The sequence below is a fragment of the Acanthopagrus latus genome, chromosome 4 (assembly GCF_904848185.1).
Source record: "Acanthopagrus latus isolate v.2019 chromosome 4, fAcaLat1.1, whole genome shotgun sequence".
In the NCBI taxonomy this organism is placed as follows: Eukaryota; Metazoa; Chordata; class Actinopteri; order Spariformes; family Sparidae; genus Acanthopagrus; species Acanthopagrus latus.
The window spans coordinates 8,480,947-8,553,035 of record NC_051042.1 but is presented as its reverse complement, the minus strand read 5'-3'; the positions used below and the strand labels follow the sequence as shown (position 1 = coordinate 8,553,035).

Here is a 72,089-nt window from a genome sequence, read left to right as displayed (position 1 = left end):
TCCTCCCCATCACCTTCATAGCAGTCTGTACCAGGTGCTGTAATTTAGATTTAGACTGTGTGCAGAGATTGCTGAACCACACCGTCATCCCATACCTGATGACACTCTCCATCACTGCATGATAAAATAAAAACATGATGTTCTGGCTGACACCAAATACCCTCAGTCTGCGTAAAAAATACAGCCTTTGCTGTAAATGGAACATACATAGTCTATATGATCACTCCAGCTGAAGAGGTTATCTATGTGGATACCCAGATACCTATAAGATGAGACCTGTTTGATCTCCTCCCTGTGTATGGACAGTGGAATATGATCCCCCACCAACTGAGGGTCAAACACCATCTCCTCAGTTTTTTTAATGTTAATGATGAGGTAGTTCTCGTCACACCACTGAACAAATGTATTTACCTCCGTGAAGCACAATGACGGGCCTGAGTTATCATGCATTTTATTTTGTCATAGGGAGCCACATCAGCTATAAAGCTTTCAGTGCCTCGGACAGTGTCGCTTTTATTTCTCAACAAATAAACAAACACAGCACTGGAATAATCATCTGTAAAGGATAGTGCATAGCTATGTCAGCTATGAGACATTGGATCTATGGGACCAGCTAAATCTGTGTGCACCATGTCAAGAAGAGCCTCTGTTCTGAGTTTGAACAAACTTCCCTTGAGAGCAGACTTCATAACATGGGATAGGTTTTTTACCCTCTTCCTTAATGTCCAACATTTCTTAGTTTCATTATATCAGCATAATTTCAGTGTCCTAGGACTTCATGCCAACTCTGCACATCAAGGCTTTTCTTACAGTGATTATCACAGTCATTTTCTGATGTGTGCAGATAGTAAAGTTTGTTATGTACATGTATGGGGAATATGGTACCGTCTTTATACCGAGCTGCCTGCACACTCTGGCCATATGAGGCTGGGCACTGGCCTGCATCAGGAGGAAGAACATCCCCACACAGACCAATGGATCTTTATGGTCTGAGTTGTCATATTAAAAAGGGGTGTTGACTGATTCACGACCTCAACTCATGCAATGAGTAACAGGCAAGAAAACAGTCTAGCAATACAGCTTCATTTGCACGGCAGAAATACATGAAGTCATTCAAAACACAAATTCATGCATTAATCCACTGAAATGGCTTCATGGCACTACATACATCGTACCACAGGGTTTCCCAAACATATACTTTACCTTGGTGATCCCCGCCCACCCATATATTAACAAGTATGTTTGGCGACCCATTTAGAATTTTTTTTATCTTTACCACTGTCTGATCTGCCCTTGCTCTTCCATCTAATGTCAATCAAGGAAAACAGCAAAACCAACTGTGCAATGTGTAGACACATGACAAAAAGTTTAACTGTAAAACTATGCAGTTTAAGGGTTATGTGTTCTGTTTAAATGTGGGTATCTCTTGAATACATACATTTTTAATTGGAAAATGTAAACTACTTTACAAATATGTATTTCTTATTATTTATTTATGTTGACATAGTTTTTGAATATGTTCTTCTTTTCAATAAATACTCTTGTGAACCTTTCTTTTTGACTAGTCAAATTAAAAGTGAAGGCGGCAGGTTACAGCCTTGTACACATGTATGGAGCTACCTGGAGCATGGAAATTATTATTAATCATTATTACTTAAATCCTTCTGACTAATATTGAGATAAAGTCATTTTCTTGCAAAACTCATTAAGCAATTTGACATGCACTAGAAAAAGTGAAATTATCTTAACCTCTTAGATGAGATTTGTCTTTAAATTAGAGGGATTAGATTTAGAAGAGAGGTAAGATTTAAAGACATTAAGGTTAATTAAATGACTCACCATCAGTTTGTCACAGATCAAACTTTCTCCTCAGCTAATATGTGCTATGTGCCATGAAGTGAAACCACAAGGCCTCATGGAGAAAATAGCAGTTTCCCGTTAAAATAATGTGGAATCTCTCAAGGAGATGAATCACTAGCCTTCTGACATATACACAGGAATTTTGTTGTTGAGGATTTGTGTGTGTTTGTAGAATCACATTGTTTTACAATGTCTCCCAAAGGAGCTTTAGTGGAGGGGACAGGACAGCAGTAACTAATGTTGTTGTCCAAACTGTATTCACCTTTTAGAATTATTGGTTATTTTTTACTTTAATATATTTACAGAATTGATTTCTCCAGAGAACAACGATGAAAAAAATAGAATAAAATGCATGCACATTATACTGGATTGAGCAGTGACCTTCTTGCTATTTTGAGCTAGAGTCTCTTTGTTAAGTGGTGGGAGGAATGAAGACCTTCCTTTTTAGGCAGGCTTTTAGCTGAATTCTGTTTATTCATTGGTTATTATTCTGCTTAAACCTGGTTTTATTCTATTTATCTATTCGCTCACCACTCATCTATTTATTCTAATTATTCTGTTTTATCTTGTTTTACTTTATTCACGATTTACTTATTTATATTATTGATTTTGTAGCAGTTTCAGACTTTTAACCTCCTTTAGTATTTTATCAATCTTAGTTTTAGTGTTTTATTATTTCATCTTATTTTACTGCTTCTAGTGTCTCCTCAGTGAAATACATCAATGATTGCATTTCCTGAGTTCCACAATACCTGTTGTTAGTGCCCTGTTTTTTTTTTTATTACCATTTTGTGTGTGTGTGTGTGTGTGTGTGTGTGTGTGTGTGTGTGTGTGTGTGTGTGTGTGTGTGTGTGTGTGTGTGTGGGGGGGGGGGTGTTGCTGTTTTAATTCTGTAAAGCACTTTGTGCTACATTACAATGTATGAAAAGTGCTCTATAAATAAAGTGTGATTGATTGATTGCTGATTGATAACTTGGAAATTGAAGCCACCCAATGATTTCAAGCTGAGATAAGCATATAATAACACAATATTGTGAAGCGGGGGTTATAATTATCAGACTATATACTGTATAGTCACATACTGTATGACTATCACATAGTTTGGATGTCTTTATATCATGATATGACATATGTGTTGTCTTTTCCTGCATTACAGTAAAGTGATGCTATTTTTAATGTTATATCTGTTCTAGTACATGGGTCTCAAACTCGCGGTAAGACATTTTGTGGTCCCCACCTTGATATGAAAGTTTAATGTTAGTGCGGCTCACAAGTTTTATGTGAATGGCACTTTGCCACATTGTGTGTGGAAGGTCCCTTTGTTGCGTGAGCTGGAGCTGAACGATCCTACCAATCACAGTGGGGGATATGGCTCCAGGGGGCGGGCCATTGGCCGGGACCCATGTAATATCGGATAGCCGTAATAGAATTACTTATTCTTATTGAGTTTGAAATTAGCATGTCTGACTTAGAGCTGGACAAAGTTGATGTTATTGGCATTGGATTCAGCATATTTTGTTCTTCCATCTGTTGAAATGGGCTAATTTGTTTGAAAGTTGACAGTGATATGATGGCCACTATCCATGTGGATGATTTGTTATCATGACAAATCTAACAACCAAACACCAAAGTTCCGTTGACAATGTCACCAAGGGGAGTGAACCTCCGACGGGGCCACTCAGCCGGCTCCCGCCCGCTGTCCCATGTTGGGGCCGATGGTCGATGCTGGGCTGGAACCTCATCAGGGGTCTACCCACCTCGATGATATAGTCAAAGGAACATCGGTGTTAGCAGCACCTGCTGCATCCGTGGAGTTATTACAGAAAATAATAGCCAGTAAATAACGCCTCCATGTCTGCGTTATCAAATGTAAACACTATAATGACTGCAAGTAACAATGAATAAAACTAAAATAAGCACAGATAACTAATTTAGCCACAAGCAGCAATCTGCGGGTTCTAACCTCTTTCGCCCAAAACCAGCTACCCTGACCCTCATCCCCCACAGCTGATGACATCGGCCACTGTGTTCCTCAAAGATCTGTGCAACACATACCCATGATAAGGCCCAGATTTCTCCAATCTGGGTTTTCAGCTACACATTGCAAATTGGCAAAAAATATAGTCAGGCGGACTTTGATGGTCCAAGAGGCTTTTTTGTAGAGCACATTGAGCTGGACTTGTGGGTCAAATTTCAAGCCAATCAGACTTATGGTGTGAGGGACGTGGCCTTCCCAAAAATGCATTTTCAAGCCTTAATTACAGCGCCACCATCTGGCTGACTGGGCTCATATTTTAATAAAAGTTGAAGCACATCATTTCCAATCATTGGGCCAAGTTTCAAGTTTCTGGCCCATTCCAGCTCACAGGAATTTGAGCTCAAGCGGCAGACAACAAATAAAAAGAAACTGGCACAATTTTAGATTTCAGATAAATATAGCCACAAGCGGCAATCTGCGGGTTCTAACCTCTTTCGCCCCAGACTGGCCACCCTGACCCTCATCCTCCACAGTTGATGACATCGACCGCCGTGTTCCTCAACGATCTGTGCAACACATACCCATCATAAGCCCCAGATTTCCAAATTGGGTTTTCAGCTGCCTGCTAATTGCATTTGTGTTATACTTTCACACAGAGACTTTATTTGAACATTAAAATATAAATTCAAATGTTACCTATTGATGTGTATTTCAAAGTTTCAATAGGTATTATAATGTTTAAGTAATTACAGTTCCATGATCATGATAATTTTGGTGGAAATGTGGAGATAATAATGGATGTGGATCTCTCTCATGAAATGTGGTCAAATAAGCAGAGAGACAGAATTTGCACAGTAAGACTCTGAGTGCAGATATGTTCTTCCTGTCTGCCATGGCTTGTAATACAAATTCTTTTTAGAGAGAACAAATGTAGCTGTCTGGGTTATTACTACACATAACCACTGCAAAGAGAAACAGGTCAGCGGCTTCAGGAAGTGAAATGCCAAATATTCAAGAAAGAGTTGATTCTGAGAGCAAGCTGTATGTGTCCCTCCCTGCTATCAGCAGTAATGATGATCCCCTTGCCTGGTGGAAGGCACATAGACAAGAAATGCCAATGCTTTCGAAGGTTGCCAGAAAATTCCTCTGTATCCCTGCCACAAATGTACCTTCAGAAAGTGTTCAGCTGTGAGCACATGAACATGCTGACGTTCCTACACTTTAACCTTTAAGCTTTCCCCCTTATTTTGTTTTTTGATCCAAAAGAAAATACACACAGCTCGCTTCTATTGTAATTTGTATTTAATTTCAGACACATGGTCTTTATTTATTTTCTCAGTATTATTCATGTTTTCTACTCAGGTTCAAAATAAATGTTTTGTGTGATTTTTACAGAAAGATAGAGGTTCTGTAGCCCTTCACATCTGTTTCCTCTAAGAGAAATATGTAGCATTTTTGGTTTCATTGTTTACAGAGCAGTGATGATTTTTGTCTAATTGCCATTTTTCATGTACTTTTTGGTTACTTGACTTTGTGGCTATATATTTTGTCATGTTGGCATCAAAATATAGCAATACAGAAAACTTTAAGACCTTCAAGGAGTGTTCATGTGATATTACATAAGAACAGAGCTGTGAAATCAATCAACGCATAATAACCGTGATTATTGTAATATTGTGATAAATTCTCTGACAATCATACTAAAGAAAACTATAATTGTGACATCCCTAACTGTGATTATGTAGAACCATAGCTTTCGCTGTCTCGTGCGTGTGTATGTGTGTGTGTGGTGGTGGTGGGGGGAACGTGTGTTCACGTTTCTTTATGTACAGGAAGGAAGAGGCAGTAGGCAGTCTAACAGACTTGGTATCAAATTTCACTTCAAGGCAGTCAGGCTGATGTATCTAACCCAGCCTACAAAGAAATACACCACTGTTGTTTCAGGAAATCCAAGACACTGCCAGTTACTGCAGGGGAATCATCTTCTGATTAACTGTAAGTTCGTTAACTGGGTTGTTCACTGGAAACAGACAATCAGAGATCTTGAATTAATTGTCCTTGGTCATGCCTGGGTTAAACAGACCATTCCAGGTAAACTACTCATTAGAGGCCTGTCCAGAGCAGGAAGACACTTTTTCATTACTATCAGTAGTTATGAGCACTGGCCAGATTTAATATAATTACTGATCCTTTAGTCAGGCCACATGGTGTGAGTAGAACACAGAATCATAATGACAGCTGATAAACTAGCAAGTATGAAACCACTCAACATTTCGGGCCCGAACAGGTCACAGACTTGTGAGGTCCCTATTGTAATTGAAAGAGAAAGAATTATTCTTCTCATTTTAACTGCTGTTTTGGAAGCCGGATCATACCCCAAAACTCACCAAATCTGGAATATACATCACATCTGGCAAAAAATTTGATAATTTAATGTCATTGGGCTTAGGCATGACCTGCAGGCTCTGTAGCGCCCCCTATTGTTCTTGCCTGCCTTGTGCATGCACATAGATGAACAAAATTCGTTACGCAGATTTATCATGAGCAGACGCACAAACAGTCTGTGGGACCGATACCGTCACTCCAACAGGAAGTCAGCCATTTTGATTTGTGGTGGCTTTTTTCCCAAATTCATGCCTACTTTGAAAACTATCTTATCCTAGAGCTTAAACACCACAGTCTTCACACTCTCTCAGTATCATCTTCATGCCTTGAAGATGAAAAGTAATGTAAATCTTGCGGCTATGTCATACCTGGTGGGCGTGATGGCGGGAACCACTTTTTTTCCTTCGCTGTGAAGCATCAACTCTTTGTAGCTTCAACATACAATTTCCCATCTACACCAAAATGCACATACTTGTAGACAGTGTCGCCCCGATAAGTCTCAACATCAATACTGAGTCGGCCATTTTGATTGTGGCCGCCATTTTGAAATATTTCCAATCCTCGCACTGTAATGACATCCTCCAACAGATTTAACACAACAGACTTCACAGTCAGTCAGTATCATCCGCAGACCTTGATGAAAACCTGTTAAAAGCTTTTGCCTACGTCATACCTGCTGGCCATGGTGGTGTGCGGTCAATTTAAATCCTGCTATAAAGCATCAAGTCCTTGTAACTTCAACATACAATTCCCCTTCTACACCAAATCTCTCAGGAATGTAGAGGGAGTCGCCCTGAATATATCTGTGCATCAAAACTGTGTCATCATCATAGCGTCACCCACTGGACACTGGAAGTCAGACAAAAAACATCATAATGTAATGCCCCGCCTCCCACTTGCAGATAGAGGAACGAAATTAAGTGTGCATATTTGTCATGAGCAGACGCACAAAAACCCCTCTTGGGCCCATACCATCAGTCCAACAGGAAGTCATCCACTTGATGTGAAATGCCATATTATGCCTCCTTTGGAAACTATCTTGTCTTAGAGATTCAACACCACAGTCTTCACATTAACTCAGTATCATCTTCATGCCTTGAAGATCAAAAGTTATGGAAATATTTTCGCTAGGTCAGACCTGGTGGCCGTGATGGTGGAAACCATTTTTTTCCTTCGCCGTGAGGCATCAAGGCTTTATAAGTTCAACATACAATTTCCCATCTTCACCAAATTATTCAGGAATGTAGAGGGAGTCACCCTGAATATATCTGTGCATCAAAACTGTGTCATATCCATAGCGCCACTCATTGGACACAGGAAGTCAGACAAACATCATCTGATTGACATGACGTTTACTGCTTGTTTTCTTCCCATCGTGACATGCAAGTAACAGGTGAGTGTGGCGCCGCAGCCCGACGTGCACAGACGGTGAGGGCCCGTTAATCGCTGCTTGCAGCTTTAATTTTACTATTAAGTTTCTCTGTTGTTAATTTGGACAGTTAAACTGGAAAACTGCCAATGTAAGAGAATGGAACCCTCTAAACACCACTGATATATTGTCAATGCTGTCTACAGTGTAACAAACTGATACTAGATTTCCCACAATACCATTAATTGAATAGCAAATATCACATAACAGCATGTTGGATGTTGATGCTTGTTTGTTAGTTTGCTTTAAATACATAAACACCAAAAAAACATGTTAGTCATCAGCCAAAATAAAAAAAACAAATTAGAAGCTTTGCATCAATATGTAGGCAGATCTTAATAGAATAGGATAGGGGTTCCTGTTTTAGTGTCAGGGGAACAATAATGCTGGTTGCCTGTTGTTAATAAGTGTCTAAATGAGACTACAGAGGTTGTCAGGGACATTAAGCATCATCACAGTGAACACAGAGACTCATCTACTCACAATTCCATCTATACAGGCCCACTTTATGTACAAATGGTCCAAACGCTAACTTTACAACTTGTCATTGATCAGTTTATACAAAACCTGTATAATAATTGTGTAGTAAGATGCTTAGTGGTTTGTGTAACCTTTCAATCAGAATTTCAGCCCCATCACAGAGACTGTACTCATAAAGGTGATAAATGACATCACAGACTCAGAGTACTTGAATAGTCACATCAAATAAGTTAAAATTCTCAATTGTAAGGTGCATCACGATGCAGACGTGGTAGGTTCTGCATCTATGCAGAGACAGAGCAGTCTTAAGAGTCTGCAGCTTATGCTGAGTATTTTTTTAAATGGACGTCTCAGGGCACATGTCGGATTTTATTAACTTGCTGGGAAGCACGAACTGGAAGAGACCCATGCTGAGCATGCCTCACAGCAATTACTAATTACATTAGCTATTTTCACAAGCTAACGTCTGCAGCTTCAAATAATACAGTAGGTTGGAGGCACTGTCAACTTTTCCATCCAAATCTGAGAGAGATGTGTGTGCTAGAGTCAATAAATGCCTTATCTTAAAGCTGCTGTGTAAACACAATATTATTGTACAATATATGTACTATATACTACAACAAAGTTAGCACTTTGTCAACTTTACCTAATTCACAATTATACTGCCAGGGCCCTGACAAAAACAACAGCAACCAAATGTTTTCAAAATTCTCTTACAAATCAAATCACTCCATGGCTCTGGGCTGAAACACATCACTGACATGCTCTTGCTGCATGAACCATCCAAAACCCTTAGGACATCTGGGACCAGTCTACTGGTTGTCCCAAAAGGTAAAATAAAACATGTTATCATGCAACCTGTGCCTTTAATAATCTCTCTGTTTACATTAAACCAGCCACACTTTTGTAGTACCTATAAAAAGCATTCACCCCATTAATTGTTTTCCTGTTTTATTGCTTTTAGAAATCATGGTCAATATACAAAATCATACAAAATAAAAGAAATATAAAAAAAAATACTCTTTAATGTCAAAGTGAAAACACATTCCTACAAAGTGATGTTAATTAGTACAAAATATATAATGTAAAATAAGTGCATAAGTATACAATCAGTATTGAGTAGATGCACCTTTGGCCACAATCATAGCACTGAGTCTATGTAGATAGCTCTCAATCAGGCTTGCACATTGCAGTTTTACTCAACTTCTCAGCTATGTCAAGTTGCACGGTGATCAGACATGAACAGCCCTTTTCAAGGGTCTCTTGCAGACTGAATCAGGTTCCCTATATTTTGCTGAATTCATTATTATTCTGAATTCAAGTCAAAACGTTCCATCTTGGTCTCATTAGTCCAAAGAGCCAGTTGACCTTGGAGTCTCCCACATGCCTTTGGGTAAACTCTAGTGGAGATTTAATGAGCTTTCTCTTTGCCATTCTCCCATAAAGCTTTGACTGGTGAAGAACCTAGGCAACAGTTGTTGTATGCTGAACTCTGGGAGATGTTCAGTGACTTGGAGCTGTTTTTGTATCCATCCCCTGACTTAAACTTTTCAATAACCTTTTCAGAGAGTTATCTGGAGTGATCGTTTGTCTTCATGCTGTAATTGGAGCCATCAATTCCAATGAATGACGTGTCTTTATGCTACCATCACTTGAGACACATTCACTACACTCAGGTGATCTCCATTTCACTAATTGTGAGACTACTAGCACCAATTGGCTGGACCTCTGTTGAATTAGAAATGATTTTATAAGAGGTGAATACTTGTGCAATTACTGATTTTACATTATATATTTTTAACTGCTTGACATTATAAGTGATCTGACGTTATTTTGTCATTGCCAGTCTTTCCTGACATCTGACATGGAATATAAATAAGATGTTTATGTAATAATTATCTGTTTAACTAAACCAAAAATACAAATGACTATATAAACATCTTTTTTCCTTGTTACCTTTAAGGGAATTCTTTTTGTATGGCCTGTTTTCATTAACACTGTGAAAATCTAAATCTAAGGGTGAGTTCTGTCTTGGTGTCAGACCATTTAATCACCACCCACGTGTCAGGATTTTTTTTAGGGATTCAAATAGGTTGAGTTTTCTCTTCTGAATCATTAAAGCCCCCCTCCAGTTTCCTCCAATCTATCGGTCAACATTCTTTATCAAACAGAGAATGGTTTAATAGTCATACATAATTATTACCATCGCAACCAGCAGTGCTAAAAGCTACCAAGATAGCTAAGGCTAAAAGGATGTCCATGTTCACGTTTAAAGAGAAGCGGATTACGCCTCATGTAACTCGAATTTACTGACATCATCCCCCGGGTCGATCGCACCGGAGCCCTTGCTGGATCAGCACAACGGTTAGATATGGATATTTTCAAAATAATAACTGGTGAGCCTGTTGAAAGATGGAAAAATGTTCCTTACCACATGCTGCCATGCAAGTAATCCATCTAATCATCTTTTGAGATTTCGCTCTTCTGATGAGCCTCCTGAATTTGCACCCAAAATGCTTTCAAAACTTTCATTTATAATTTCCAATGCAGCCTCCACAATTCTCGACCAGGAAAAGGCAGAAAAAAGGTGTGGAAAACACAAGAAAAACAAAAAACGACCCCAAATCACAGAGATGCTGATTTGCATGGGACTAATATTATCACATGACCTGTGTTTGGCGAAATGTGGTAGGTAATTTGAAATTTTTACTTAACAAATTACGGACATGGCAGATTCGCACGGGATTAAGATCACAGACGACCTCTGCAGTTATTACAAATTACTGGAGGTCCCCAAGTTACACGTGTCCTGTGCAAATAGGGCTGTGTCAATAGGAAAAAGTTGCATTCCATCAATACACAAATTGTCTTTGACAAGTTACAATATACTGGACATTGTTGCATAATGGCCCAGATCAAAACATGATTCCCAAATTTTATTTAAGTTTTTCATCGCAATCTTCTAATTTGTCATTTTTGTCCAAAGCATTTTGTTTTGGGGCAGGGTGCACTTAATTCTCCTCATAAATACATTTGTTTATCCAATATCTTTTCATAGGCTTTGTCATGGGCTTGTAGGCAACTTCCTTATTTTCACTTCATGCATTGCCCAGCCTAAATTAATTTTCAATGGGCTGCCCTGTCACTCAACAACCAATCATCGTTGTCACTGCTTCTAAGTGCGTCCTTATAAAATTACTTCATCCATAGCAACAGAGCATTACTTCTAGTTTAGGAGTTCAATGTCTTCATAACTAAAAGTAGGACTCAGCAGCTTTGTGAATTACTTTTAAGAAACGACTCCTACCTAAAAACTTTTAGTCCGATTTAGGAGTACTCCTAATATTAAGATAAAAGTGTTTGTAAATACGGGCCCAGATCTATTGTTCATCTAAGTAACCACCACAGAGTCTGGTTGTCATTTTGGTGAGTCCAGTTTCCAGAACCTAACAAATCCTACATCAGTACAGCTTTGACCGACAGACACGCCATGACGCGTTAAAGGGATATTCCGATGTAAGTTTAATCCATGTTCTAACACACCTTGACACCGAGTACTACCCCCCCCCCCCCCAAGAGATAAAGTTTACGGACCGCTAGCTTACGTAGTTTTAGCATCCTCAGAAACATCCGCACAACAACAATACACTGCAATAAATGGGTCCAAGTATAAATTGCCAGCAAAAAGCCACAAATAATGCTCAGAGCAGCACCAAACTTACAAACACATTACAAACAGTGTCGTAGCACAGTCGATGACCAAGTGCAGTAGAGTTCCTCAACTCAGGGAAAATCATTAATGCGGGACTCTACTGCACTCGGTAATTGAGTCACAGGGCTTCCCCACAACGAGCCTACAGCTGGAGAGGTGAATTTTGTTTATCTTTTCTGACAAAGCTGGCAAGGATATCAAATGTGTGATGCCTTGACATATGTGCTGGGACCCTATTTGTAATGTTGCTTAAGTTTGGTGCTGTTCTGAGCATTATTTGTGGCTTTTTGGTGGCGATTTATACTTGGACCCATTTACAGCAGTGTATTGTTGTTGTGCAGTCATTTCTGAACTAAAACTAGGTAAGCTAGTGGCCCGCAAACTTCATCTCTCGAGGGGGGGTTGTACTCGGTGTCATGGTGTGTTAGACCATGGATTAAACTTACACCGGAATATCCCTTTAACGCAACATCCTCTTAAAGCTATTATTTTTTTTAATGCCTGATTAATGCTTGTTATTTTGAAAAAAAAAAAAGAAACACGCATTGTATGATTTACTGTAGTCTTGATCCAGAGGAAGGCAGAAGAAGAAGAAAGGGAATCAGAAGAGGAAGAAGCAGGGTTGGTGCCAGTTTGGGGAAAACACGGTGGGAAAAGCAAGGAAATGGAGAAAGGACTTGTGAATGGCAAATTCACTGCCACATGGTTCGGTCGATAGAACAAAAGTTATCTGCATGAACTGTCGATATGAAATGAGCTGCCATCAAAGTGCGTTGAGTCTCAAATATCATGAACTGCCTTCCAGGGGAACTACTGTTGGTAAGATACATGACCTGTACTCTGACGAGAAAGCTAAAGTGGAGGAGGCGCTGGGACAAGCTAACACGGTTGCACTCACCGGAGATTACAGGACATCTCTTGGTAATCACAATTACCTCGGGGTCACTGCGCATTATTTTGACCCATATTGGAAACTTAACTTGCATGCTTTGACTGTCATGAAAACAGAGGACAGGCATTACGCTGACACATGCGCCAAGCACTTTATGCAAGTAGCCGAAAAGTGGGACATTGAGAGTAAAGTCAGCACACTGACCACTGACAGTGCCCGAAACATGATTGCAGCAGCCAGGAAACTCCTGTTCGAGTGGATCCCTTGCATCGCACATCAGCCTCGATCGATCAATGACAGTTTCTCTGCAGAACAGCCCATTTGACAGTGCACTGGCAAAATGTCGAAAAGTTGTGGGTCATTTCAAGCATAGCCCAGGGGTGTGGGTTCGAAATTTTCCTCTGTCTAAGGGTATGGACAAGTTCACAGCTAAACTAGCAAAGAAGTGGAAATGTTCCTACTGTGTAGTTCAACAATTTAGACCTCTAAATTACCAATTTGTCCTGGAGGACACAGGTTTGGATTTAAGGACTGTGCATGTATGCAACCTTAAACATTTCTTCCCCAGTGCAGAGGACTTGGAGTACATGGAAAGAAAGAAAATATTAGACCTGCTACAGGAAAGCTCAGAAGAAGAAGATTTCTTAGGGTTTTAGATTTGTAGTGTGTTAAAGCATTACCAATCACTGAGCTATCATTATGCACAGTCTTGTCAAGGGGGGGAGAGTGTGGCAGGAAGTGCATCATTACATTTCCTCCTCAGAGGTAAGGGGAGGGGTTAGAGAAAAATTAAGAACACCTGGGAGCTGGGGGAAGGGAAATGCCAGTCAGATCAAGACAGCATGGAGGAGATCAGGAGGAAGCGAGGCGGAATAGGAGAGACCACACAGAGTCTGTGAAGGAGTGCACAAGCTGAGTAGGACCAAGGCAACCCCGGAGTGTGTGCAAGGGCAGGTGGATGTCTTGTGGCGCGGCACTTGGAAGCAATAACTGGTCTGGGTTGGAAACAAATGCAGATAAGTGGTCTCTCATTTGATACTGCTACTGCGGGGTTCTGATTTTGTTCTTTATACAGATACTTTCAGATGTACATATTTGTTTCTTTTCATATCTTAAGAAAAGAACGACGACAGGTAGAATTTTTCATCTGCATCTGTTTTCAGCCCCTACGCTACAGTACATGTGTGCAATAGTCACATCACAGAGCCTGCGATGTAGGACGCAAATTAACTCGTCTAAGTTCAAAGGAACCTGACACACTCTGCATGTGCAGAGTCTGCATGTGCAGAGTCTGCATGTGCAGAGTCTGCATGTGCAGAGTCTGCATGTGCAGAGTGCATGTGCAGTCTGCATGTGCAGAGTGCTGAAGCAGACCGAAGACTTGGTGCCAAATAGAACAGCAATGTCAGTTATCTGGAATTATTTTGGCTACAAGAAGGATGGTATTGACCAAACACGTGCTCCGAGCCACAACGAGAGGTAACCTGCCATACTTAAAACTGCATCCGACCCAATTTCCGACAGTAGCACAAATTACATTCCGCACCTGAGCCGACCCAGTATAAACTGATATCGACCGACACCCGAAGGAAAATTAGATGGATGCAAGTTTTAAAAATGAAAGTAAGCCAGTGTGGGGAATGGGAGTTCTGAATGAGCTCATTTGAAATATAAATGCTTATCATTTTGAAATGCAGGTATATTTTTGTAGATGTGAAGCTAATAATGATTCTTTTTTTTTTTTTTTGTTCCCCCGACCCGATCCGCACCCGTGTCGGACACAGTACATTATTTTTCACCCGTTTCAACCAAATTGTGTGGGTCACCCGCAGGTAAACAAACCTGTGCAGGATTCTGCCACACAGCTCAGTATGATGAATGCAAAACCAGATCTGACTGTCATCCAAAACAAAAAACAGATTTCAGTCATTGAATAACCTGTTTATCACTCATTGTTAGTTACTAGCTAGAATGTTTCTCTAGCTATCCATTATAATCCATTTTAAGATTGAATCCCTTCACAGTAACGGTATATATCATGGTATATATTTAAGTGTAAAAATTATAACGCAAGTGTTTCTGAATGGGTTTCGAAGTCCCTTAGCAAAGCTAAGTTGATTTTAAAAACAACAAAACAACAACAAAAGCAAATATATAATGTCATTTTTAGAGTATTTATTGTGCAGAAGAAGATGAGTAAGAACAGAAGTAAGGATAGTGCCTCAGAGGTACAAATTTTTTCAATAATACAAAAATAAAGTGGATATTGTAAACAGCTCAAGTAAGAGAGGTTTTCTATAATGCAAATGGAAAAAAACGGTGAAAATGTTCTGTAATCCAAAATAGTGCAAAAGTTACCAAACATTAACTTTTCCACATATTAAAGAACACAAAAATAAAAAAATATATATTCTAAATAACACTACTTCAAGTACTCAAAACAGGCTTTTGTTCTGATGTGCAAAAGTGTCACTGAACATTGATTTCTCAAGTTGCAGCTGCAGATATTTTTAAAGAGAAACACTTACAGCAAACTTAGCATATTTTCTGTAAAAAAACAAACCAAAAGCAGCATATTTCAAATTACAATCAAGTTGCAAACACTGAACTTTGTTTGCCAACAATAAGGGTTTTTTCTGTAATCCAAAACCTCTAAAGTTACCAAACAAATCTTCCACATCTTAAAGAACACAAAAATAAAATTCTAAATAACACAAATTCAAGTACACAGAACAGGCTTTTGTTCTGGAGTGCAATATACTGAACAATATATTTTTTAAGAGAGTACCACTTACAGTGCATTTAGCATCTTTTCAGTAAACTAAAAGGCAGCATATTTCAAATCAAACTCAAATGCTGCAAACACAAACACTGGACTTTAGTCTTCTTATAGGTTGTTAGCCAGGAACACAAGCTTGTCCCCAGTCTCTGGCGTTAATGCAGACCTATGGCATGTGACAATGTTGCCACCAGTGATAAATGCCCTCTCTGATGGGGCACTGGTGGCAGGAATGCAAAGATATTTCTTTGAAAGATTTGCCAACCTTGGAAAATTTGTCTGGTGCAGCCTCCACCACTCTAATGGGTTAGCTTCTCCATCAAACTCCACTGACTGCAGGTAGCTTTTTATCTCAACTTCAATGGCATCTCTGTCAGAGAGAGCAGGCTGAGTGGATGCTTTTTTGAAAAAACTGCCCAGACTTCGTTTCACCTTCTTAGCCTCTCTCTCCACAGCTCCACCAGCACGGTATTGTTCAGCAGATGAAGTACAGGTTTGTGGTATGACATGCTGACGTACTCCTCCCCAGACAGTGCATCAATGAACTCCATTAGAGGGCTGAGGGTCTTGTTCACAGATTCCCAAACATCAATGTCCTGCCAAACAGGTACCAGATGTCTAGTCGTTTTATCTGCTTTCAGAACCTGTGATATGGCCTTCTCCTGTTCAAGAACCCGCTCTATCATCTGTTGTCATGATCCCCACCTTGTTGGTGTTTCAGTGATGAGCCTGTGGGGAGGCAGGTGTAGGTCAGCCTGGGCAGCGGCCAATTCTCTCTATCTTTTCCATGTGTATGAAAAAGCACTCACGATCCTTTTACACACGCCACAACTGCTCGCTCCACGTGAGGATCTTTCACACCTCTCTCTGTTAACAAAGATAAAAGTTATTACTTTAGTTTAATCCACAGAGCATCAGACATCTCTTCCAACAAAACATAAAATTACTATACAGTTACATGATAACAGATTAAATAAATGAATCAGAATAATTTTACACCGTGGAGATGTGAAACTTAAAATGATCTTTATCAGTGTCCATATTATCAGGGTATATGTACCGGTACTTCAGTTTCTTTAAATATCACTAAAAGCAGGTACAAATAATTGTCCTGTAATTAAGTAATGTGAATCACCCTAAGAGGCTGATAAATACGCACACACACACAGGTTTCAGAAATGCAAATTATAGTGTATAATGTTACACTTTTAACCTACCAGTGGCGAGAAGGAGCCTGTGCCCAAAGCACTGCAGTCTTCTCCAGTCATTCAGCGTCACTGCCTTCACCACATTTGTGCCGTTGTCGGTGGTAATACACACTTGGGATTCTTCCCTGAGGCCCCATGACTCCAGCGCATCCTTTAATCCTTCTGCTATTGCCTCATCCGTATGGTCATCAGGGAAATACGAAGTCTGCAATCACCTGCTGGCCAATTTCCACTCATCAGTAATGTAATGAATCGTGAGGCTGGCATAAGGCTCCATAGTGCGACTCGACTACAAGTCCGTAGCAGTCACGTAGTATTGCACAAGTGTGTTGTGAGGGCTCTTGTTATGTCGTTCCATCGTTTGCTCTTTCTGTCATACTGAATACTCTTGGAAAAAGCTTCTGCAATGGAGGGCTGCTGTTGGGTAGCAGGCGAAACGTTTTTGTCTCCGCCTGTGTTGGCAGGTGTTTGAGCCGAGCGCAGCCTCTGGCTCTCCGCATACTCGAGCACATGCTTTGACTTCAGATGGGAAAACAAACTGCTCGTGTTTCTTTTGTTGGCGGTCACAGTTACTCCACACATCTTGCAAATAACTTTTTTCTGCTCCACATCCGACTTTTTTAAGCCAAACTATGTCAAAATCACTGATGTGGCACCGTTTTTTTTTCACCAGCTCCTCCTTCTCCACTGTCTCTGTGCTTGCAGTCATTTTCACTCTGAGGCAGGTGCATTCCATTCACATCCAATCTTACAATTACGTTTCGCTGCACTTAACTGTATCCTCGTCTTCACTAACTGAACCATCTTGAGGTTGGTCAGTGCCTTCATTGCAGCTGTATCCTCCAGAGCTGAGTTAACTTAAGATTGACTACATAATCACTGTTTTGTGCCTTTGAGGAGTGCCATCACACAAATATTTTTGCCAATAATACCACTTTTAACATTTACATAACGCGTCTTTGTTTCCAAAGACACGTTATGTAAATGTTAAAGGTGGTTCACAGTTACTCATAGCCGACCACCATGGTGTATTTTGGTGGCAGGAGGCTGCAGGTAATTATGAATGGAACTGATTGACTTTGGTGAAAAGAGTAACTTGAGATTGAATTGAAGAGTAGTGGATGCAATATAGGGTATGCAACTTTGTTTAAAAATCACTCTACCTGCTTTTATATTATTATGTGCTGCCAAAGATGGGTTCCAGGGGCTCCCCAGCAGGAATAATGAACATTTACAAAAGTTCCGTTCCATAAGTAACACAACGACAGAATGTATGGACCTTTTGGTAATCATGAGGTTTAGTCACTCTGTGTAATATGCAATAAACGCAATAATCTTATCAGCTGAGGGACCTCCAGACATAATTTATTGAATGAGGGTCCATAGTTTAATTTGTGTCATTTTAGGGGTTTTTGACATGAAAGGGTTTGACAACCATTGGTGCTACACTTCGATTGTTTGCTTCCTCAAATAGACAGTGTTTCAGTATAGACCGTTACTGTGATACAGCCATTCTATATGAACTGCAGGCTCACGAAATAAATTGTTTCGGCGAGATGATAGCTCGGTAAACATATTAGAATATTGATTATGCTTTATATATGAAGATTATCATCAGTATTTTCACTCTACTAATAGGCATACCTAACAATATCATACTAATTGTGAAACCCATTGATAACTTATCGTTACTTGCTACATATCAGTGACATACATGTCCAGCTGTCCACTGGACTGTAGTGTTTCACAAACGCCCTTAAATTGAGTCAGATAACCAATTTCAGAACACCTACATTCGAGGATTTGTTGATTTTTCAACCGAGTTTGGTGTGGCGTTGTCCCCGAAAAAAACGAACTTATCTGGATGAAAAAGTAAAGCACAGTGTTTCACAACAGTGTGAAAATGCGCCACAACACAGCACGGGTACATGTCAGAACTTAATGTAGGTCACTGAGCGTGTTTTTCAGTCACCTGAAGTCTGACTCCGTCCACAGCTAGCTGCGAACACTGTCCACATCCAAACAAGTGTTACTGAACAAGCGATAACAGGCGCCTCCATACCTGACTGGCTTTGTGGAACTGTTTCTTCAGCCCAGCCACAGACATCTTCGACCGACGGGTAACGCTTCACCTCCGTTCTAAAGTATCTGTAGACACTGGATAAAGCTAGTATTACATAAATCTACGTTAAAGAAGATGACAGGAGAATCCACAGCAACGCAACCATCAGTCAGCACCGTTCAAGACTGCATAAGACCTGAGCATAGTCAAGTTCAGGCAGCGCAACACTACGTAACCGGAAAGCTTATATTTTCGTCACAATAAAAGCATAATTTCAACACAGCAACTGACCCGTTTTATTTCTTCGTTTCTGTTACTTTTCATGTAAAACGAACATAGTGAGTGAGGTAGAAAATATTATTACTAATACAACTGTTAGTATGGCAAAAACAAACAAACAAAAAACATTTTAAATAATAGTCCTGAGTGACAATGTGATGGGTCTCTCTACACTTTATTAAGGGAAGACAGAATTTGTATTCTTAAAAGGTCCCATATTTTACTGTCAGAGGTCCAACAACACTGTATTTGAAAAGTATTGCTTCAAACCCATCCATGGTCCTGAATTTCAGGAATTTAAAGTTGCTCTACTGAGGCTGTTTCTGTGCCTGCACCTTTAAATGCTAATGAGCTCTGTCTGTCAAAGTCTGACTTGCCTGCAATAGGCCCCTTGCTGGGGGAGGATGCTGCTTACCCTAGCAGTAGCATACGCTAATGTTTATGGTGGATGTCAGGCTATGGTTCTCAGAGATGCTGTCGTTCAACCATACCAGTTTGACCCAGAATTGGACCCAGAAGGAGAGGCTCCTGAAGAAATTCAGACTCTGCGGCTGCAGCAGGATGTTTCAGAATGGTTAGTGTGTCTGAATATGTTACTTGGTTTGTTAGTATGTGTTACATTTACTACCATGTACCTAGTGACTAGTGGCTAGCATAGCCGGCATGTTGTAGTTAAAAATGAAATGCAACTACTGTCTCTTCTGTTGTTCTGTAGCTGGGACAGAATATAGGCATTAGCTCTGAGCGACGACATTGCAAAACACTGCTAGCTTACCGCTGGACACACCAAACTTCACCTCGGGGATGGGAGCCCCCCTCTCGGATATCTCCTATCACTGCGCAGAGGAAGCCGACCTATGAACATCTCTCTTTTCATAAGGTAATGAAAGGAGCTGAATCTGAACAGCCTGTAGGAGCGCCGTTTTACCAGTGGGTGGGCTGCAGAGACGATGCAGGACTCGTGTAGAGACCAGAGAAAACATGTTTTTCATAATATGGGACCTTTAAAATAAAGTGTAGTTTCCACATTATCAAACATTTTAGAGCTATTTTCAAAAGTGAACAAAAATAAACCTCAAATGTCTCATAGTAATAGGACGTCTAAATGCCACTAGGCTAGCTAATTTGCTAATTCATGCTACTATTCAAGGCCTGCATGTAGCTACAACCGAGGACACTGAGGTCATGCATTTTTTTCTGGGTCTTTATTTAACTCATTAAATTGCCAATTGCTAAAACTACCTAGTTGTATGACATGTTTTGAATGAAGGTTATCATCATCTTTGAAGCAGAAAATTAGCTTTTTTTAATGAACAATCAGTCTTACCTGCTACAGTCATGCTGTCTCTAAGCACCTACTCCAAAAGTGGCCCATGCCAGGATTTTCAGAAGGTTAATGGAATTCAGGGCAATATATGTGATTTTCTACTTCCTTTTGCACCTTCATGCATCAGAATATCTGCAGTCAGGAAATGAGACACAGCTAGAGAGTTGTGTCAGTGATTGTTACCAAAATGTTGCAGTGACCTCATTATAACAAGAAAAGGTCAGAGCAGACTCCATCTGCTGAGGAAGCTCAGGCACTCCTGACTTCTTTCTTTGACTCTGTGGCGGCATCAGCCATTTTCTGTGGAGTTGTCAGTAGCAGCAGCAGCATCTCGGCAGCAGGAGACTTGATAAACTTATGAAGAAGGACAGCTCTTGATGGACAAGCTGTCATTGAGACTGGTGCAGGAGTCCCCCACACGTCACTTTCACAGCACTGGGCAGCTCCTTCAGCAACAGACTGATGCATCCCAAGTGTGTGAAGGAGAGGTATCGAAGGTCCTTCCTTCCTGCTGCTGTCAGACTGTATAACCAGCACTGCTCCCGAAAGACCTCACTCTGCACTGTGCAATACAAAGCTAATTTCTGGTTTGGTCTGATCATTTTTTTCCCCCCATTTTTTATTTGTATTTTTCAATAAAAAATTAACTGCCACACTGTTTAGAATGACATGTTAATTTTGTACAATATCATGTTTATCTGTATACACAAGTTTTGTTAAGCATTATTATTGTTTTTTATATATATAAAATTTTGTCCTTTGGCTGCTGTGGCAAACACCTTTCCCTGTTTGTGGAACAATAAAAGAACACTGATTCTTATTCTGACTGAACATGAAGTAACTGCTTTACAAATGAATATGTTTAAATCAAACTATCCAAGGCTTTGAATGATTAGCTTAACTGTGTTCACAATTCTATTTCAAGGCCTGTATACAATTGATGTAGGCTAGTTATTTCACTGTAGAATGCAGACTCATTTCAGCTTTACTTGACTATAGTCTAACAACGGTGTGGTTTTATTTTGAAAGTACAAACCGGACATGACATTTACGTGCTATTGCCTAATTAAATGAGACAGCTGCTTGTGCGGAGGAAATCGCTGCGCAGAGAATTGATGACTTCAGAGGCATAACTGCAGCTTGTCTCCATCTGGATTAGAAGATTTCGAGAGTATTACAGTTTTTCTTAGTCGCTTTGGTACATGTCTCAGATCAGAATTGAAATTTGCAAAACCACTTGTTCAATCTTCACATCATTGTGTCACTTGTGCACGTCAAAAAAGCAGTTTCTCATTTATTTAAACAAGTTGCAAATGCTTTGGTACATCCATGCAAGATTATGTACAATTCTCTGCTGTTTCCTACCTTGTCAATTGCTTATGTCATGTTGATCAAAATGTATTATAATGGGTCTCTATTGAATAGTCTCATCCCCCACAACATTTAGGCATTAGTTCATCGAATAAGTCTTTACATGACTATAGACAAAATGGTTGAACAAGTTGTCATAATATGTCAAGCATATTTCTATACATTTCCATTAGACTTTTTTCCTAAATCCATCCTGAACTGGTGAATCTTGACTTTCTTTCAGAAAGGGAAATGTGTTAAGCATTAGGTCAACCAATGATCAACCATGTTTCTGAAATAGCTCAAAGCCGCGTCTCATGAAGGATCAACTGGAAAGTATATATATATATATATATATAGCTGGAGCACAACACAATGTTGCAAAGTCTGACAATGGAAGGAGAAGGAATTTGACGGCGTCAACGGCAACAGAGAAGAGGAAGAGGAAGAAGAGTGAGGATGTGTGGCGGAGGAGGTGGGAGGCAAAGCAGAGGAAATGGCAGAAGAGACCGAGGACATATGCGCATTCCTAATGAGATAAGAGCCACACATGTAGACCACGTTCTCAATTATGGGCTGACAATGGCCAATCAAAGGGTGAAGCCAAATGTTGAGAGAACAACTGTGTCCTCAATCATTCGGACTTTTTGTCGACAGAAGAGAGATGTAATTTAACAATAGGCACTGTACTGTAATACTGTATAGTTTCTGTAATGCTTCATACAATATTAGAGTATTCCACTTGCATTTTACAATATATAGTAAGTATGCTTCATACAGTGACATTTTATCCTACTCAATTTTGTGTTTTGCATTACTATGTTTTTTCCACATAGGACTACAAGACAACTTCACAGTGGTGGCAGAGGTAGTGATGTTGTAGATTGTAAGTTGTTTTTACTGTACTGAATCTGTAGAATCCGTTCATTAAAATGATTCGTTCAAAAGATTTGTTCACCGAATTGTTCAGTGCTCTCCAACTCCCTGAACTGATAAACAGCCAAATGATCCATCATTCAGTTTATGATTCAGCCCTGAGGTTCATGTTCACTTACTGAGGGATGGTGTGCCCACATACTATACTACACATAATTCGCTGGAGACGCCACACTGCTTTGAGTGGTATACATGCACTAAAATTATTACATTGTGAAAGTGTCCTCTGTGCACAGTGACACAGCGACAGTTATGTGTGCAGTAGGTTTGCGAATCATGAACCAATAACAACGCAAACATGAACCACGTCTTTGCAGTTCTCTGTGCGCAGGCGAGTGAGTCCCCACCCGCACGCTGGCTGCATCGTTCGCTGAAGATTCACGCGGCTGAGCTCAACTGAACTGTGAGAGGAATGAATCAGTTCATGAACTGATTCCGTTCAGTTCATTCACTCAAAATACTTGTTCGTTCGAACAACACGTTCGTGACCGACACAACACTAGGCCCCTTTTCACACCCACCAGGAGGGGTTATTTGCATCATGGTTGTAGAAAACAATGCCATAAGACTAAGGGAGATAAAGAATGCCATTGTAGAGGACAACAACATCTTTGAAAACATACAAACAGTCAGCATCTCAACCACTGACAGGGTGCTGAAAAGACACCAAATGAATATGAAGTAGTTTTATGCTGTTCCATTTGAAAGAAATGGTGAAAGCATGAAGGAGCTGCGCTACCAGTATGTACAGGTAAAACATGTATGAATATGCAGTAACTGTACCTCACAGTAAACAGTACAACATTGTATAGTGATATACCGTACAGTAAGTGTGACTTTTACACATTTGCTATGGCTGTAGAAAAGAAGATGCAATATATGCTGTATACATTTGATGTAACTGTATCTTTTCCAAAACTAAAATGCATGTAATTCATAAGACTCATTTTTTTTGTCTTCTGAATATAACATATAATGCAACCGGAAGAAAGTGAACCACTGTACAACTATATCTACATGGATGAGGCTGGCTTCAACCTAATGAAACACAGAGGGCGTGCTCGAAATACCATTGCCCACAGAGCTACAGTTGATGTGCCCGGCCAACAGCGCGGGAACATAACTATGGGTGCTGATATCTCTGAGAATGGTGAGAACACATATTCCCATTATTGGGCCAAACAATACAGAGCGTCTTTTCACCTTTGTAGACACTCTCTACAGGGATCTCATCCCTGAACAAGAGAGGGGTTAGATTGGAGAAGACTTACCAAAGTACAGTACATGATAGTTTGGGACAATGTCAGTTTCCACTGCTCCAACATCATCAGACAATGGTTTGCGACCCACAACAGGATGCTGATGGAGTTCCTCCAGTGGCGTGCACAGACTTTTTGAAGGGCAGGGGTGAAAAGAAAAAAAAAGTGCACATACAGCACGTTCTCGCCACTGAAGAGGGCAGTTGTATTTTGGCAAGCAGGAGGGCATTTTAGCATGGGTTTTGGCTCCCAAGAGGGCACTTTAGTGTGTGTTTTTCAATAACTGGGGCAAACCCCCCTCATGGCCCAATTGTCTAGAGGTGTAGGAAGACTGCACTATAGTTTTCCCTAAGGAGACTGTCCTATGTTCACATTTCTACTTTTGTTTTTTTCTTTGTGCGATGACATGGTCTGTCAACAAATAACAGTACAAACAGTAAAAGCATGAATGTGAAACTTGTCCAGTCTCTTGCTATCAATCTCCCACATACACTTAAGGTGTAACTTACAGTATACAATAACTGTCATCAGAACTTTATCCATAGTTTACATCAGAACACCCCTTCAGTGTTGAGAATAAGACTAAAAGACTTCAGACTAAAATATGACTACAACTAAATGTGTGTGTGTGTGTGTGTGTGTATGTGTGTTATTCAAAAGACTAAGACTAAATCAGAATTTGCTGTCAAAATTAACACTGAAGGTGGGTCAGGCATAACAAATGATACTAAATGGGTTTCACCTTGCAATATTATTAAAGGAATCATACTAAACATAACTATTGCTATTAGTCATAACATCTGATATACCTGTGCAAAATCATGCTTTTATAAATCATGCTTTTATAAATCTGAAAATATAAATCTTTATAAATCTGAACCAATGTTCAGTTTTTGATGACATTATCAGAAAGGTGTTCATTCTACTTTATGTTATTTGTTGAGGTCATAGTGGGTGGTGCTGTGCTGGACTGCATTATCTTGACAATTCTTGCTTATATTTTGCCTTCAAGTATTTTAAGGGAGAGGGAAAGATATCAAGAACAATGATGAATATAATGCACCCCAGTACAACAGCATCCACTATGACTCTTGTAATAATATAAACATTATAAGAGGAATATGAAGAATGATCACCTTTTTGACAATGTCAGCTTAAACTAGAAATATATAAGTTTTATAAATGAAGAATGTATGGCAGAGCAGTTGAACTAGATTGCACAAGTGTGCCTTGTGACATGGGTGTTGAGTCTATGTATATTAGTAACTGTAATGAATATATAGTTAATTAATAATTAGTAATCATACAACATTGATGCTGCATGCTGCACATCAAAAGGACAGAAGAGCAAGGACCAAAGATCTTATAGCTCAGGAGTGATGATGACAAGGATGTTACATGTCTCTTGTTAATGATAGCCGGGTTCTGGTAGTTGGTCGAACAGTGATGTTTGCTGGATACAGGCAGGTGGAGAGGCAGTGATGCTGTCTTTGTCCTGAAACACTTTCAGCTGTTCTGGCATTGCTTGATGTTGAACTTAGGAAAGACAATACTAACCATGCCAAACCATGAAGGTGAAAAAGAACAGTGGCCTGTCATTTTGTATTCTTTTTTTTTTTTTTTGCTTCAATCTGCAACCTCAAAATTATAAATCTCCCGATGATCTTCTATTCAGAAATCCTTCAGTGTCCTACAGACGGGGAAATTTGTTTGTCACAGCAACGACAGAATATTACAAAAACAGAAACATATTACAAGAACAGGAACAATAGTAGAAATGCGCAATAAAAATTAAAAAGGGAAGAAATAGACATATATACATATTTACATGACATAGTGCAAAATTAACAGTAAATATGGAATAAATCTGGGTGTTAAGGAAATTGACCAGATAGTGGAAAAACAGAAGTGACCTTGTGCATACTACACAGTGCAGAGTACAGGGTGGGGTCTATAGGCTATTGGGAGCAGTGCTGGTTGTACAGTCTGACAGCAGCAGGAAGGAAGAACCTGCGATACCTCTCCTTCACACACTAAGTGTGTATCAATCTGTTGCCAAAGGAGCTGCCCAGTGCTGAGATAGTGTCCTGCACCAGCAGTGATGACAGCTTCTCCATCATCCTGCTCTCCCCCACCACCTGCACTGAGGCAAGAGGGCATCCCAGAATGGAGCTGGCCTTCTTGATAAGTTTATCAAGTCTCCTCCTGTCTGTTGCCGAGATGCTGCTGCTCCAGCAGACTACTCCATAGAAAATGGCTGATGCCACCACAGAGTCATAGAAAGAGGTCAGGTGTGCCCCCTGCACCCCAAAGGACCTGAGCTTCCTCAGCAGATACAGTCTGCTCTGACCTTTCTTGTGTGTCTCTGCAGTGTGATCAGTCCAGTCTAGTTTATTGTTCAGGTGAACTCCCAGGTACTTGTCACCATCTTAGCATTTTACCCCAGAGCATGATGGCAGCTTGCTGGGGACTGCCAGAGCTTCCTTCTCCAACACACCCACTGCATTTGGAAGCTCCATGAGGGAGGAACCAGTCTTTGTCCTAAACAGTTCTTCACTGGTGGTGACATCATAGACTTCTTGGGAGGGGTGGCAGTTTGCAACTTCCCTTGGTTTTTGCATTGTTTTTCCTGTTCTGTGTTCTCTGTTTTTAATTAAAACAATCTTAAACTTATAAACTTACCAGTGGTGTGGTATTTAAAAAGTGTGCGAAAGTGCAAATGCATTGCTTTTCTTCTGTCTCTGTAAGAATAGTTAACAAATATTGATAGAATTCTGAAAATATTACGATTTTACTGCTGTCAACGACTGTACAGGTTTGGTAAACTTAACAGAGTTCAAAGCAATTAACACAAGCATATAAATGTTGCAAAGCAAAGCATTTATTGGCCAGCTTTTTAACTTCTGTTGTTGCCACTCTCTTTTAAGGAACACTAGTTGGAAGTCTCTAGTGCCCTCACTTCAATAACCAATCAGAGAGCTTATTACATCCATAGCAAATCTGCATTGTTTACTTTGTTTTACCAGCGCAAGGACCAAAGTGTCACAGAAAGGGTACATGGAGGGGCTAACAGGAGAAGCTAAATGAATAAGCAAATGGAATAGCTAATAGGAAAAGGTAAAGCAAAGGCTGAATGGAAATGCAGATAGAAAAGGAAATTGCCCTTATAAATTCCCAATTATAGAATATACAGAATATACATCCTTAATTCAATTTGTGAATCCAGCTATTTATTTGTCATTTTAAACATTTCAAATATATCGTGTTTCAATTATTTAATCTATTATTTTTTCATGAATTCATAAATGCATTTTTAAATGATGTAATTGTCATGAGTTTAATCTTGTTTTTGTAAATCTCTTTTTAATTTGGATATTTATTGATGGATTAATATTTCATTTGCAAACTCCTCATTTTATTGCCCATAAAATATCAAATAATGAATTACTCTGTAATTTAGTCAGTTTCTTAAAAGATGAACACATTAATGTGTAAACTAATTTATTGATGCCTTAATATATTGTACAGTTAGTTAAATGAGTTTTTACTGTTTCTGTGACATTGTGGTCCTCCATAGTCTACAGTCTTAAGCTGCACTGCCTTTAGAATTCTTAAAGGTTACAAGATAGATAGATTAGTTATCAGATGGCAGCAGAAAACTGTTCACCTGTTCCACCTTAACTCTCCTCCATGTTACGTCACATTCAAACTTAAGTAACTAGTATGACTGAAAAGGCAAGTGCTAGAATAAAAAAAAGAGGAGAGGGAAAAGAATGGAAAAAAACAAAGAATTAATGAATACTTAAAATAAAAAGAGAATCTCCATTATGCCCTTTAAAGTCTGGTATGTAGAAGTAAAAAAAATACCTTTATACTGAGAAGCAATGATCCTACAAGTCACAGTCACCTTGAGGCCCTTCCTTCCCTCATGTTTTCTAATTACAGTGTTGTGGCACTACAACTGTGGTTTCCTGTCAACTACTTCTGTCCAAGACCTGGTGATTCGTAGGCCCTGTTCCCACCTTGTATTATCATCCATTCTTTGGATCACAACAGAACAGCCTTAATTACAGGTGGAAACACACTGAGGACATCAGTCTGCAACAGCAAAGAGTGTGTGTGAGGATGTGACAAGAATCCTGCTTGCAGCTTGTTATGATGATTTCAGTGCATTTATTTTTGTTGATCTTAGCTCTGAATTTTGAGGAAATGTCTCTTCAAAATTCCTATGCTTTGTCTCACAATGCCGTTTCAAATCTTCATCACAGTAGTCTCCTGGCCTATTAAGCGCATGGGTCATGGGTGCTGGTTGGAGGGAGAATGAATGCAAATTCAGTCCATTTTTCTTTGAATTGCTGAATTTCACTGACACAACCCTAACCCACAATTCTTTTAGCAGTGAACTTGGAACACGCCATTTTCGTGCAATCTAGGCTCCTACAGCCGGCAAAATGTCAATATGTGAACTGCTCCAAAAACAAAAGTGAAAATTAAAAATTGCACTCGCAGCAGTGAGTGACTCAGCTGTATGTGTATCGTTGGCATGGAGACAAGTCCCGGTAATCACATGTTGATCCGACCAAAACTCATAGTGAAGGAATAACAGTTTGGGGGCCACAAATAGGAGGCCGGCAGGCCGGGCCGCCTATTGAGGACCACTGGTCTATATATTATTGAGACTACAGATGTGTAAACACATACAGACTTGGCCTTCTTCCACTCTGTGTGTGTGTGTGTGTGTGTGTGTGTGTGTGTGTGTGTATGCGCGTGTGTGCGCGTGTGTTACATTACACTTTGTTTGTTGACATCATGTCATGATCTGTCAGATTCTGTGGTGGATATTTTGTGCTTGTTTTTTTTGTTTTTTTTCTTTTGTTGTGCCTGCAGAGGTGCATTGAGAGGGTGGGTGGAGCTGTCCAGTTACTGGGGCAGCTGACACACACTCACTTGCAGCAGGTTGGCAATCAGCACCTGCTGATAAGGTCTGCTATTCATGCTGCTTGCTACAATATGATTTTGCCACTTTGTTGTTCAGTACTAAGTAGTAACTTCTAGTATTTTCGTGTTGCTACTCCTGGAGATCTAACAATTCTCGTGTTTTCTCTGCATCCAGTGTTCACCTGCACTCCTACTACCAGTGTTTCCTGCTCTGGACATCCTGTTCTCAGCACCTCTGCAGCCAACAGCCTTACCCTGTGCTCACCAGAGTCTCAACTCGACCACACATCCACCAGTGCCGACGTGAGCTACCTCTCCTCCATCGACACACTCCCAGAAGGGGACTCAGCCTGGGACGCTCCACATCTTCACTTGCAACTCCTTGTGAAGTCAACAAATTACATTGTACTCAACTCCCTGTCTCATTGTCTGCTTTTGGGTCCACACTCTACCAACCAAGCGTAACACATAACCTGGTTTCCTCAGCAAAAGCTGTTTCTGATTCTTACAGGTTTTTGATCATCAAGATAATCCAAATATCAACAGAATCAGGGCCATTTGGGGGCCCCTATTTTGTCAAACTATGATGAATGGATTCCTAACTCTTTTAAGTGATCCACAAAGATGCAACAACCTATTACATTTTAAGAGGAAAACAGGCTAGAGCCGTGATAACCTCTCTCAAATTAAAATCAAACATCTTAAGTTGACCTACCCAACCAGGTTGAACTGATAGAAAATGATAATACAAGGTAAACAATGGGGATCCGCTATAGGTCAATAAATGAAACTAATGCAGTGTTCCTCAAAAATGTTTATTTTAAATTGTAAAACATTTTTAAAGTTTAACATGGACCTGGTCAGGTGGTGCTCAAGGCAACTGTGTTGCTTGCAGGTCCACAGCTCCAAAATATTTCAGAATTGCTCCAGCAAAGACAAAACTCCTCAGGTTACAAAGCAGAAGAGATCTTAAGCAAATATTCATACTATTGAATTGAGTTATGTTACACACATGCAGAAATTCCTAATCTGTTTTTATATTAAACACTGCAATATAAAGTACAGTGTCCCTTTAAAGCATGCACCCAATTTCAAAGCTGTCACTTTTAAGCAGTTCTGGACACATTGTACTTGTTAGAGTTATAAAATAAAGATAGATGACTGATGAGCACTATGTGATGTTGAAGGAATGTTGTGTATATTTAACAGTGTATTACAAAGTGGATTACTTGTGCCTAACTAATAATATGGTCTTAACCTATATTCTGTGGGCAGAAATGATGGTCATATACAGTACAGTTTACTTTAAATTTACTTTAATTTGTGTTACTATGATTCTTTTGCATAAAACAAAGTAATACATCAAAAACTTAACTAAACTGTTGGCAAATTTGTTCAACTTAGATTGTCACAATCAATATTCTAATAAATATGGCAAAGAAAGACTGCAAATAACTCAGTAGAGTTAACAATGATCCAGTCAGAGCAATGATCCACTGCCACAATAGTCCATAATAATCCACAATAGGCCTAATATGTGTTGTTTAGCACACTTCACATTATTAATATACATTAATCATAAAAATAATCCAGTAAGTAGTAATATTACATGGGAAATAATGAACAGCAGAGGAGGTCTATGACGGAACAATATCTCCCACTGGCTGAGGATTTAGCAGACATGACAGACATCTGCTTAACAACACACCCTCCCTCCCAGATGTAATGCCAACACACTGGACCTGCTATAATTCACTAAAACGGGTGTTACTTCAGTCAATCAGTTTTATTATACATGTGACATTTACATTTTATTTTAGCCCTTTCCTAAAGCAAACACTGAAGCTAACTAAAAATTTGGCATTAAAGCTAGCCCCTCCACCCACATCATGACAAAAAACCTTACCTTTATCCTGTGAGCGTTTTTCTTCATCAAGTTTCTTTTTTCTACACCAGATAAATGGTTCGTTTTGATGCCATGTCATGAATGACATGATGTAGCACTGGTTGTCATAGCAATGCGGCATGGTAGAGACCAGATCTGACCAACCAGCCGGCATACATATTGCTTTGGCTCGCTTGGTACCTCAGTGGGGATGCTACCAAAAAAAGAGCCAGGTACTTTTCACCCCTTTCCAGCAGGTCACTCCTCAGATACTGAGACTGGACTTGCAATTAGAGCCCCCCCCCCTCAGTTTTACTATGGTTGAGTTCGAGGTGATGCGCAGCTGTCAAAGCGGAGATGTGTGTGGATATTGCATCCTCTGTGGAGTGGTTTGGACGATAAGCAAACTGATATGAGTCATGTGATGCAGGGAGGCTGACTGTGATGTGTGGTTTGACAAGCCGCTCACTTCACTTCACTTCATCACAATTAGTGTCAATGTGATGGGGTGGTCATCGTTCAGGCAGGATACAACTGATATCTTTGCTACTGGTATTATAGTGGATGTTGTGAAGCATCTGGGGACGATGGCCTGACTGAGGGAGATGTGGAAGATGCCAGTCAGGATATCCGCTAGCATACCAGTGCAGGTTCGAGCACACATCCCGGGATGTTATCCGGACCTCCCGCTTTCCATGGATTAACCCTGGTTAGAGTCCTGCGTATGTCTGCTGTGTTGATGGTGTGGGCTGGGCTGACAAATAGTGGAAAGGGACCAGCCCTCCCTCTGGCTGTTGGGTTTAGTGCTTCAAAGTGTGCAAAGAAGTTGTTGAGCCTGTCTGGAAGAGAAGCCTCATTGTCGTTGACCCCCTGCCTGGACATGTAATCTGCCAGAGCTTGGACTCCCTGCCACATCTGTCTGGTGTTTCCTGTGTCAGAGAGGTGTCCCTGGATTTTCTCTGCATAGGTGCCTTTTGCAGCTTTGATTCCCTTTTAGAGCACAGACCTGGCAGAGTGGAGAGCAGTCATATCTCCCGCGCTAAAGGCTGCATCTCGGGCACCAGCATAACAGATAGATGATTGAAGCAACTGAAGTGGGGGCGGGGCGTTGCCTTGTATGCATCTGTTACAACCAAGTACCCTAACTGAAACACAACAAGGAGCAAAATCAAAAGGAACACATGTCTAGGGGTATTTATTCACCAAAATGGTATTAAACAGGGAATTTAAAGGAAACCAAAAATGTGAAAACAAAACAAAAGCAGGAAAATGGCAGGCGCGACAGGTGGCATGGAAGCACCCCTGAGATGAGAGAGAGCCCAAACACTGCAGGAAGACCTGCTCTTATAGGTAGAGGCTCCACCCCATGATTCACACCTGAAACACATAAGCAGAGAACTAGAGCAGCCAACAGAAAATACAAACAGGGAGAACTACATGTGGAATGATATGAGAGCAGTGTTAAGAGACTAATGTGGCATTTACACACCAGTCTTTGTTAATATAGGTGCACAGGCCCCCTCCTCTACTTTTACCAGCGGTAGCTGCATCTCTTTTCACTTAGAAAGTCGTCATCGCCTCCAGCTGTATGGCCGCATCTGGGATATTTTCCTGGAGCCATGTTTCTGTGAAAGCAAACACACAGCAGCTTTTCCACTTTTGTAGGGAGAGAAAGGGGGAGAGTGTGAGGTCAAATGTGGAGAAGAAGTCAATGAATTCAGGTGAGTGTTGAAGTCTCCCAGGACAACCAGTGGAGTGCCATCGTCAGGCGAGCAGCTCAGGAGTGCATCCATCTCATCAACACTAAATCTACAATTCCCTCTTACTCACCAGCAGTAATGTCACAGCTTCTCTTTCCTGGACAAAATGTATCTGAACAGGTGAGCACTGGCTGCTATTTTTTTGCTGACTTGGCTCCACCCTGCTCCTAAGCCTATTGTTCTCAGGTGACTTGGGTGAAACTGCCTGTCAATACTCTGTTCAACAGAATCACAACAGTTTACCCCAAAAGTATCTAGGCAAGATTAAATATTACAGCTAACCTTCCTCTCAGAATGCTTAACACTAGATTTACAGTTCCCTCTTACTCAACAGCAGTAACTTCACAGCTTCTCTTTCCAGGACAAAATGTATCTAGGAATGTAGTTAGATGAAGCAATGTGCAAGAAGTACATAAGGTCTCAGCTTAGTGCCTCTTTATCACTGACTGCAGCTTCTCCATGTCCATGTGTCACATCACTCCAATGTAAAATTGCTTTAAAGTGGCAAGAGCTGAACTGCCAGAAAGTAGAACAGTTTTGTTAAATTTTTTAAAGGACGGATACAACTATGATACACTATATTCTCTTCAATACGTGTTAATTTAGTTTACAGAAGTTTACACAGTGAGGAGTTAATAAGTATGGACTATGTTAACACAAATCAGGGGAATCTGTTTGGATGGCCCACCTGTTGTCATAAAAAATATTGATATTTGGCTTATGTTATCTGAAGAGAAAGAGATATGACATACTGCGGTACTGATAGTTTGTCACCCACCCTTGTTCTGTGCCACTCAAAGCACAGGTGTTTGGTTGTGTTTTTCCACCTTGCAGTGTTTTTGCCTAAATGAGGATATTTTTCCATGTTTGACTTTTTTTTGTCCAGTCACATGTGTATTTAAGGTTGTGGTGCATTCAGCTCTCAGAGCCAACATAGAAAAACATTGGTAGGTAAATAAATCATCCTCCTTGTATTTGCACTAATGAAAGGTCAATTAATGAAACTAGAGAGTGACTGAATGTTGTTCAGGAATTTGCATTGTTTTACATATGATGTCATTAAATGTTTCACTAGATATTTTAATTCCACGGCTAGTTAAGCAGGGTCAATATTTCGTCTGGTGAGCATTCTTAAAGGTTTGTTGGAGGGTTTGTTGAAATGAAAATCTCTTAGAAGCCTGTGACTGTTTTTGTACACCACTAGAGGGAGGTATAGGTCAGCAGATATTAGACAGGTTAGAGATCTGATTTCCAGCAGCAGGGGGCAGACAACCAGTAGCTCCTACTCCTGTGTTGGCCTTTAATTACTTTTTAATTTGTGTACACAGCTGAATTAAGATTGCAGGATATTAGAATTATTAGAATGGATATTGGGGCTTTCACTCACTGGAAACTATCAATGAAATTCAAAATGTTTTAGTCTTTCTTCATCGCATCAGTCTTCATAGTCTTAATAATGATTACATACTGATAACTATGTGGAGCCTGTCATTTTCCTTTTGGACATGTTTTGGACAAAAACAGTCTTTGATGAACATGTTTCGGTCCATTGAAGGAAAAAAATGCCTTGTAAAAGCAGAAACTTTCTCTCCTCTGTCCTCCTCCACGTTTACTTCTGTCCACCTCCTCCAAGTATTTAACAAAAGTCATCTGCTGTCCGCCTGGCTGCTGTGCCGGGCAGTATTACCCCCCTCATATTCCTCAGTTTCCCAAGCACCCGTGGACAATCCATTTTCTCCACCCTGCTCTGCCTTATCCTCTAGTTCCACTCCCTCCCCCAACCCCCCCACCAGCCCTGATCCCCATCCCAAGACTGCGAGATGGGATCCAGTGTCAGTGCCCCAGAAAGACCCTTCTCTCTGGAACATGTGGGGGATCGTCCGCAATGTTGTTCAGAGGGCTCAGTTTCAGTGTTTGGGGTTCTCACAGTAGTGGAAGTATGCATTGCTTCCCAGGTGCTGGCTCATAGCTTATCTAAGTTTCAAGATACTAATCAGCTGATGTAATCTCACAAAAAGCAAAATAATTGTTAGGTTTGCTTATATTTTTCTGGGTTGTAGAGATGAGAACAGTCTCACAAGGATTTGAAGGATATTTACTGTTCATTACTATTTGTGTCTTTTCACAGATGTGAATGTTGTTTCTATCAGTTGTGATAATATCATACACACTCAAGTAACATGTATCTGGAATCTTTGACCACAGTTACTTTGTTTTGTTATCAAAGCTGCACAAATGATTACCACAGAAGCAGTTTTGAATATTTTTGCCAGGAGTTTGTATGTATGTATGTATGTATGTATGTATGTATGTATGCATGTCTATCTGTGGCTGTGGACAGATGCGGTCATGAATATTTACAGGTTTGTATTGAGATCCAAATCACAGCACATTTTAAGATTGTTGTTCAATTTCAACATATTGGCAAGTGTAGCGGCTTGTTTGATCTCATCTCTCTCAGTACCTTTCTATTAACAATGGATCCACTGAGTAATTGTGAAAGGTGTTGCATATGCAGACAAACCCAAAGATAATGGTGATCACCCACCATAGGTCCCCTCAACCTACAGTAACTTTCCTGTTTGGTTGAGTCTCACCGTTCTCATGAACCACGTTTCAGGCAGCAACAGGCAGCTGTTTTTTGGGGGGTTTTGTTGTGTTTTTCTCGGAGAAAAGCTTTGATAAAGCCACTGTACACTATCTGCTTGACACCAAACCACAGACAGACACGACTGACCATGATTTGGAGCTAAAGAGAAAGAAATTTTTGAGTAGGTGGAGACCAAGAACTGGCCAAGGGAGATTGAGTACTGGATAGAAAAATGGCTCTCAATGAATGCTAATGTTGCTCCATCTCGATGGATGTCAAGCAGATGTTTGCAACTACAACAATACACATAACAGATGATGTGAAAATCTTGGGTTTTACTTGTTCCATTGCTGTCAGGTGAACAGAAAATAATAACCCAGTAATCTCCACAATGCAAATCAACTTCCAACTTGTCTACCTTGAAGTTACAGCTATTGTCAGTGCAACTTCACAGTGATTCTGTCTATAACAGAACCTGTAACCTGTTTTTAAGCTAACATGGCCTGATCCTGATTCTTGAGACAATTCTGCTTATAGACCAATTCACTGTGATGTTGCTGTAACAACAACAGTTAAGAGACGTGTTGTAATTTTAAGCCAATAACTGTAACATTTTAAGATATATAGTTAATCATAGTGGTTTGACCTATTTGAAATTTCTGCTGTGATCAAATAATGTACTGTATTGTTTTGCTAGCACCTTTGATATCTATCAAACTGTCATGATCCACATCATGGCAGCCCTTCCTTCTCCCTCAGGTGTGTGTGCATTGTCATTCCCTGTCTGTATTATTTCTCATGTGTCTCTCCCCCTGTCTGTTCTATGTGTGTGCATGTGGGCTTGGTCTCCTTCCACAGGCAGTGCCAGGTGAATCCACTACTGTAATCAACCTCCTATAAAGCTGTTGGATTCCCTCCTGCTTGCTGCCAGATTGTTTCATCCGTCTACATGGTTGTGTGTGTTCTGGCTCCTCTGTGTTTTTGACTTGTGTCCAGTTGATAAGCTTGCATAGCTAATATCCCTTGCAGTCCCTTGTGTTTGCTACTTCCCTGCCTGCCTGTGGACCTGCCTGCTGTTTGCCTGTTCTCCTGTGTTCCTCTCCGTTTGAGTTTGAGCCACGTTTGGATCCTGGGACAATGCACCACCCCTCCCCCTTGCACTTGTTTGCACTTTTGAACATTAAAAGACTTGTTATTCACTGTTAACCTGTTGTTTGAGTCATGCATTTGGGTCCAGATTTGGTACAAATCATAACTGCAAACTTGAAATATTCAGATTCCATCTCTTTATTCAAGACACTGACACTCATGACACTTGTTTGATATTTTCATGGTTCACCTTTGTTTCCACTTCCATATAAGTTTTGCTAACACAAGAGTTTGTTTACAAACTCTGTTGCAGTGTTCTAATATCAGCAATGAACCAATAGATAATAGATATACTGATTCATATTGTGACCCAAAGAAGTTTGTCCACCATTTTATTTTTTTCTGTAATTGTGCCTTGTAGTAGTCCCAGGGTGTGTTCAGGACAGATCATATTTTCACCTTGCATTATTAGCACAACTTTAACCACTGAATGGTTTGCTCAAAATGTGTCACTTTGAATGCACCCAGCCTGAACTCATGCAAACACACACGCACAAATGTGCACAAAACACACACAGGAAGATGGTCAGATCATTTTTTGATGGGTAGATTCAAGCTTTTAGGTCTTCATGTTTTGAAATCAAATACATTTAAAGTCAGTCTGTCTGAAAGGCTTTAGGTGTATTTCAGCAAACTGTTGGAGGAATGGCTTCTCACTTTCCTCAGTCTGTTCTGTATTTACCACTGAACAGTCACTGAAAGTGGTCCACTGCTTCACAAAAATAGCCCTAACGATGCAAGTTGCTCCAGATACAGATATGGCTCTGTGGAGGAAGCTGAGCAAGTGCTCCACCTCTACAGATCAACCAGGTTCTCTGCTGAATATTGTCGCCTACATGCAGCACATAGGAGGGACTGAAATAACCCATTGTTGCCCTCTCTGAGTGGTACTAGATTTCTGCAGCGTGCCAGAGAAAAATGATAGGGGCCACTTGTCAGAACTAGGTTTTTTAGCTCCTAAGTAATGAGGAACAGCTCTGCAAGCTCACTAATGTACAGTAAATGTGATGGGTGGGTTGGATTGTTGAGTTATGCAAGGCTTTCAGCCCTCTGTAATAGTGCAATACTTTGGCATGTTGCGTAACTGATTTGTCCTCCTCGCTTTTTCAATGTGGGCCCAGCAATACTTCCACTGTCCCTCGTCCATTTCCATCCATGCCCTTTAACTTTGCATTGCAGTATTACATCTATTAATTCACCTCTTCAATAACTGAAAGCTTTTTTCAGCCAGTGTAGTGCATGCCATTTTGCAGCAATGCAAATTTTTAATCACTGCTGAATGTGACAACCATCTGTGTGGCTTCTCCATTTTATCATGCTTAAAGAAAGGAAAGAAAATCAAATATAATCAAAATTAAAACACCATTAACCAAAAATCCTTTACCTGAATGTTTTTGTCAACTGAATGTTTTTGTCAACACATTTGGACATTGGGGATGTTGTACCTGTGTGTCTAAAATTATCTTTCTGTGTCTCTAGCTGGTGGTGTAGCAGTTAAAGAGTCCAATTGAGGTTGACTCGGCTGCACACATCTCTCTTGAGTAGGGGTGTCATGATTCTCCAATTCCTCGATCCGATTAAATTTTCGATCGTAAGGTCACGGTTTGATTTGATTCTTGATTTTTACATGTATTTTTTTAAAGCACAGGTTGCTATGGCATTTTTAGACTAGATTTTCATGCAATATAATATCTGACCTTTGTTCGCAATGTACCACACTACATTGTCAAATTTAAAACATTTGTTAACAGCATAATGTAACAATAACTTATATTTTCAGTCAACTGGAAACTTAAACAAAATAACCTGCCATCTAGTTTCTGTAGAGCTTGCAAACTGTGGCTTTTTTGTCAACAACACAAACGTTGTCAACATAACTCACTGGAGATCCTGTCTATGGGTCTCCAGTGAGTTATCATTGTTGTTAGAGTAGCGTAGCCCCTTTTAGGAATAGGGTTGTGCCTGAGGTGCATGCATAAGGTCCGAGTGGGTGAGTGAGAGTGAGGGAGTGCACATACATGTGGACAGTGAATGAATGGGAGGGGAAGGAGAAGCGAAAGGAGTAGCAGTAGTGGCGACAGCGATAAAGTGTACTGCTGCAGTTTGGCTGTGAATAAAGGCAACAGCTCCTCACGATACAGCAAAGTTCCCTGGTATTATTTCCTGACCAGCTTAACACGTGAAAGGGGGTTCACCCTAAAGATAAACACAAACTTCGGCCATGGAGTAAATTACTCCCCTGTGCTTCCTGACCACAGTCCAGGAGCCGAACAAGAACTATGCTGTTGTTTGACTGGCTGCAGTTAATAGCTACTGGCTTAGCTAGTAGCTAAGTTAGGAGGTTGACTTGCAGCGCTTCAACATGTGTGTGTTTTTTCCCCTTGGCAAGCCGACTGGACGTGACATGGGGGTGTGACAGCATCGACGATTCCATTTTTTAATTTGATGTTCAAGATTGTGACTTAATTTCAGTCGATTTTGATTTAAAATCGAAAGCTTGACACACTTACTCTTGAGGCATGATGACAAGATACCCTCTGGAAACAAGTCCTGCTCAGTGAGCCATTTAGTCTCTTATTGAGTTACAAATCTTTATTTTTCTTTAAATCTAGTCCAATTTTATTCTGAATTATTTTTAGAAAATTCCCTTTGTCTTTAATGCACTTTGACTATCACCTTAAAATTTGGTAAAATCTGCCAGGTTGCTCCTTTAGTACCAAACAATGGCTCATAAACTTCTCTTAACATTTACACCTGAACCAGCTCATTAGCAAGATTTTCCCAAGCATTGTAAAGGATTGCTTCACTGTAATTACATTAAGAATATTCTCTTACTTACCTCAATCAACACAGTTGTAACTAGTTTTTATCTGGACTATTTCTTTAATAGATAGTAGTTCCAATCACCTTAAGTAAGGTCTTTGGATTATCCTTCAAAAAAGAGATATACATTTTATTTTGTTTTGATTCAGTGTAGCAAGAAAAAAAATGTAATTCACCTCCATTGTAGAAATGTTAGAGACAAATATCAAGACAAAGGTCAAACTATCGGATGGCTCAATAATGCAAGAGGTGAGTGAGAAAAATGTTGTTTTGTAATGTTGGCAAACTCATCAGTTAAGAAAAGGTTGATTTTTTTTGGTTAATTTTAATGCAGAACAACTAGTCAAGAGGGATTTCTTCTGCAGTGAAGCTTTCATGTTATCCTCCCATCATCCCATTACTTTATGTGTCTGTTCAAGGCTCATTGGTGTTGCTTCACCTTATACTGATTATTACAAGGCCTCCAAGGAAACAGACTGGATCAGATGGTACTGCTGCTGTGGAGTTGAGCACAGCAACAAGAATAGTTGTAAATCATCCCCTCATAACCTTAACATCCGTGTGTGTGTGTGTGTGCATGCGTGCGCGTGTGTGTGCACGTGCGTGTGTGTGGAGGGACGTGCACATGGATATAGGGCGGCAGGGGCAGAAAAAGGGCAGTACATTTTTTTCAGGCCTTAGTAACACAATATGTAGAGTAATTATTAAACAGTACTTATAGAAAGCTAACTACTTGGCTGTGCATCCTGTGTAGCTGTGAGTGATATGCAAGTGCCATTTCTTTTGTGTCAACAAATTAATGTTAACATGAGTTTATTCACATTATCATAATACTGAGGTTTAGAAGACATGCAATTCAGCGGCAAATCCTAAAAAGCAATGAAACACTGGTTTATTATTAGGCTATTTACTGGAGAACAAGTGCAAACTAGAAATACAGGCTACACATCTAAAAATGTGACAAAAGCAAAAAACTACTACTGTGACTGCTACTGTGAATATTAGTAGGAACAGCAATGTTTACAACAGCAAAGTCACAGTTAACTCAATACCTGGAAGAAGTTTAAGATTTGTGGCAAGATAAACAATTTATACAGACAGCTGTCAGATTATTAAATTATTCTTAACTCTCATCAACAAGCAGTTAGTTTAACAAGCACAAATGGGCGCTTTTTAAAAATATAACTCATATTTAAGTTGAATAAGTAGAAGGCGACTTGTTAGCCCCTAAAAGGAAGTTATGGTAATGGATTTATAACTCACAAAGATTCAAGTTGCTCCACTGTCACGTCTCATCTCATATGTGTGTGGTGAAGTTCTCGATAAGGCAACTGCTTCTCTCTCTCTCAACTCTCTAACCCTAACATAAACATATACATAACATCAAGACTGATTTACAACAATTTAGATTTACATTAATTATATATATGGTATATACAGTGTGTGTGCGTGTGTGTGTGTCAGTCACTCACTGTCCCTCAGGTTGTGGCATGTAGATATATACTGTGCAGCAAGATATGCCCTGTCTCCTTCTCCCAGGGGTATTCTTAGTTTTGATTTGTTATTCAGCTCTTTGAAATCTGAGATTATAACGCCCGATTTTTTAAGATGAATGTTTTTTGTGTAGTTGAATTTTTCACATTGTAGGAGAAAGTGCATCTCTGTGGATGCCATGGTTTTTTGTGTCTTCCAGTTTGGATTGTCAGTTTGTGGTCACTGAGCCTGTACATGGTCAGGATCTGTCTCTGCTTTCTATCTCTGACAGTACAGAGATATTGTGCTAGTTAATAATCTCTGTTTAGGGCCAGATACCATTCTAATCTACCTTGGCTTTTAGTTTCTTCTTTCCAACAATCCAGATAGGTTTCTTTGCATTGTGTTATAATTTGCTTGACTCTGATGGAGAGCAGTGTTGTTGTGAGGCTGGTCAGACTGTGTCTGTGAGACGGCAGTTAGCCTCAGTACCAACTGACATAGGTGACTCTTCTCTTCTGGGCTCAGCTCTTGAGTTTCTCTCCCCAGAGCGGGGCCGCAGCGGACAGAGAAGCAGCTTTAGGCTCAACACACACACAATAACCGTGGCGTTTTTATACCGCTGTTTTTTTACATGCCTTTGCACAAGAGGAATTTACTTATTCGTTAAAAAAACACACAGAAAGGGCACTTTTCAATATGAGGCAAAAAGGGCAGGGGCTCAGGCATCCCTTGGGCCCTTTGTGTGTGTCTGTGCATGTGTATGTGTATTCTTACAGAACATGCTTGTTAATGATATGTCTTTCTCTCGTCTTTACTTGCATTTGTTTGGTATTGAGGTAATGTAATAAAGTAACATTAGTTTTATATTGTGGCACTTGGATTACATTACTGACAAAAAAAATTAACAGCTAATTGATAACTGTATTGGAATACATTTTATAAAGTACCCTTCACACCTCTTAATATGTTGGAAAGGCTGAAGCGTGTGTGTGAAAATATACATCTATATATCCTAAGTATCATTGTTCTTTTTGTTGGTTTTTGTATAATTATGATTACAAACTCCCTGCACCTTCCAACACTCCTACTTCCTATACGTTGAGTATCACTTGCAAAAGAGGAGACACACAGTGAAAAAGTAATTTTCTGTCAAATCGTCTATAGATGATAATATAATATCAGATGATAATATGATATCATATATAAAAATAAAAAAACAAAAAAAACAAAAAGAAAAAAAACAAAACAAAAAAAAACTGACAAAAAATTGGATGGAATGAGGCTTGTAAACATATGGCTTTTTATTTAATTTGAATGAATATTGTAACACTAAACCAAAAGAAACATGTACGCCTATCACGCCTATGGTTTTTGCTCCTTTTTGTTGTTGTTTTTTTTTTCAACAACTCCAAGCAACAAACAAACAGGATCTTAAATTTGGCCCATTGCATTTAAATACAGTATGAAAAAAATATATACAGAATAAAGAACAAAACCAGAACTGTAAACTATGGTGAAATAATCAGACATGTACAACACAATGTTTTTATTTATTCCTTTTTTGAGAAAAAAAGAAAAAGATTGACATAATCTTAGTAGTGAAAGTAACTTATTTTATACAGTATATCTTTTGGTCTCTTTCAGATAACAAATTACTCTATTCACAGAATATACAGTTTAATAAACATTTAGTTTACTAGTCCTCTTTTTAGGGTGCGTTTGTGTGTGGGGTCATTATCATAAATTGCATTTGTTTACATTATTATTTCTCAGTGTTTGACTCATTCACAGTACATGTTTCTAGCTTCCAGATACAGCATATGTTCCTGCTGTTTGTCCAGTCACTCAGGATACTGCTAGTAACCACACAAATACATGAGCAATGCCTTAATCAAGTCTACTCCCATGAGCACATTTCTTTTTATAAAAACACCACTGGAATCAGAATAGTTTTCTCACCCTGTCAGTCAAAATTTTTTGTTTAGTTTTTTGTTTTATTTCTGGGTGATTTCTTTTCTTTCTTTCTCTCTTTCTTTCTTTCTTTCTTTCTTTCTTTCTTTCTTTTTTTTTTTTTTTTTTACAATAGAGCCCACATCTGAATACTGCTGTTAATCACAAAAGATGGTTGAAGACTGGGTGGGCCCTTTTAATACTGCATACCCCTTGTACAGTGTGAAGGGGTTTCTATACACACCTGTGGACTGAAAAAATCTTTGGTCAACATTAGCATTATGCGACAGCCAGAACAGTAAAGATAGATCATATAACACCACACAGTAACTTACTGATCAAGCTCACAACACTACGGCTTTTCAACAAAGACTCTTTTTAAAGAACATTGTCAAAATGAATGAAATGACACATGTAGAGCTTACTTCACTACTGCTTCTGATCAATACATTGTGCACAGCTTTACAGGGAAGAAATGGGCATTTGACAGCAAAAACACTGGAAAAACATTACGCACATGATACTGTTTCATGGCTCAACTCCCACTTGGAAAACAAAACTTTTTTTTCACATGAATGAAAATTTTTAAGATCTAAACTGGGCTCTGTGGCCAAATAAAACAAGGAAATCCATACTGCATTACTGTAAAAGAGATCAATGCTGAAAACAAATGTACTGCCACATGGAGGTTTTGGTTGTTCTTTACATGTGGATGTATAGACACAGACAGATCCATTTAATAGTTTTCAATTTTTGTCTTGCAGTCAAATTCATTTATGACAACAGCAAGTTGTATTTGCAACAACAAAACAACTCATGATTGTACTACAAAATATGATAACACGAAGAACTACAGTATGGAATCTTAAACGTGCTAATTGGTGAACCTTCTTTAGATGCCCAAAAATGAAAAACAACAACAACAAACAACAATTGGAGCAAAGGAAATCAGTCACATTGGCATATAAATTCAAATCCCTACTCCTGGTCCATTGCAGCACCTGAGCTAACAGCTAGGTTCCTGTGGAGGTTAGGGTTCTGGCTGTGCCTGTTTCTGCTTCGCACAGAGGAGAAGGATGTGTCGCAGCCAGGAACTTTACACTTGTGAAGCAGTCTCAGATGGACAGTCTTGTAATGGGCTCTGAATGTGCCCTTGTTGCTGTAGACCTTTTGGCAGACATGGCAAGTTATCGGAGATCCACCCCCACTTCCCTGAAGCCCGCTTTGTCCTCCCCCAGTGCAGCCTGGGGTCCTCTCTCCCACAATTGCCAACTCCTCGCCCCCAGGCCTCCCCCCACTGATCCCATCGCAGCTTTCATCACTGTCCCCCATTTGGAGGGCCTCCTCATCCTCTTCAACCCCTTCCTCACTACCAGCTCCATCAGAGTCCCAGGAAGACTGAGCACTGCCGTTGCCGCAGGGTGGGGCAGAAGAGGAGGTGCTCAAGTCCAGGACTGCCCCGTCCTCCCCACTAGCACCATCTTCTACACCTCTTCCTACTGCCTCTATCTCTCTTAAGGGAGATGCCTCAGTATTGTATGGCACAGCAGACATTTTGCTCATGGGGAAGACGAGGCCCATGCGGTTTTGACCTCTGAAGATGACGGAGGTCTGGCTGGTTGTGTCTCGATGGGGCAGATCTCTGTCCCGCTGATCTTGGCAGTACTCCAGGCCAACAGAAGGTGAGTAGCGAGTGCTGGCTGGGCTGAATGAGTCTTTGGTTAGCAGCTTGTGGTGAAGGTTCAAATTTGCACTGTGTCTGAAGATAAAAAAAAAGCACAGCATTAAAATCCAATTCAATGTATTATAGTCTACATGGTAAATGTTTTTGGTCCAATCTACTATAAAGACCTAGGGAGATACATTGTTGCTTGATGTTTTAGCCAGCGTTTTTTCCATTACTGCCAACTGCTTTTTGATTTTTTTATCCTCATAATTGATGGTTTAAAGAATAGATCAACAAACAGAATCCAGTCAAATCCAGTCACCCTCACCCTCATGCTGATGAAAAGTCAGGGTAAGTTTCATAGTACACAAACATTTCTTGAGCTTCACAGTAGAATAATGTACATTATTCTCCTATAAAATTGAAGCAGATGTTGACTTGTTTACAAATGTTTACAAAACATACAATGGCTCCATACAGCTCCTTCAGCTTAATCAAAGTCTTCCAGAAGCCTTGAGATTCCAAATAGAATTTGAAGATTTATGAGTAAACTTTGCCAAACCAGATCGGCTGATTTCAGTTCCTCCTCCCTGCCAGGACATTTGAACATATCAGTGTCACATCGTTTAGAACCAGTGATCTGATGCTATGTTACTGATAAACAGGGTCTCTGCTTAATGGAACCATAAGAAAACTGCCAACGGAATTGGCTTAACAGCAGCACCTTAGAGTCCTGCCTATTCTGACAACAGTAAAATGTACAGGCTTTCATATGATAACTTTGCTGGAACATTAACAATATATGTCTCTCACCTGTCTCGGCTCCTGCGTGAGGGGAAGGCAGCATTGCAGCCATCCACTGTGCACATGTGCATCTCCTTCAGGTGGACATTTTGGTAGTGCATCTTGACGCTGTAGGGGTTCTTAAAGGTCTTACTGCAGATCTCACAGTGGTGTGGCAGGTCAGCGGTAGGGTCGAGGTGAGACAAACCTGAGTCACCAAAGTCGTCTATGTAGCCATCTGATCCATCCCTGTCATGCTGTATGAGCTGGGGAGTGCCCCCGTTAGCCAGTCTGTGCTCACCCTCATCCCATCTGAGCTCCGAAATTTTGTCAGCTACATGCAATGTGTTTGCATATGGTCTATTCTCCCTTTCTTCATTGGCACTGGGTTCCGGGCAGAGTAAGCTGCTGTCACAGTGGTTCTCCATCAGTCTGTTTTCGAAGGGTGGGGGTGCACAGGTGATGACCCCTTTTTCAGTTTGCCTTGGTCCATCATCTTTGTCCTCCCTCTCTGTCATATCTCTCCCTAAAGTTTGGTCCAACAGATGCTTGGCACCCTCCCTTTTCTTCTCCTCACCAATGTAAGCCCCTTTTAACTCCTTCTCCTCCCCAGCTTGTCTTGCACACATATGCCCCTCTGCTTGGCTGCCATCACACTCTTCTTTGTCCCTGCCCTGTAATGGAGCCTCATCTTCAGAGCTGCTGTCCTTATTCATCTGTTCCTCACGCTCGACTGCTTCCTTCTCTATCTTAATTGGCATGCTTGACTTCCGAGACTTTTTCTTTGGTATAGGGTCTGTCATGTAGGGTTCAGGGGCAGTGATGGGTTTGATGGGTACAGAGGAGGACAACAGAGGGAGGGAGGGTAGTGTTCCTGGAGTGTTCGCAAGCTCTGGTGGGGTTACCAGGCTGCGGTAGAAAGGTAGAACTGGCTGTACTGTTTTTAAATTAGGGAAGAGGATGCCACTCTGGCCCATGCTGGGGAATGAGCTGTTGTGGAGTTTAGAGCTAGTGTCCACATGGCTCACCATGTAGCTGGGCACTGACTTATGGCTTTCTGCAGAACAGACAGGGATGGGGCTTCCATATTCAGGCCTCTTCTCTCCTTGAGAACTCTCATCGCCAGACAAGCTGCCACGTAAGTCTTTGTCCCTATTGTTACGGTTCATTGGCATGTGTAACCGTGGGTTTGGGTTGGCACTATGGCGATTGCGACTACGCAACGAGCTGAACACCATGTTGCAGCCCTCAATGGTACACTTGTGCTTAATCTTCAGGTGAACTGCATTGTAATGGATTTTCAGTGTGCCTTTGTCGTAGAACGTTTTCTCACAAGCGTTGCAAAAAACACGGCCCTTCTTCAGAGAGCCTCCTGCCCCTCCTGAGACTCCTCCACTGCCACTCCCATTCCTGTCCAGGGAGCGCAGCTTGCCATCAGGTGACATCTGTGTTACATCAGAGCTCATGGAGGGTGTGCATGGCGTGGAGGGTCCATCCGAGTAGTTATCACTAGTGGAGAATTCCTCTGCCTCGATCTTGGTGGTGGTGGAGAGGCTGTCCATTGGCTTGTCTCCACTTCGGTCTAGATCAGCAGTGAATAAGACAGAGGTGGAACCTAGCAGGCTGTTCTCTGGAGGGTGTGAAAGAGAGATGAGGCTGTCCCTCCCTCGGCCCTCCTGCCCTTGATCATCTAGTCTTTGATTCTGATGCTCCAATGATCCCCGGCATGACGGCTGCTGGTGCTGCTGCTGCATTGTCCCTGTTGGTGAGCCCAGAAATGGTGCAGGAACAGAGCCTAATAGCTGGAATGGCAGCATGAAGGCCATGCTATTGATAAAGTTTTCGAAATGGTGCATGCTGTTGCCGCTTAGCTTATCAACTTTGGATGTAGACAGGTTGGCTGCAGTGCGTGGGGCATTACGCTCAATGAAAGTGCGGATATCTGAGTTGGTACGGGTGCTGGGAACTAATATTGCCTGGCCCTCCTTGTCCTGCAGAGCCATCAGTTCAACTATGGACTTGGTCTCGCCAAAACGCAGGAATTGCTGCAATGTGGCAATCTCCTCCTCAAATGTCATGATGGCCCACCGGTCCAGCACCTTTCCTGCAACATCCTTCAGGCAGGGCAGGAAGAGAGGGATAGCAACATGATGCAAGGAAGAAGAGAGGGCAAGGATATTAAATAGTTTGAGAAGGAGAGGGAAAGTGAAAAAAAAAAGAGGAAGGAGAAAGCAATTTCATCATTAGCATTATTTTCATCTTTTGGGTTGCTAATACATATTCATGGGCTGGGTTAGATGACACACCCTATATAGAAGACTGGCATGGTGGCTAAATAAAGGAATTAGATGGAGTGTTAATACAAGTGAGCAGCACAGAACCCTGAGAACCCTCATTACACAGACACACTGTGTTTCATCTTGCAGGTCATTTCTCTTCATTTAAATCATGTGCATTTACTCGCTCTGCATCAGCAGAAGCAGATATAGAACACACAAACACACACACCTACACATACTACAAGCATACTAGCACACACATGCACACACACACATACACACACACACACACACACACACACACACACACACACATATATGGATGCTCAAGTAAGGGAGGGGTGATCAGAGGGTGGCTCACATTGATCAAGCGGGTCCTCTCTCCCTTCACCCAGCAGTAATCACATGTGAGTTTGGGCGTCTTTGAAAGTGAGGAGTTGCTTCATGCCGTAACCGTGATTAATATTTCATCACAGAGCATTCATTGGGCGCCTGTCGAGGATTCTGACTCTACATTCGCCATTAGATGAGCTAACATGAATTAAATGCAGCCCAACTTGAATACTTGATGATGTACTAATCGAGCCCAGCCCAGGCCTAGGCCTGCTTGGCTCCAGCTTAAGAAGAAATCTGAAGCAAAAGACAATATTTACAAATATACCCGGCACAGTTTGGAGACCTCCCCGAGCTGGTTGTACCACAGCAACAAGCTGATCTCATCAGTGGGATACCCAGAGAGTTCACAGCATTGATCGGACATCACATCCCAACTTTGTCCTGTCTTCAGCTGTGCTTTCCTCACTCCTTCTTTCATTCCTCTCCCCTCGTCTTCCCTGAAATTCCGTCTGTTTCTATCTTCATGCACTCTCACTCATCATACTGGGAGTTTTAGGGTCCAAGCCTCCAGGTTGTTTTTAGAGGATTCTGACCCTAAATAACATTAAACATGTTGGAATTGCTGGATTTTAAAATAATAGTTAAAAATTCCAAGATTCCAAGATTCAGATGAGGAGATTGAGTTTTGTGTCTAGCTATGACCACAGTTAAAAAAACAGGCTTACCAAAGCTCTAATGTGATGTACCTTCCATCCATTCATTAACAGAAATTCAAAATTGTGTAAAATCATTCATTTTCAGGGGGTATGTATTTTGAACCATTTATTGATAACAAAACTCAAGCTAATAACATTTCTTTGCAGCGTCAACCTCACTCATGTCAAGATGCATTGCTTAGTGTTCTAGTCTTGTTCATTTTTGGGTTACTCAGTTTTTATGACCCTTTGTCCCTTGCTTCCTGCCTCTATGTTAGGCTTGTCTTACTGTGTCCTGACTCCAGCTCTATACTTGAAAACATGGACCAGACATTGATATTTATCCTCTCATCTTACTCCCAGAAAGAAAACAAATAAGCATTTCCAAAAATGTTGAACAGTTTCTTTGCGTTCAGCAATTAGGTCTGTACTGGTATTCAGACATACACTGGTCAAGAATAAACATGACGAACCAAACACACATTCACACAAACTGCTCACCTGGAGGACATATCCTCGTATATAGTCCTGCAGGGTCCAGTCAAGTGCATTTAGGATCTGGATAACCTCCTCCTGCTTAAGGACAGAGAATAGGCGGTCCAGGAGGATCTTGAGGCGGATTGGGATGGCTTGGGTGCCATACAGCATCAAGCTGCAGATATCGAACACCACGTTGGAATGCACAATCTCCACCTGGCTGCTCTGGTACATGTGATGCACCTTCAGCTTACTCAGGGCTAAAATACAAACGTCAGCATTAACTGGATTTAATTTCATGAAACTGAACTGGTCCCTGGACTGACACTAAGACAGGACAGAGAGAGAGAAGACACATTGGTTTTGAAAAAGTATGCGAGGTAGAGTATAAAAATGTAAGGAACATAAAAGAAGATGTTTTTCATTTGATATAGAATAATTATTAGAAAGCCTGTGGTTTGTTTATGTACATAAAATTCAAATTCCCTCTCTGTCATCAAAAACAAGACACAAGACAATCTTTGTAAGATACTTGAGAGCTAACAAGTTAGAGTTTCTTATGCCATATCTGAAAAAATAAAATATACTATAGCTGTACATTGATATCATAAAAATGTGTCTATACCACATTCAGTGGATCTCTGGATTAGTTGCAGAATCAGAATTCCTTTATTGTTCCGCAAACAGGGACATTTCTTTCTTTCTTTCTTTCTTCTCATTTGTACATTTGTACATCTGGACAGGCATATTCTATATCAATGTTATCTGGAAAAAAAATAGTGCATGATTTAACATTTGAGATGCTTAATTTTTATGATATTCAAGTTGTCTTTGATACAGCTGAACTACTTAATAATCCGTTCATAATCCGCAAATGACTGTGGCTCTAAGTCAAACATTTACAAAAAAATTAATTAGATGTTTGCTAATTACTTTAAACAAATCTATTGCCAAGAGCAACAGGGTTTCCATGAAAACACACCAGCATCAGCGTTCGATCAAAACACTATCAATAACAACACCACAGCATGAAAAGATATTTTTTTCAAATGATGGTCATTTTGGTTTATGGCTTCTTGATATATGTATACAGTATGATACAGTACATAAGATGTGCATCACAATAGATTTGACAATGACAGAATAATTTCAGCAATAAAACGGTCACGTAAATAGCATTCATGAGCTATTTACAGAAAAAAAAAATCTATTATTATTATTAAATCTAAACTATTCATATCATTCCTGAAAGGAGCCTCAGTTGAATGTCTTTGCATTACCAGTGGACAGTAAGCTGTGAGTTCTTACCGTGTGCTACCCAGCCATGCTTGCAGTTTTCACACTGCCTCCTTTTCAGCTTCCCAGGCTTGAAGCTGTCACAGTTACAGTTCACCAAAGTGCAGCAGATAGCCTATTTGAAAAAAAAAATAAAAAAATAAAAATAAAAACGCACAGTTTATCTTTGTTTAATTCCCTGTTTTTACAACAAGCAATACCAGCGTTGCGTCTATGTGGACTGGCTAACCTCTTCAATGTTTGATTATCATCTAACATTTCCCCATGTTTCTTTTTCTGAAAATTAAATGTTTTGTTATGGCTGCAGCATCTCATTAAAAGAAATATTGTAGATGTCTTTTAGTAATATTCAGCCAGACATGTTCTTGAGTAGAATTGGACCTGCTAGTGGACCTGACAAGTCTAAAAGATGTTGTTCCAGGAGGGCAGATCACATTTCTTAATTCTTCATATTAAAGATTTAACATTATTTACATAATACCGTTTTAATATTTTGCATAATTCCAAATGTATATATTTTTTCATGTAATAGCAGTAGTAAAAAATATCTCACTAAATGTCATCTCAAGCTTCCGTGACTGTGCAGTCAAGAAAAACCTGCTAGAATGTGTGCACAGTTGAAGTTATGCCTGTCTTACAAAGCTACATGAAAAATGCACAACTGTCAAGTTGCCTACAGAAACTGAAAGAAATAGCACGATTGTCTTGAGTAATTTTGCACTGCTTTTGTGCATACCTCATTGCCTGGTTTGCCCTGTGAGAGCAGCGTTAGCACAGCTGTGTGTGTGTGTGTGTGCACGCGTGCGCGGGGGAGCGTGTGTGTGTGCGTGTGTGTGTGCGTGTGTGTGTCAGTGGTGCTGCAGGGCAGGTCCTCACAACAACAATGAAAGGTCTCAGACACACCTGGACAACCAAAACCATGTCAATCAATCCATGCTTAAGGCACACACACACATACAGACATACAGGTTAGAGGACTTTATATATTAGCTTATAGTTAATGAGCGTTATCCTTTCAGGACAGAGAAAAAGTAAGTGGATCAAAAAGCAAAAGGAAGTGGATCAACTCAGATTCAGAGCGAGGGGTAAAAAGCAGTAATGAATAAAGTTTTGCATGTAGCTGCTGACTTGGCAGGGACCCTGCTGAGAGGACACCAGCACAATGATACACTACAAAATGACTTGATTCCCTGGTTCTCCCCCTTGGACAAAAAAAAAAAAAAATCATTTACACACCAGGAACTGAGGGAGAAGTATCATCAGATTTATGATCAAAGCCAGTGTTGTTAGTGCTACATGCTGAAAACCTCATAGTGGATGTGCTACGCCACCTCTCTCCCCATGCATCTATAATGCATGATCAGTGGGGTTTTAGTATACATGAGCAGCGTGCTTAGCTCCTTGCTGGAGCTCACTCCCTCTCCACGAGTGTAGAGGCAGGAAAAGTGTGGGTGTGTGGGAGGGTAGGGGGGCCATCTCCTCCTCCTCATTTAGTCAGTCGCTTGGTTCTGCGCTTGAGGCTGTGCTTGTCCTTGAAATCTAGGATCATATTATTTCACCTTACAACAACCTCTCATCATTAGGACAGATAATTTGACCCCAGATGAAAGGTGGCAGCAGTTACCAGACCTTGAAACACAGCGTGCTATCTCCGGCCTTCAGTCCCGTGACATTCGCTTGCTTTGCTTTTCTCTCTATCACCCGTCTGGGATTATTCGCCAGCCAACTGGTTCAGCCTCCTCTGGACAGTAGTGAGGTGTAAAAACCCCTTTGCTAATCTCTCAGCAACATAATCCCATCATTACAGAGCACCAAGAACCAACACGGCCCAATTAAGATAATCCCATCCCACTGTGGGTGCACACACACCTCCTGCTGCTGCTCCTCCTAATATACATCTCAATCAGATGCCCCTGCTTGCTCACCAGCCTGTAACACACTCTCACATACACACACACATTCCGGCGAAGTGCTCCAGGTCGTTTATCTTAATTAGTGATTCATTTCATGAGTTCCTGAGAAGAAGAAGAAGAAGAAGAAGAAGAAGAAGAAGAAGAAGAAGAAGAAGAAGAAGAAGAAGAAGAAGAAGAAGAAGAAGAAGAAGAAGAAGAAAAAGAAGAAGAAGAAGAAGAAGAAGAGGAGAAAGAAATATGACAGTGCAGGGCAGCCCATCACAACTGTGGCTCTCTGTGGTCACCGAGCCCCTCCACCCAAACCATCTCGTTCTCTTTTCTGTTGTCACAACAAAGCCATGGCTGTTCGTACACATCACTGAAGTTGATGACAAGAAGACTAATTGCAACAAATGATGCAGTTGGGTCTATGTTTTTAAATCAAAGCTAACATAATGTCACTTTCTTTATATCCCTGATGTATAACTGTGTAGCCACATATTAACCCCACCACCTCTAGCACATCTTGAATACTTGAGAATGTGTGTAACATGTCTCTCATTTGCAATGGTAGCGTATGTTGTTGAATAAATTACAAATGGTGTGGGTTTAAATTAATTGTGAGTCTGCATAATTTTTAGGGATGGATTTCTGTCAGCCGATACTAATAACCAATAATGACCTGCTTCTCCTGGCAGATACCATTGAGTTAGCAGTTAATGTCAAATGTTTGTATTTCAAAAATAAGTTCACAACCTGTAGTTTATTCAGACCTGAGAGGAAGAAATTCAAGGATGTGAGCAAAAATGGATTATATAATCTCTGATAAATTGTACTCTACTTGGTTTACATTTTCCGTTATTACCATAACATATTTTGTCACTTTTCTGGTGTGTGCACAAGCGATACTCAAATGAAAGGTATCCATAGAATGGAATTCCAAAAGAGTCCACGCAGCTTGCATTTAGCCCAAAGGGCAAATACTGCTGTAGAAAAGTCTCCTCATCTCCTCACTGCTGCATGTTAAGCTTTTCCAGCTGAGTGTATCAACGTTTTTATTTACCCAGAGTTTCTCTCATCAGTGAGTTCATTCTTGAAAAATCTTATCTTCACTGATAACATTTTTGAATAGTGAGGATAAATGAAATCAAAACAGTCATGGAATATAATCAGAGATTAACACATATTCTTGGAAGCGATAGTTTTGCTCCTGATGCTATTGACCCACACAGCCTTCATATCTCTGGATCTCTATCTCAAAAGTTTCTCCAATGTGTATGAATTTGTATAAACTGACAGCACTGCTTCTGCAACTCGTTATCTTTATTTTCGTTGATATTCAGTCTCCCTGTGTATGTCTTCATTCAGCCACCAGTCCTCAGTATTTGTCTATTTGTTGCATCTTGGTTGAAAGTCGGTACACTCAGAGGTCAGGCTGTGTAGGATGGATAGATGGATGCTATGAATGGAGGTTAAAGAGGGGGAAGGTGAGGTTAAGAAAAGAGGGACCGGCATGTGTGGATGAAATATTTGGCCATGTTAAATGAAAACACAATAAAAACAGACACTGGTCATATTTGTATTTCAGTTGATTGCCGTCAGGAAAAGGTTAACTTTATATCATATACTTTATATTATAAATTACATATTATATATATATATATATATATATATATATATATATATATATATATATATATATATATATATATATATATATATATATATATATATATATATATATATTGTTGCTTAACTTTTATGTGGATGCTATTTCAATATGATTGAATCTTTGATTAGAATCAGTAAAAAATCTAATCCAGCTCTTTTCTTGGTTTCATTAAATGAAATTAATTTTCTGTCTCAGTCTACTCTATACTATCTAACAGTGTTTGTAAAATGACATTAAAAGGTTTAAAATGTGGTCAACTTTAGATATAGGATGTACTGACGTCACTTATGAAAACTACAACTGCATTATTACTTCCAAGTCAGACACAGAAAACATCAGCTTCATCTAACTGCTGGAATACAGCCATAACATCCTTCACACGCACACGCACAAACACACACACATACATACACACAATAAAATTAAACTGTCCTTTCTAGATCTTACAATAAAATCCTGCCGTATGTCTGGAATAGCCATGGCACTTTAGAGATTCAACAGAAGTGAATAGCTGCTTGGACAGAGGCAGATCTGGGATGGACGGGGTCTTATTGGCCTAATGTGGTGGAAAACTAATCAATTAGCAGCAGCCAGGCACTAACTGACACTTGATGGGAAAACAAGCAGTGGTGGTGCCAAAGAGTGAATAAAAACAGGGCTATCAGCGACTCTGAGGAAGAGGGAGACTGATGGCCAAGAGAGAGCAGATCAGATTTTACTATCAGCCATTAATGAGTTAATTATGGCATAGTGGAAATAAAGCAAGCGAAAGTGTTCCTAAAGGGAAATATACATGAACACTAATGTGCATGGCACAGAATTTATTTACATGTGGCTCAAATAAAACAGGCACCCACAGGCTAGCAGCTGTGCTGTAAATCATTTTGATGCACATAAGACAAAAAAGAGCAATGAGATCAAGATTTTGATTATTTATTGTCATTATAATCATCAGCTTATTTTTTCCTTGTAAGGATTTTTTGCTAAACATTTTGATCCCTTGTGATAAAAAAGCAACAGATTGCTGACAGAATATCACTTTCCTTAACAAATTCAAATGTATATAAATGTTATGTTATATAAATATACACATGTTAAATAAGTTGTAACTAATTGATTTATTAAAGATGAATAAAGCATTCATTAATGTTTTATAGTTCAATTATAAAACATTTCAAAAGAAAAGTTTGTAATAAATCTTTTGTGATGTTTATTTTTCTCCCCACCTGGCAACCTAAGAGTCATTCATAGCAATAGTTTATAATGGACTGATAAATCATTAACAAAGTGATTAATAATTACCATTGGTGTAATTAGTTCCTAGTAATTACGATGTTTTATAAAGATTGCTTTATTGGACAGTTAGTAGTGCACTCCGTATATTATCTGTTAGTCAAACAGTCACTGAAGTTGACACTGAGGCCAGAAAATGTAGGCTGTTTCAGTTCCCTATCATTTTAAAGATATATGAGGAATATATCATCATATATTTTTTGAGTGAATATCTTTTTTTCGAAAACAATCACCTCTGGCTCTGGGAATGAGACATTTGAGACACTGTCTTTATTTTCTGACATTTTAATGTCAATATGAAAAATAACACAACAGATTAATCAATCATGACAAAATAACCAAAGATATAAAATGTAACTGCTTTAACATTTGCAGGAAATATGCATCAAAGTAATTTTTTTGTTCAGTCGATAGTTTACCTCACCTATCACCAAATGTCAGCTGGGAAAGGCTCCAGTTTACCATGACCCTCCAAAGGATCATTTGATATGTGGATGTAAATTTCATTTTCATCCGTTAAACTATGGAAATTATACATTATAGTAGTTTACACTGAGCATTTAGAGCCAAACTGACACTGCTTAAGTCAAATAAAAAAAACAATCACTGAACATGTTAACATCTTTCTATTACAGTTTACTTTTTACAATTTAAGGGCAACATTTATTTAAATGGCCGAAATTCACTAAAAAGCAAACAAACCGCTTCACAGGGAAAAGCTAAACATTCACACACACACACACACACACACGCAGATGCAATAAATATCTTATCCCAGCCAGAATACAAAATGCTCAGGAATTTGGTGGGAGGACAGTGTTCCTGGTACCACTCAGACATCCACTAATTAAACCACCTCAGCACAAGAACTTGACAGTGTGTAATGTGTGTGCAGCACAAGCAAAGAATACTGTCTCATGAATAAATCACGCCTTGGACTGGGTTGTGTATGTGACAGCAAGGTAATAAAATGTTAATTGATGACAAGTGTTAGTTAAAGAGAGGTTACGATACATGAGCTGCTCAGCAGGCAACATGATCCTGCCTCAGCTTGTGATTTAATGTCACTCTGCTGAGAGAGAGGAAGCACTCAAACACAAAGCAGCAGAAGAAAATCTTGGCGTATTCCCTCAAATGATTACATTTAGTTTTACATTAAATATTTAACTTTTTATACACAAACCCTCTGCTGCAAAGCCATCCAACCCGTGTTTAATTTAACAGCTTATTTCAAAGTAAAATCCATGTGAGTAATAGCTTTTTAAAATACATGTAAAAAAATAAAAACCACAAGTGTTCCTTTAACACGAGAAAACAAACTCAGGAAAAGCCTGGGCGAGTGCAAGTAGTAACAGGCTGTGTTTGAGCCTATTAAGAGTCCATACAGCCCAAAGACAGCGTGAAAAATTCATCCAGCAATCAATCACAAGCAAGCACACGCACACACACACACACACAAAATGTTTCAACACTACAGCAGGCAAAAAGGTTTTAAATCTTTACCTTAATATCCATGAGAAAATGTTGGCTTCTTAAAAGAACAAAAAATGAATCTCAAAGACAATGAGCTGATGGAAGGGAGTGAGGGAGGTGGGTGAGCCAAAGTTTGGTTGTCTTCCTGGTGTATGTGGCTACCGGTTAGGAACTCGGAGGGAATGTTTGGCTCAGAGAGGGAGTAAATGAGGGGAACATGTTAGTACACTGAGTCTGAGAGAGTTTGGCTCCCAGCTACGCTCTGATTAATATCAGATCTCTCCCTCTCTCCTCGCCTGCCTCTTGACAATCTTGTCACATCTGGCTGACAAATCCTCACAAGCCTTTTGGTGGTGGGGCAGAGCAGATGCAAGGGGTAGCTGCTGTGTGTGTGTGTGTGTGTGTGTGTGTGTGTGTGTGTGTGTGTGTGTGTGTGTGTGTGTGTGTGTGTGTATTGGGGGGGTTTGGGGGGTGTTAAGGGGGTACGTTGGGGCCAGGAGGGGCGCATCACAGCTTGAGGAGATGCTCAAGGGGGTAAAAGGCTGGAGCAGATACACCACTCCCACCCCCATCCTCTCACGGATGGACCATCATGAACCTAATGAAGCTGATGAGGTTGGTAGCCAGAGTCCGCCACACACACATAACACACACAAAGAGGAATACAACTCTGTAAGGACGAGCAGGGGCCCTGTGTGGTTGGTGTGTGTGTGTGTGTATGTGTGTGTGTGTGTGTGTGTGTGTGTGTGTGTGTGTGTGTGTGTGTGTGTGTGTGTGTGTGTGTGTGTGTGTGTTGTGCCCCGGGGCCCTGCAGAAGAACAGAGAGACACCCACAGAAAGAGATGGAGGTGGAAAGAGGAAACAAAAGATGGAAGGAGTGATAGAACAGCAGGAAAAAAAGAGATAGGACATAAGTGTGTAAAGCGAAAGCCACAGAGGGGCAGTCTATACACACACACACACACACACACACACACACACACACACACACACACACACACACACACACACACACACAATAATTTCAAATCATTTTCATGTATTGCTGGAGTAATGGCCTCATTGTAAAATTAAAAAGGCAAACTGTTAGAGAAACATTAAAACCTTACATGGCAGGTTCGACCAGAGCTTGATCATATTCAATACATGCATCTGTTTACTTGATGAAGCTTATTATTATTATTATTATTATTATTATTATTATTATTATTATTATTATTATTATTAGTATTATTATTAGTATTATTATTATTATTATTATTATCAATAATGATACTACTACTACTACTACTACTACTACTACTAATAATAATAATAATAATAATGATAATAATAATAATAATAATAATAATAATAATAATAATAATAATAATAATAATAATAATAAGGGCAAGTAATACCAAAATGAAATTCACTCTGCACTAAATATTCAAGGTTTAATTTCACTTAAACCACCAATAGGTGGTTATTAATCTATGTTATGTTCCATTAACTGCTAATAAATAGAAATCCATAGGATGGCTCAAGGATCAACATTATTATGTTATTTTAATATTATTATTAGAATTATGTTAGAGTTTATAAATTACAAAAATAAAAGAAAAACACATTTCTCAGATTGCTAAGGTAGAACAATAAAGCAATAAGGAAGTCATTGTAAATGTTTATTTTAAGCAGCACAAATATGTCAAAAATCATACTATGACTTTAACTTGGATGATCTATCAGTATCTGTTTGACACTGACTTTGCTTATTAAGTGTATTTTCATGAGCTCTGCTCAGTTCGGACAAGCTGTGATCTAACAGGGAATAAACCACAACTGTTTTTCCTCCGACTGTTTAGCTCTGTTTACACACACACACACACACACACACACACACACACACACACACACACACACACACACACACACACACGCACACACACACAAATAGTTCAGACACACAGATATGGTGAGAGTGTTTTGCCGCTACCGACACCACCAGTACAGACAGCTCAGCTAATTGTTACATTATGGCTGCAACAAAACATTAGGCTGCTCTTAAATTACATTCCAATGGGTTGTGGCCAGCAGCCAGGAGGCTACAGGAACTGCACAAAGACAGACAGGGAGACGGGTGGATGGACAACAGGTCCAGGTAAGAACTTGAGACCGGTTCTGTCCTCTGATGGTTTGAAACACCCTTTTTTTTATTGTCTTTAGGCCAAAGGTGAAAGTGCTTGATGTTGAGAAAAGAATGTAACTGAACATCATAAAGTCAAAAGTGATAAATAAAAAGTTTGTTATTAATGAGAGTGACTTATAAGGCAGACAGAAAGAGAAAAATACCAAGTATCAATAAAGAAAAGAGGATGAAATGGTGGAGAAAAACGGAAGGGAATCACATACAACTGAGCGGGACACCTAACTTGTCTGTGGTGAAGTTACTGTTATTCTTCATTGGGAGTTGTCTCTGGATTCTTGGAAGGCATGTAGAGACAATCTCTGTCCACACTCTTTTGTTTTCTCCATCAGTCACAGGAAAATCAGATAGTGGCCAAAAGAAGAAATGTCTGTGTTTTGAATGAGCTCCGGCAACTTTCAAGAAAACTAACAATTTAGCAAACACTTTACATCATCGAAAACTGGCATTAAATATGTTGTCAGATGTGGAATCTTGCTTGTTTATCCTTCAATCAAGTTGTTCCCGATTTGAATTAAAGTTTTGCCTGTTTCAGATAATTTTATTTACTCAAAGTTTTTGTCAAGCTGTCTGTGTTCATAGACAATTTAATGAACTTCGCATGTTTTTGTTGAATGAAAATTATAGTGTGTAGAAAAAAAAAAGTTTTGGTCCAAAGTACAGTATCCAAAGCAGTATCTCTTTCACGTAGCACATGGTTTTGGCATTATCAAAGCATTTGAAATGATACACCAACATATCGAACCCTATGTGACAACTTGTAACACCCATACCTGCATGTTTCTACTCATGTCCTGTCACATGAAGTAGTGAATGCACATGTATACAATTGTAAAATGTAAAACATCTGTATTTCTCCTGAAGTGCATACCCTCTGAGCACACTCCCGACTGTCACTCCGATCTACATAAACTCCTTCCAGTTTGTCTCAGTTAAACATATCCTGATTGTGTGAGCAGGTGGTGTGTGTGAGAAGAACAGACAGAATAGTAGTGAAAAGCTGTCTCTCTTACCTCAGCCATTGTCATTTAGTCAGATGTTTCCAAGGATACCGTGGAGTTTGCCATTCCCCGCGAGTCCCACAAAACAACTGGCTCCAACTCTCCTGTTCGCTCAAGTACTAATGCAAAAGAGCCATCACACCCAGCAGCATCTCCTTCCACAACACAGACACACATGTACTCTGCTTCACACACACACACACCAAGCCACCAACATTCACTCCACAAAAAAGAGAAGAAGAAGTAGTCACTGTGCTTTTACTCTCACTGCACAGATGCACACACACGCACACACACGCCTCCTCTGCTTTCTCTCCTCTAATGTTGCCGTGGACTGGCTCTAAACTACTCAAGATGTTCAGTGTGTGTGTGTGTGTGTGTGTGTGTGTGTGTGTGTGTGTGTGTGTGTGTGTGTGTGTTGAAACTGGGCACAGGGGATTGGAATGAGATCCTCCCACTCTGCATTCTCACCTCAGGAGCTGCCTGCTCCCTCCGTAGCCTGCGCACACAACACACACACACACGTGTGCATGCATAGAGGTGTGCATGCTCTTTCACGCGGACAGACACACACACACACACACATACGTCTATCCCCTCAGAGTCACAGGGCAGTCCCCTCACAGCTGGCTGGAAGAGGGCATGACACTCATCTTTCACAGAGATTTGATCAAAAGGAATCACAAAGGCTGGAGGCTCTCCTAATGCAGTCAGGGGAGACTCTCCCTCTCCCCCCCCCCCCTTTTTCTCCCTCTCTCTCTCTCTCTCTTTCTGTCTGAGTAATGCCCTAAATCAACGCTGCCCCTCTTGGTGCACACAGCCTAGTGTGTGTGTCTGGATTCACCTTAACATAGCTGTGTGAACAGCCTCCATAACAAGTTACGCCTTGTGCCATCAGGAATGTGTCAGTGTCTGTGTTGAGTGTTTCTCGGGAGGAGGGGGACTTCACACATGACAAAAACTAAATCTGTGTAATCTTTAGGAATACGTGTACCTAAGATCAGGTATCAAACCTCAACACTCTTTTGGTAGTAATCAAACTGTGTCCTGGGCATTGAAAACTTTAAGTACTGAGGGCTGGTCTACAATGTTTGTTCACTATTGTAAAGTGATTTACTTCTTCTATTGGGTGTTCCAGATGTGAAAACTCAAGCTCATTTGATTTTCTAGGAAAATGTTTACATTTTTCTCAAAGCATTATTTCAAAAAGATGGTTCTGTAAAAGTATCTGTATTAAAAACTCAGTTAAAGTATTGCTGCTTGAATAAGAAATAAAATACAAATAACAGTACCATAACAGAGCTTCATGAAAATCTAAAGTAAATATAGAGGACACATGCTTTTTTCACGACATTTCGTTCTTATTAAAGGGATATTCCGGGGTAAGTTTAATCCATGTTCTGACACAACTTGACACCGAGTAGGACCCCCACTCGAGAGATAAATTTTGCAAACTGCTAGCTAACGTAGTTTTAGGATCCTCAGAAACGACCACACGATAAACAAAACTCACCACCCAAGAAGCCTCCTTGTTGTGGGGAAGCCCTGTGAGTCGATTACCAAGTGTAGTAGAGTCCCGCAGTAATGATCATCATTGAGATGTGGAACTCTACTGCACTCGGTAATCGACTCACAGGGCTTCCCCACAACAAGCCTGCAGCTGGAGACGCGAGTTTTGCTTGTCTTTTCCAACAAATCTGTCAACAATATCAAAAGTTTGATACCTCGAAATATGTGCTGGGACCCTATTTGTAATGTTGCTTTAGTTTGGTGTTGTTCTGAGCATTACTTGTGGCTTTTTGATGACGGTTTATACTTGGACCCATTTACTGCAATATATTGTTGTCGTGCGGCCACGTTAGCTAGAAGTCTGCAAACTTTACTCTGGGGGGGGTCCTACTCCGTGTCACGGTGTGTTAGAACATGGATTAAACTTATACCAGAATATCCCTTTAAATCTAAATCAAAACAAATAATTATGCACACTTATGTCAGGGGATGGAGGGTAGGCATGAATATTTTTTGAAAGTTCGATTGATTGTCACAATAGAACCTGCTAAATTTTTATATGAATAATTTAATCAACTAATCATTTCATCTCGTAAAGCTATATCATGGAATATTTCTGCATAATATATCTAAAGATACATTTTGTTGAGTTTACATTAATCCAGTTACTATGCAATGTTCTGCTGGCAAACAATTGGGTCTGGCACTAATCTGGATGTCACTTAACACACACCACCGACCCAAACACCTTTTCAGATCAAGTACACCCCCTCATGACAGCGGCACTCCGTGATGGCAGTGACTGCCCCTGTGGGAAGATGCACCCTGAAAGGAAGTCCAATCTATGGAGGCACCTATTGTGGATTTGGACTTGATCTGATTTGGCTCTGACCTATGAAGACATGGAGCAAGGGCTCAGTCAGTCTTGGATTGGGGAATTTGGCAGCCAGGTTGATGCCTTGAGCTCTTTGTCACATTTTTACATGACACATTTCTGTGCAGTTTTGTAATGTGGTAGGGTGCATTGTCCTGTGGGGTGGGCCATCATCTTAATGTTGTGGCTGACCAGTGTAAGTAGCGTACTTTTGTTACATGATGTGGATTGTCATGTCAGTAAGCGTAATTAATGACCAACATGAACTCACAATATGTGTAGAAATTAAAGAGGCTGCTCTGGCTTCTATTTTCCTTTTTTTAAAGGAAAAAGTACAACTTTCAACCCTCTGAATTCTATTTTCTCTCTTTTTCAAACTGGACATAAACTATATAAATAACTCACTGAACAGGAGAAAGAAAAAGTTCCTCATGTTTGCTATGTAACATGTATGTCTATTCCCCCTGTGATCCTCCTTCAACAAATAAGTGTCATGGTTTCCTTCACTTGCCCTTTACTCTAACTTTTCTCCTTCTGTGTGTTTTCTATCCTTCCTCACCCACTGTAGTAGAAGGTAAACTATGGTGATTTCAACCATTAGAGGCATCTGCTAATCCACAAATTACAAAGCAAGTTTAAACAGGTAAACTGTTCTGCTCTGCCTGTGGCGGCTTAAGGTAGGAAGGGGGAGTGGGACTGGGGGGGACGCCACCAAGCTTAGACACTTTTTAAAGGTTCAGTAAACACAGGGCAAAATGGACTTCTCCTTACTTTTTTAAAAAAAGAATTAATTTAGCCAGAGAATACCAATGGAGCACTCTGAAGCAGTGGGGGGTCCAGTGCCTTGCTCAAAGGTAACTCAGCTGAAGCACTGTAGGGAGGGAAAAGTGTTACTTATCCACTTAACCCATGCATATTCTCCAAGCGAGGAACTCAACCTGACAACCCTCCAATCACAAACCTGCTTCTCTAACCTCTAGGCTACCAACACCCCTTGATTTGACATTCAGAAATTTGCCAAGCAGCTTCGATAACTGATAAAAATGCAGCTAATGGCCCTTGAAGTTGAGCATTAATACTGCATCACTTTCCACAGGAGATCAAAGCTGTTCTTATTTGTGAAAAGCCCAAAATGTTATGAGGTTACATATATGGATAAGAGAGGCATGTAACGCAAGGTTGGAAAGCCCGACACTCCCCTGCGGCCGTCCATGCAGGCAGATCTGCTTACTGGCCTTGTATTTATTCCATACCTAGGGGATGCATACCAAACACAGCCCCAGACCTGGCCTGGATTAGGTCTGCACTGCTTGTCAGATTGGTGCTCCCTGGGCTGGAGCAGCACAGACGTATTTGTGCCCTGGGGGCAGAGCATAGAAGCTGCAACTAAAACCACAGCAAATAAACTACATGTGCAGCAGAACAGGTCACGCTGCCTACTTACATGTCTGTCATTAGCCTTGCTGCAGGGGAGAGCAAAAAGGGTTTGAGTACTTGAGCAGATGAGCAGCTTTGGTAGAAGATTACACTCTCCTTTACACTTTCTTTATTTGATGAAGCTGGGGAACATACTGCTAGAGTGTACACTTTCAGTCATTTTGTAAATGATACATTTGTCTGACTGGGCCTTGATGTGTCACCGACATGTGAATGGTTTCAGGAGCCAGGAGGCTTCAATTTGATTGTTTTACCGTCCCTGATGATCAAAATGATGTTGCATTTAACACAAACACAGTCACAATGATGACTTGTTTCATTAGTCCAACAGTTATTTTACAACAGATAAATGGTTATGTCATTTGGTTTATGAAATGTAAATTAAAAAAAAAAAAAATAGTCATTTCAGTCTTCTGCCCCAAGATGATAACTTGAATGTCTTGTTTAGTCCAACCAACAGCTTAAAATTTAGAAATGTTAAATTTACAAAGCAACCAGTCGTAACACTGGAGAAGCTGGAGCCAGAAATGACACTGTCCTAAACATTTATTAGATTAATAAAAACATTACAGATTAATGCTTTGTAACACTAATACTAATGATACAAATTGAATAGTCAACTGATTGTCTCATTAAAACTTTATTTCAGCAAAAAAAATTTAAAAAAAAAATCAGTGACTTTTAAAACACCTTTAATAATGTGTACTAGGGGTAGACTGATTATCAGGAAAAAAAAAAACCTTCATATGAACTATGACATTGCTTGTGTTTACCGGTTAAAATCTGATTAATATTTGAACAGTTACTACATCTATCCATCTAAATTTCCGTGTGGTTTGAAATTATTTTAAGTAGAACTCTTTTTTCTGCTCACTGCCTATTGAATCATACAGGACCTGCCCCAACACAGCCACACTCTGTGTGTGCATGTGTGTGCATGCCATGTGTTGTCAAAGTGTTAGGGGGCTGCCATGACAGATAACTACTTCCACCGGTGGTTTTCTGTATCCGGTTGCCTTGCAACTGCATGACTGACCGCTGCCGCTAAGTTAGCCCTAAACAACTAGCGTTATGTCATAAATGCTAAATTGTTTTGAAAATGAGCTCAGGTACAACATGTGTTGTTGTTGGTTGCCACGACAATTCATGAAAATTTAAGTTTTTTTTCAGAAACGTCTTGACACAACATCAACCACTGAGACAAACAAGGCCATGCCCTGTGCCCTACACGCCATGCTGAAGAAGAAAGAATGGAGACTAGCGTGGCTCGCAGCTTTGAAACTAAAATAAATATTTGGGTTTCTGAATATCTTCCACAGAATAGCTGCTGCATGACTGCATGACTTCCTGTCATTTCATTCCACACAAAAAGCAATATGACCAAGATAGCTACAGTATAATGAGGGGACAGGGGTCAAAGCTGGTGAATGATATTTGTGTGTGAATAGACTTCTGACCTGCCTGGAAAACACAATTGTGTACTACATTATGGGACTCATTTGTTTTCTCTGGCCCATGTTGTGATGCTGGCATGTAACAGTGTGTATGTGATTATGTGTGAAGAAGATGGAAAATAATGTGACAAGAAAAAAGTGAGTAGAGCGCTTTCACTGTGCAGCATGACGCGAGGTCAGGACAGCTCATGTGTGTGGGAGGTGCAGGGCTTTCATAGAGATTGGTTTTATATAAAACAGCATTAGTGAAAGCAGAGCTGGCCACTGAGTGCCCTTCAAATGTTAAAAGAAGACCACAGGATATTAGTGCTTACTACTAGTAGATTCTACTCTCTTTAGTTAGGGAATAGAAGACATAGAAGTAAAAATAAATTGGACAATACTGCTGGTACCAAGCTCTGTGGAAAGTAAGGTTTGTGCATATTAGCTTTAAGAACTTACTCATTCCACAATGCAATGCTAATACAATGCAAGATTCATATTACCAGTCATGACAGTCTCAATGGTCTGTCTGTATGTCTGTCTATGCACTTCTGTCAACTTGATGATGTCACAACAATGGAAGATGCTGTCTTGAACAATGAAGGCCAAGTAGTTGAGGTCACAGCAAAGGACCCTCAACTAGGGAGTTAAGCAGGCAAGGCGTGATTGACCCTCACTTCATGCACCCCCGGATCACTGTATCCACATTCAAACCATTTTCATTGGTAAACCTGTTACAGTTGTCTATTTGTCACCACAATAAAATCACAACTGCACAAGATGAATGAGCTGTAGAGTGATTTTGGCATTGGCAGCACATTAAAATGGATCTCATAATGTGACACTCAATGCTCAAATAAGCATTTTCCCATTCACAAATATTGGGTAACATGCAGCCGCAAGATCATAATACATTTGCCACACACACTGCCACAAATCCATTCTGACCAATAACATTTGATAAGTGTAGAAAGGCTGCATGTTTTAATAATTAGTATTGATGAGCATGCTATCAGCCTGTTAGCTGGAAAGACACTTGCACATATGTTCATGGACCCCAAAGGGTGGAAGTGGGAGGGAGCCAAGGAGACTTGGAATGAAAGACTGCATTGAGCAAAGATGTTAATATTAGTTTTGCTCAATTCAAAATAAATTGATAAAAGTCAGTATTTTCAGATAGAATCACAGAGGTGGCTGCATTCTCCATGTATGGGCAGAAGTATGTTTTAACCAGGTTTTTTTGTCTGTTTTTTTGGTACAACTGACATGGGCGGAAACCAGAAAACCCAAAACAAATTAAGCTTCATTCTTGTGAATTACAGTAGTTGTCAGTAGTTAGCATAGGGATGATTTCAAGGAAGGAAATCCTTTGACAGTGATTAAATGCAAAACTATGTGTCACTACTATACAGACATCAAGCACACAAAGAAAAACTATCCTGTGCATTGGTCACTAAATGCATGCACACTGTGAAAAGATGTATTTGTATTTGGATAACCACTTCAACATGAAATCAGTAAAAAACACACTTACACACTTACTGTTTCTGTTTTTCTTTTGCTTTCTTTTCAGTGAGCTTTATTTGCATGAAATCTAAATAGTGAGCTAGCAGGCAGTTTTCAGCTGTTCAGTACACAAAAAAGATAACACCACATAAACCTAATCTATTACTAAGAGTCCATACTGCATTCCGACTTCAACTCAGTGTTGCCCACACATTGATTTATTTATCAACATTGGTCGCCACGTATTGATTTTCTATTTTTGGAGCTGTGCACCCCGTTCTTACTCACTTAAGACAGCGCACTGTCAGGGAATAGCATGTTGTTATATACTTCGAAATAGTGGATGGTGGTGCGGTTTTTAATCTGCTAGTAAACACAACGAAGAAGAGGAGGAGGACTATGTAATGCAGTTGATTGACCGTAACTTCATGTGCCACTACTGGCCTCATCAGTGAGTTCAAGCCCCCACAAAGAGCACTAGGCCTTGAAGCCAGTCTTTGTCATGGCCAAGCCGTGTAATGACATCATCATGGGATGTACTGGGACTTTTTTCCCAAAAGTTAACAGTGTGAAAGACGTGTCTGTAAAACATTAATAAAAGCCTCACAACCCCTGCGAAATTCAGTCCAATACAATTTGGAGAGTCTATAAAAGGCGCCCGATTACATTATTTTATCCTCATTCAAGTTAACTAGGTGCTTACCGGAAGTTAGCCGGCTTGGTTGGCGGAAGTCCCCCCCCCCCCCCCCGACTCCCACAGCCACAATTAAAGTCTGATTCTGTGGGAAACACTGTCAATTGAAATCTATCTGTCGGAACAGTCAATATATATTTCCACCCAGTAGTGAGAACCATGTCTAGGATCATCTGTGAAGGAGGGCATTCTTGGTTTTGGTATGGAAAAATGTGTGGCCCATATGACGAATGGACACACCTGCAGGTAAAGTCATTAGCAGAGACAAAAACAGCTCAGCAGCTCTGCACACAGTCTGCATCAATGCTCTTGTAAACCGATGACAAGCAGCCTTCCCCTGAAGAAATGTATCTTATTCAGTGGGAATAATTAAAGGTAATTGTAATAGTAATTTCACATGGTGCTCAGGATGCATCTGCACCACACTATATCATACAAATCCATATAAATAAAAGAGACAACTGTATGTAATTGAAGACGTGATAGCAACAAACAAAACAAATTAATTTCTTTGCTTTGGTGGTTCAGTGGGTGTTGGTAAAATGTGACACAAATTTCACATAACTTGGATTCTGCATCAGATAACAGAAATACTGTCATTTCGAACTCTCTCCATGTTCGTAGCTTCTCTTCGTCTTTCGCTGCCATCCTGTGGTGTGGCGACAGAGCATTCTGCCGGTAGAGAGATTAATAAATCTGCTCCCTTTCCTCTCATCCTTCATCCGTCCATCTTACCATCCCCTCCCAGGAGTCTGGTATTGATCAGACATGTCCACATTAGAGGGAGGGGAGATGCTTTTATGATAATCCACCCACCCTCCCCGCCACTCATAATGGCTGCATTAGATGCTCATCCCCTCTGCACCCGACACCTGGCCCTCACTCTCCTCGGACTTACTGTTTGCATTACAACACTGTTTAATGGGCTCTTTAGAGGGGCTGAGGGGGCTGGGGGCAGGGGAGGGCAGGAAACTTTCCAAGAGTTTCCAGTAGATGAGGACCCAGCAAGGAGCCACTGGGAAGGTCCGGTGCGAGAGTGATAGATGGCACCATGTTGAAGTGGAGGGTGGAGGAAGCTGGAAATGGGGGTCCATTACCTATTACTGAATGCCCTCTCTGTCTAGCCACACTGCTCGGCTGACTGTCTGATGGCTAACAAACTCTGGGAAGTGGCACTTTGGATGAGCGTGTTCTCTGACCGGACCCAGACAGAGGGCTAATCAATAGCTCTCTCTCTCATCACTTTCCAGTCAAAACAATTCAGATACTCTCTGACGCAAATGTGAAAAGTCTGTCCACAAACGTGCCAAAGCTGAAACTAAAGACACTTTTCTTGGGAGGCATTGGTAATAAAAGGTATTAGCATACCAGCAGCATGATGGGCTATACTCTCACACTACCTCTGCATAATTCACCAGCCTGACTGGCTGCACCAGAGCGGTGGAGCTCCCAAGATGCCTGGCTTGGTAAAAACACACAAGATTGAAAAAAGTAAGTAAAAAGAAAGAGCCACCTGGACACCATCAGTCTCAGCGAAGGTAAACATCTCCGACATTCCTCCCAGCACACTGACCTACAGAGGTCAAAGGTCATGATGACAAACGAGTGACCCAGAAGCCCTGAGAGGCCAGAAGAGGAGCCTCTGGAATCTCTCAGCAGGGGGACGGGGGACACAGAGATATTCACTGGCCCAGGAGCCACGAAGAAATGGCTAGTCAAAAGTAATATTCTACGTATAGAATTGAGAGTACCAAAGCTGTTATAAAGCTGAATTATCGAGGTGCTCATGCAGGACCTCTGGTCAATTCAGTCTTGATTATTTTGTCTGAAATTTAACTTGCAGCAAACAGACTGTGTCCAGTGATTTATTTTTTCAGCAGGTTGGTAATAAAAAAAAAAAAAAAAAAAAAAAAAAACTATAATTTTTTGTATGCCAAGAACTTTCTGTTTTGTTGAGATATCAAAAGAGGTATTGTGTATCATTGACGGCAAAAAAATAAATAAATAAATAAATAAATAAATAAATCACTCTTACTTTTGTACTTAAGTACATTTCAAAGCCTGTGCTTTCTTACTTTTACATGAATAAAGAAGCAGAATCAGTACTTCTACTTTTACTAGAGTAATTTTTACACAAGCATAAAATTCTACTTAAATACCAAATGTGAGTACTTTTGCCACCTCTGGTAAGGTTTTTTTGGCTTCAAAACACCTCTGAGTGGCTTTCGAGGGCTCCATTGCCTAAATTGTATCGTGTGGGGGGGGTGATTTTTTTTTGGTGTCTGATCTGATTCAGAGGTGATTTTTGATTCAAAATGATTCTGTATTCAAAACTCATTATTGGTTGAGAAGGGGACAATATTTTCAGTCTTTTGATAAAAGATCTGCTATATTTTGATTTTAAAATGTTAACAGCAATAATGAAATCATACATTTTAAAGCATGCATACATGTTTGTAGATAAGGGGTATGCTCTGCTGTGTTATCAGTGTTATGAGTCCAGCAGTGTGAGCAGCCTTTCTGCGGCACTGTTAGTTCTGAGGGATCCATTGCTGTACAATACACTGAGCAGAAACACAGTTTTTGAGTAGTTTTTTGAGTAGTTATTATTTTTTTCATCACAGAGTTTGTTTTACACGTTGAATGCTATGATTTATGTGTTGTTAGCCTGTTAGCTGTTGTCAGCTAGTTGTTTCTGATGACTACTGCTTCGCTGCATTAACATAACCCGGGAATTCCACTGGTTGCATTTCTGGACGTCCCTGCTTAGGTTTTGCTTCGTGCTCTGTCATCCATCAACCCCCATGCAGTCTCGTGACGGCGTAAAAAGTCATCACAAACATGTGCCTAATATTCTTCTCTAGCAGGTAATCATCCAGTCATTATACAAAAGAAACACCAACAACCACTGCATTATAGACAACTTAAGGTTGACTCCAAAAGTGACTAAATCCCTTGAAGAGGGAACGTTAAAATACTATACCGTAAAATGCTATACAGCAGAAATACAGCCTGGTATAAAGAAAAGTTCTGATCTCTGCATCTAATGTCTCTTTTCATAACAACTGTACCAAGGGGTGCATTTTTATCTAACTAACTAATATGAATTATATTAAAGCGTATGCATAAATTGGGGTGTGGCCATTTTGAGTGACCGCTTGCCGCCAGCTCTCATCAATGTGACATTACTTCATGAACACACAGAGAGAAGATGGGAAATGAAAAGACACTGCAGGATAAGAGAGATAACGAGTGTTTGGTTAGTGTAACTTCTCACAAATGACCTCAGATGGAACAGAAACACACCCTTGCTCTCATTTTAAAGTCATAACAAGGCCTGACCGTAAAACACCTGCTTTCTGATTTACCAGTCTGTCAGCTCAACAGACCGCCAGAAGCAGAGGGTGTTTTAATGTTAACTAGAACTGCAAGAACTGCGTGACTCGGACAAAGGATGACGGGCTTGGGGCAAAAGTGAGGACACAGGCTGACGTCTGAGCCATGGTTTTCGCTGTAATGGGAAGTGCACTGGAAGTGCAAAAGGCTGAATGTGTGCCGATTTGGATTTGTTGTACTAAATCACGCCCACTTTGACCAATCGTTAATCAACTTTATGGCTGGCCTCAGGAGTGACCCCACATCAGTACTGTTTCATTACATTTACATTATTGCAACAAAAATGAGAGTAACAAGGAAAAATGCATTCATGTTGATTAATGTGTAGGCCTACATCATCTAAACGCACTCTTATCCATTTGTCTTGCATATATGAGACGTGAACTAATGTTACAGTAAGGTTGAGTTTTTTTTTTTTTTTTAAATATCATCTGTTTAAAAGGCAAAAACGCATTTACATCCGTTATAGTGCCACCTATAGGCCAGTTTAGACCAAATTTGGCACAGAGTCTCTGGATGACTTCAGGAACAATGGACTTAAGTTGAGTGATGTTGAAGTTTGACCGAAATATGAAACAATTTGTGTTTTTTAGTTAGCAAAAAAGATTGTTTGGTTATAACTAGCAGATTTTTTGGAGTGCCAAAATTCTTTTGACAACTTTTCATCAGACACATCTGGAGATTCTATATGCAAAGTTTCAGGCAGATGGCACTTAAATTGTAGGAAGAGTTTGAAAAAGTAGGTTTTGCACAAGTGGCAATTTAGCGAACGAAATGTGCAGCAGAAGTAGGCGTGTCCTATGTCAGAAAACCCAGCTCTATTCAGGGAACATATAGATATAAGGTTTGTGAATGTGTTATTTAAAATGTGGACGTTACAGGCAAAGATGTGATTGCATTCATTATAGCGCCACCTAGTGGAGCATATGTGCAATTTTTGCTATGGAAGAACTGTGTCCTATTCTTTATGTACCATATAAATTTCAAAGCTCTCAGCATAATAGTTTGGCTGAAATTAATGTTTGTTGTTTATCTTGTAATAAGTCACGCCCACATTGACCAGTCACCGCCAAGGATCTCAAATTTGGTGTTAATAGCATTTAGTTTGACTGAGATATCAAATAGTTTACATTTTTATAGCTAGCTACAGGAATTTGTTTGTTAATAATTTCCACATTTTTTGACCGAGCAAAATTCTTTTCATAACTTTAGATCAGGTCCAGCTGAAGAGTGTATGCGCCAAGTTTAACGCAGATTGGACAAAATCCCAAGGAAAGGTTTGAAAAAGTAGGTTTTCCAGTTTTTACAATTATGCGAAAAAAAACTTACTAGGCGTAAGTGTGTGTGGCCAATTCAGCTCTATTCAGAGAATCTGGGGATACACGAATTTGAATGTGAGACATACGGTGTGGGAGTTATAGCGCTGCCTGCTGGCAGATATATGTAGTTTTTTGTGTCTGAGGTACGTGCAAGTGTCTGGACCAACCCTCCAAATTGCATCGCCCTCCCTTGCACGGTGTAGCCTCCAGCACCACTTTTAGCGGGAGAAAAAAAATCTTTACAATTACAATAGGGTTCCTAGCACCGTTGGTCCTAGGAAACGCGTATGCAAGCAGAAGCATTTCCTAGGACCAGCGGTGCTAGGAACCCTATTGTAATTGTAAAGATTTTTTTTTGTTCCC

The 72,089-nt window shown here is 40.2% G+C and overlaps 2 protein-coding genes and 2 long non-coding RNA genes across 8 annotated transcripts in view; 1 reads left to right on the top strand and 3 right to left on the bottom strand.

Annotated features, from left to right (window-relative positions):
• sh3gl3a (SH3-domain GRB2-like 3a) overlaps positions 1 to 19,018 on the bottom strand; it is a 40,991-nt gene extending 21,973 nt beyond the window's left edge. For 2 of the 3 annotated variants that reach the window (XM_037094645.1, XM_037094646.1), the window contains exon 1: positions 18,786 to 19,017. In XM_037094645.1, the coding sequence (XP_036950540.1) occupies positions 18,786 to 18,830 (45 nt within the window). In that variant the 5' untranslated portion in view covers positions 18,831 to 19,017. Of the gene's footprint in view, positions 1 to 18,785 lie in introns of all 3 variants that reach the window. The other variant, XM_037094647.1, reaches the window with a different exon arrangement.
• Positions 19,019 to 31,929: 12,911 nt separating this feature from the next.
• On the bottom strand, positions 31,930 to 33,289 carry LOC119017724. The gene is made up of 3 exons (XR_005074532.1): positions 32,590 to 33,289; positions 32,249 to 32,384; positions 31,930 to 32,136 (listed from the first exon to the last, which is right to left on the bottom strand). It is a non-coding gene; the product is annotated as an uncharacterized LOC119017724 (long non-coding RNA).
• Positions 32,250 to 36,301, top strand: LOC119017725. The gene is made up of 3 exons (XR_005074533.1): positions 32,250 to 32,480; positions 32,593 to 32,639; positions 35,968 to 36,301. It is a non-coding gene; the product is annotated as an uncharacterized LOC119017725 (long non-coding RNA).
• A 5,787-nt stretch (positions 36,302 to 42,088) lies between these two features.
• bnc1 (basonuclin 1) lies at positions 42,089 to 59,849 on the bottom strand. 3 transcript variants are annotated; one of them, XM_037094632.1, is made up of 5 exons: positions 59,568 to 59,849; positions 50,052 to 50,154; positions 48,768 to 49,003; positions 44,987 to 47,070; positions 42,089 to 44,266 (listed from the first exon to the last, which is right to left on the bottom strand). In XM_037094632.1, the coding sequence occupies exons 1-5, from the start codon at positions 59,580 to 59,582 to the stop codon at positions 43,486 to 43,488; spliced, it is 3,219 nt and encodes a 1,072-aa protein (XP_036950527.1). In that variant the 5' UTR covers positions 59,583 to 59,849; the 3' UTR covers positions 42,089 to 43,485. The 3 variants fall into 3 exon arrangements, with proteins under 3 accessions (XP_036950527.1, XP_036950528.1, XP_036950529.1); XM_037094633.1 differs by lacking the exon at positions 59,568 to 59,849 and adding an exon at positions 56,400 to 56,486; XM_037094634.1 differs by lacking the exons at positions 50,052 to 50,154; positions 59,568 to 59,849 and having other exon boundaries at positions 44,987 to 47,060; positions 48,768 to 48,898.
• Between the last annotated feature and the right edge of the window lie 12,240 nt (positions 59,850 to 72,089).

Bases quoted from the DNA above. Each gene is read 5' to 3' on its own strand.
- bnc1 (XM_037094632.1), bottom strand. The intron at 49,004-50,051 runs GTAAGAACTCAC...TTTGTATTTTAG, and splicing joins GCATGGCTGGGTAGCACACG to CCCTGAGTAAGCTGAAGGTG. The intron at 44,267-44,986 runs GTGAGAGACATA...TTTTATCTTCAG, and splicing joins TCACGCAGGAGCCGAGACAG to ACACAGTGCAAATTTGAACC.